This window comes from Amblyraja radiata, chromosome 9 (genome assembly GCF_010909765.2).
Source record: "Amblyraja radiata isolate CabotCenter1 chromosome 9, sAmbRad1.1.pri, whole genome shotgun sequence".
In the NCBI taxonomy this organism is placed as follows: Eukaryota; Metazoa; Chordata; class Chondrichthyes; order Rajiformes; family Rajidae; genus Amblyraja; species Amblyraja radiata.
This window is the reverse complement of record NC_045964.1, coordinates 68647837-68719925: the sequence shown is the minus strand read 5'-3', so window position 1 is coordinate 68719925 and position 72089 is coordinate 68647837. Positions and strand designations below refer to the sequence as shown.

The following is a 72089-nucleotide window of genomic DNA, read 5'->3' as shown; positions in this document are numbered from 1 at the left end:
GATTGAAATAGGTATAATATTTGTGGTAAAAAAATCATTTTTATAGCGTTTATTCTGCCTATTAATGACAACGGGAGCGTTTTCCAGAATTTAATCAACGCGTTCAATTTATTTAATAACGGCATAAAGTTAGCGTTAAATAATGATTTGTATTTTCTAGTAATTTGAATACCCAAATACTTAAATTTTTCTGTTGCAATTTTAAAGGGGAATTCTAATGTGAGTCGCTTGAGGCTTTAACAACATAATTTCACTTTTATTCCAATTTATTCTGTATCCTGAAAAATAACCGAATTCCTCTATTAAATTTAATAAATTTGGAATACTCGTTTGTGAATTTGTAATATATAGAAGTTTATCGTCTGCGTATAATGAGATTTTATTATTTGAGTCCTTAGTATTATATCCCGGAATATTCGGATGAATTCTTATACTTTCAGCCAAAGGCTCTATCATAAGGGCAAATAGCAGGGGTGATAATGCACATCCCTGCCTATTGCCCCTCGATAATCGGAATTTTGGAAATAACATATTATTAGTTAATATTCTTGCCGTCGGTTTGTCATATAACAATTTTACCCATACAATAAAGTTCTCTCCCATATTACATTTTTGGAGTACTTTGCATAAATACTGCCACTCTACCTGATCAAATGCTTTCTCTGCGTCCAGAGAAACAATTGATATATATCTTCTTTTTCCGTTTTATGTGAGTACATTATATTAAACAGGCGTCTCAAATTATTAAATGATTGTCTTTTAGGTATACACCCCGTTTGATCTGGATTTATCAATTTATTAATATATTTACTCAATCTTCTTGCTAAGGTCTTTGCTAAGATTTTCTGATCTGTATTTAAAAGTGATATAGCTCTGTATGAGCCCGGTTCTTCTAAATCTTTATCTTTTTTTGGTATACGCTTAATAGTTGATTCAGCTAATGTTTCTGGTAGTTTATTTTCTTTAAAAGCGTGAGTATATAATTGAAATTCCATTTCCTGCAGGATGCAAGTACACCAAATTCAAGTGCAGTTTCTTACCACTTCAAGCAGGGTGCCACCAAATTCAAATGCAGTTTCCTACCATGTCTGTATTCTTTCTTTATGTGCTGCATTGGCAAGAAGCATTTCACTACACCTAGGTGTATGTGACCAATAAATAACCTTTGAACCTTTGAACCTTTACCATTTCAAGCAAGGTGCAAGACCACCAAATTCAAGTGCAGTTTCCGGCCACTTCAAGCAGGGTGCAAGGCCACCAAATTCAAGTGCAGTTTCATAATACCTCAAGCAGGGTGCAGGGCCACCAAACACAAGTGCAGTTTCCTACCACTTCAAACAGGGTGCAAGGCCACAGGAATCAAGTGCAGCTTCCTACCACTTCAAGCAGGGTGCAAGGCCACCGAATTCAAGTGCAATTTCCGACCACTTCAAGCAGGGTGCAAGGCCATCAAATTCAAGTGCAGTTTCATGCCACTTCAAGCAGGATGCAGGGCCACAAAACTCAAGTGCAGTTTCCTACCACTTTAAGCAGGGGGCAGGGCCACCAAACTCAAGTGCAGTTTCATGCCACTTCAAGCAGGGTTTAAGGCCAACAAATGCTAGTGCTGTTTAATGCCATTTTAAGCAGGGTGCAAGGCCACCAAATTCAAGTGCAGTTTCATAATACTTCAAACAGGATGCAGGGCCACCAAACTCAAGTGCAGTTTCCTACCACTTCAAGCAGGGTGCAAGGCCACAGAAATCAAGTGCAGCTTCCTACCACTTCAAGCAGGGTGCAAGGCCACCGAATTCAAGTGCAGTTTCCGACCACTTCAAGCAGGGTGCAAGGCCATCGAATTCAAGTGCAGTTTCATGCCATTTCAAGCAGGGTGCAAGGCCACCAAATTCAAGTGCAGTTTCATACCATTTCATGCAGGGTGCAAGGCCACCACATTCAAATGCAGTTTCATACCATTTCAGGCAGGGTGAAACCACCATAAAATCACCATAAAACAACACAAAACACCACATAAATACTACACTCACAGTTCAGTAGACATTCAGTGTGTTCAGTTGATTCACAGCTCAGACAGTCGTGACTTCTCCCTCCCCCAGCGTGCAGAACTTGAGCCACACCCACACTTTTGGGTTTATAATCCCTCCCCCCTCCCACTGGAAGGGGCGTGACCTTCATGGCATGATTGACAGGAGAGAGGTTCTCAACATTTTTTTAAACACTAATAACACTTTTATTTTTCATTGATGGGAATCCTCTGCACCTGGTGAGCGGAGGGGGACTAAGATGGCCAAAAATCACAGCCGTAAGTGGTAGCGTTTTATCTAAAATCAATATACAGTGGAAACAGGAAGTTGTCAAGTTACCACCACCAACGACCATTTGCAGTGCAGCATTTCAAAGCAGTTACCACCACCAACAACCATTTGCAGTGCAGCATTTCAAAGCAGTTACCACCACCAACGACCATTTGCAGTGCAGCATTTCAAAGCAACCACATTTTCATTTTCAAACCACATTAAGGGCACTCACAGTTCAGTAGACATGTGTTTAGTATTATTCACAGCTCAGAGAGACGTGACCCTCTCGCTTCCTCCATCTTGCAGAGACTGAGTGATGCATAACACTTCCACTAGCAGGGGCAGCAGAGAATGTCAACATTTTTTAAACATTAATAACTCTTGTGCTGCGCAGCGGAGGGGGACTCTGCGTAAGATGGTCAAAAATCACAGCCGTAAGTGGCAGCGTTTTTTCAAAAATCATGAAACAGAAAAACAGGAAGTGGTCAAGATCTTACTTTTAGTACAACAACAACAACAATACAATTTATTGTCATTGTTGTTATAGTAATATACTAGACCAAGTGCAGACCCGTTGGGTCTGTTCGCCCAACGTGCGGTTGTGGGGGGGGGGGGAGGAGGCGGCACGCAGCATCACACACACTATCTATCCTCCCCCCCCCCCCGCACTCACGCTAATTACCCCCTTGATATTATATTAATATTATTAATTTGCTCCTTTTACCCCATAACCACCCTATCTACTGACGCATAGCCCCCAACTTGGAGGGGGGCTCTGAGCAAGGTGGCCAAAAATGACGGCCGTAGGTGGCGGCGTTCTCTCGGAAATCGCAGCACAGATGGCCAAAACCGGTCAGGAACAGACTTTTAGTAATATAGATAGATAATAATAATAATAATACATTTTATTTATGGGCGCCTTTCAAGAGTCTCAAGGACACCTTACAAAAATTGAGCAGGTAGAGGAAAAACATGTAAGGGGAATGAAATAAATAATAGAGACATGACTAGTACACAAAGTAAAGACAGAATTCAATTCAAAACACAGTATGAGGCAAAAGGGAGGGGGACGTGGGGCTAAGGATAGGCAGAGGTGAAGAGATGGGTCTTGAGGCGGGACTGGAAGATGGTGAGGGACACGGAATTGCGGATCAGTTGGGGGAGGGAGTTCCAGAGCCTGGGAGCTGCCCTGGAGAAGGCTCTGTCCCCAAAACTGCGGAGGTTGGACTTGTGGATGGAGAGGAGACCGGCTGATGTGGATCTGAGGGACCGTGAGGGTTGGTAGGGGGAGAGGAGGTCAATGAGATATGGGGGGGCCAGATGGTGGAGGGCTTTGTAGGTGAGGATCAGGATTTTGTAGGTGATCCGGTGGGAGATGGGAAGCCAGTGAAGTTGTTTGAGGACTGGAGTGATGTGATGCCAGGATTTGGTATGGGTGATGAGTCGGGCGGCTGCGTTCTGGACCAGTTGGAGTCAGTTGATGTAGGTGGAGCTGATGCCAAGGGGAAGTGAGTTGCAATAGTCCAGTCGGGAGGAGATGAAGGCATGGATGAGTCTTTCAGCAGCGGGCGGTGTGAGAGAGGGTCTGAGTTTGGCGATGTTGCGGAGATGAAAGAAGGAGGTTTTAATGACAGGCGGATGTGAGGCTCAAGGGAGAGGGTGGAATCAAAGATCACGCCAAGGTTGCGGGCCTGGGGAAATGGGGAGACAGTGGTGCCGTCGATGGTGAGAGTGGGGTTATTGATTTTGCTGAGTGTGGCTTTTGTAGATAGATTGTGAACTGAGCGGAAGTGTTGGGAGAAGCGATCGCCAAGCCTGCACTTGGTCTCACCGATGTAGAACAATTGACACCTGGAACTGTGAATACAAAAGATGAGGTTGGAGGAAGTGCAGGTAAACCACTGCCTCACCTGGAAAGACTGCCTGGGTCCTTGGATGGAGCCGAGGGGGGGGTAGACAAAAAAGCTGGAGAAACTCAGCGGGTGTGGCAGCATCTTTGGAGCGCTTTTCACATTCATTTTAGTGTCATCACTAGTCAGGACTTGATTTCCTCTGAGACATGTGATTTCCAGTGAAACTGATTTTTTACACCTACCTAATGACGTTATATTTTGATTGATAATCATTCCTCTGTATTACTCTGTAGTGATTGGCTTAAGGGGGGTCACCGCCTACTAAAGGTGACCACTCCTTGCATTAACCATATATGCTTTCCTTTGTCTGAGAGCACATGTTTTCCATTTGCTGAACTGGAGCTGGAGAGCTCTCGGGAATAGGAAAGGGAAGCAAGGTTACACCTAGGTTAAATAAAGGACCTTTACAGTATTCCAGTTGGTGTTTTTACTGAACGAACTAAGAGGCGCAAACACCGGAATTAACATCATGAATAGAGATGATGCTTATCTCTTCTTTACTGGCAGAAATTTCTGCAGATGCTTTAGAGAAACTTTAGAGATATGGCGTGGAAACAGGCTTATCTTGGGCCACTTTTACAACTTCCCTCCAATTTCTCATAGTCTTGGATGGAACTGTTCTCAAACCAGGCTGTGATGCATCCTGACCCATTTTCATTAGTACGGGTGTCAGGGGTTATGGGGAGAAGGCAGGAGCATGTGGTTAGGAGGGAGAGATAGATCAGCCATGATTGAATGGCGGAGTAAACTTGATGGGCTGAATGGCCTAATTCTGCTCCTATCACTTATTACCTTATAAGATGCTTTCTACGGCACATGTGTAGAAGTTGGTGAGAGATGTTGGGGATATGAATGAATGAATGAATGCCAATCTTGCCAATCTTGCCAATCATGCTAAACCTCCTAAGGAAGTAGAGGCGGTGGTCTGTAGTCTTGTCCATGGCTTCGAGATGGCTGGTCTAGGATAAATTGGTTGTGAGTATGTAAGAAGAACTGTAGATGCTGGTTTAAACCAAAGATAGACACAAAAAGCTGGGGTAACTCAGCAGGGACATGGCAGCATCTCAGGAGAGAAGGATTGAGTAACGTTTCGGGTCGAGTGATGATATTTATTCTGAGGAACCTGAAGCTTTCGATCATCTCTATTTTAGCAACATCATTGTTGAGTTTCCAGAAGGTGAATTTGGGGGAATAGAAGGTGAGCAGAACAATAGGAGACTTTGGTACGAAGGCTGAATGGGTTTCTTCTATAAAATGAAATGCATCTTCCCAAATCCACAGCCTGTACTTAACCTGCACCACCAGGTCTGACTACTAGATGGAAAGTTGCGGGAATAGTGCAATATTTATAAATAAAAGTGTTGCATTGGCATGTTTCTGTTACGCACATTATTTTAACTGACTCCATTCTTCTCCGGGATAAAACAAATAACACTTATATTACAGGTGCACGGTATAGAGCATTCTGACTGGTTGCATCGTGGCCTGGTTCGGCAACTTGAATGTCCAGGAGCAAAAAAGACTACAAAAAGTTGTGACTACTGCCCAGTCCATCACCGGCTTTGACCTCCCCACCGTTGAATGGATCTATCGTAGTCGCTGCCTCAAAAAGGCAGTCAACATCACCATCCTGGCCACACACTTATCTCACCACTGCCATCAGGAAGAAGGTGCAGGAGCCTGAAGACTGTAACGTCCAGGTTCAGGAACAGCTCTTCCCCACAGCCATCAGGCTATTAAACACAACGAATAAGCTATGAGCTCTGAACTGCAAAAGACAATACAATACAATACCTTTTATTGTCATTTGAACCTCACATGAGGTTCAAACGAAATTTGGTTTCTGCAGCCATACAAAAAAAGAACCAAGACACACACCAACACAATTCAATTCACATAAACATCCATCACAGTGAGTCCTCCTCACTGTGAAGGAAGGCAAAACTTAAACATATCTCTCCCCTGCACTCCCCTCTCCCCCCCATGTCAGAGTCAAAGACAGAGTCAAAGCCCCCGGCGGGCGATGTTAAATGTCCTGCAGCCATTAAAGCCACGCCGGGCGATGCAAGGCCACGCACCGGGTCTTGGTGTTGGAGCCCCGGCGGGCTCTTGGTGTTGGAGCCCCGGCGGGCGCTCACAAAGTCCCGCGGCCATTCCAAGCCGTGCGGGGCGGTGATGTAGGCCCCGCTCCAGGTAATCTTCTACCCCGCAACTCGGGCGGGAGAAGTCGCCGTTGCGGAAGCCCCGAAAAGCGGTCTCCCACCAGGGACCCGCGGGCTCCCGGTATTACTGTCCACAGACCTGCGGTAGGAGCTTCCGAATCTCCGGGTGTCGGGTCACAGCAGCGCTCCACCACAGCTCCACCCGCTCCGGACTCGGCCAGCTCCGTGATGGTGAGTAAATCCGCAGCTCCGCGACTGGAGCCCCAGGTCATTCCTGTTGGAGGCCGCTCCACGTTGCAGCCCCAACGACAACGGAGACCCGACAAAGAAAAGGTCGGGCCTCCCGTGCAGGGGAAAGACCTTAAAGTTCCCCCTCCCCACCCCCCCCCCACACACATACCCCGACAAAAAAAACAATAAAAACTACATAGAACAAGACAGAAAACAATAAAAAGACAGACGGACTGCAGAGGCCGCTGCTGACAAGAGTCGCGCTGCCCACAGACGCAAAGGTCATATTATTTATATTATTATTTGTTATTTGCACTATATTTGTTATTTATTGAACTGTTTCTTTTTTCCCGTTATATACAATGTTTACATATTCACATATTCTGTTGTGCTGCAGCAAGTAGGAACTTCATTCTCCCGTCCGGGACATATGGCAATAAAACACACTTGACTCTCGACTCTTGTCTTTGAACAAGTTTAGTTTAGTTTGGAGACACAGAGTGGAAGGAGGCCCTTCACCCCAATCAAGTCTGCGCCGACCAGCGTCCTCATATTTTCAGACTATCCTACACACACTAGGGACAATTTACAATGTTATCAAGCCAATTAACCTGCAAACTAGTATGTCTTTGGAGTGTGGGAGGAAACCGGAGATCCCGGTGAAAACCTACGCTGGTCACGGGGAGAACGTACAAACTACGTACAGACAGCACTCGTAGTCAGGATCGAACCCGGATCTCTGGCACTGTAAGGCAGCAATTCTACCGTCACGCTACCATGACGCAAATCTCTAAAAATTGTATTATTTCCAAATCTTTTGAGCACCTATGTAATTTAAACACTGCAGCAGTAAACTCTTGTGACATCGACGAAGATGTACCAGTGGTATAAAATCAGATGTTGAAAATTGGAATGAATGAAAAAAATGCTGGAAAAACTCATCTAGTCGGGCAGCATCTATGCGGATAGAAACAGGTCACGGGGAAAACCCCGGGTCTCTGGTATGAGGTAGTACAAATCAACATCTGATTTACCACCTCAGGCAATTGAGGAAATTCAGAGTGTCTCCGAGGATCCTCCAGTGCTTCTACTCAGCGGCTGTGGAAAGCATCTTGTCCGGAAATAGTACCATCTGGTTTGGGAATTGCTCTGCCCAGGACAAGAAGGCTCTGCAGAGAGCCGAACGCACTATGGGAACTTCACTCGCCCCCCTGCAGGAACTATTCACCAAGAGGTGCAACTCCAGAGCCAATAAAATCATGGGAGACCCCTTCCACCCCTGCAACGGACTGTTCCAGCTGCTACGGTCAGGCAAACGCCTCCGTTGCCATGCTGTGAGAACGGAGAGATTGAGACGGAGCTTCTTCCCAGAGGCCAATAGGACTGTAAACTCCTATCTCACCAGGGACTATCTTTTACTGTACCACTCTACTGCTTTTTAAAAGAATATGTGATTCTGTTCCATTCTGTTTGTAGTTTGTTTGGTTGTTTGTTTGTTTGTCTTTTTGCACAATGTCCGCGAGCATTGCCACTTTTCATTTCACTGGTCTGACACCAGATGTTTATTTGGGACGTCCTTGGACTCCCATTCCCTTTTCCAAGCTGATTGGATGGTGAAATCAGCTGGTGGTGGGTTCTTCCAAATTGGTCGTCTAGATGGAAGTCGAGCAGTGGGTGGGTTGAAGATGTCCATGTGAATTGGCAGATGAGGGGAGTTTTTGGTCTTTTGGAGCATCCTTTGAGTGAGGACTACTCGCCAGATGTGTGGAGGGGCTATGTTGGATAGGACAGGGAGCCTATTTGCAATTTCACTGCACATCTCGTATGTGTATGTGACGAATAAATCTTGACTTGATTTGACTTGACTAATATAAAGCGTCAACTATGCATCGGCGCCACTGTGCTTCACTGTTATGACAGAACATTTTGCTCTGTATAAAATGCAATAAAAAGCATCTTTTGGGTCATTTTGCATCACTGTGGGAGTTTGACTGGTCATATCAGGACATGAGTCACCATTGCACATGTAATTTTCACGAGGCAAGTGCACTAGATGAAAAATTGCACCAGGCAATGTTCGCTTTGGAATAATCTGGATGAGCTTTAACCAATTGTCTGAGGGTTGACCTGTGCTAAGTCCCCTCAATAACTTTTCGTTTGACTCCTCCCATTTCCTCCTAACACAAGGCGTACCTATGCCTCTTTGTAGGGTATGTCGAACAATCCTTGTTCGAGACGTACCAGGGCCACATCCACGACCTCTACCTCCGCTACATCGACGATTGCATTGGTGCTACCTCCTGTACCCAAACACAACTCACTAACTTCATCAACCTCGCCACTAACTTCCATCCGGCACTCAAATACACCTGGACTGACTGACATCCACGATAAACCCACTGACTCCCATGGCTATCTAGACTACACTTCTTTCCACCCTGCTTCCTGTGAGGACTCCATCCCCTACTCCCAATTCCTCTGTCTACACCGCATCTGCTCCCAGGATGAGGTGTTCCATACCAGGGCATCGGAAATGTCCTTATTCTTTAGGGAACGGAGGTTCCCCTCCCCCACCATAGATGATGCTCTCACCAGGGTCTCTCCAATGCCCCGCAACACTGCTCTCTCGCCCCATCCCCCCACTCGGAACAAGGGCAGAGTCCCCCTAGTCCCCACCTTCCACCCCACTAGCCGTCACATACAACAGAAAGTCCTCCGCATTTTCGCCACCTCCAACGTGACCCCACCACTCGCCACATCTTCCCATCTCCCCCCATGTCTGCCTTCCGCAAAGACCGCTCCCTCCGTAACTCCCTGGTCAATTCTTCCCTTCCCACCCGTACCACCCCCTCCCCGGGCACTTTCCCTTGCAACCGCAAGAGGTGCTACACCTGTCGCTTTACATAGAAACATAGAACATAGAAATTAGGTGCAGGAGTAGGCCATTCGGCCCTTCGAGCCTGCACCGCCATTCAATATGATCATGGCTGATCATCCAACTCAGTATCCCGTACCTGCCTTCTCTCCATACCCTCTGATCCCCTTAGCCACAAGGGCCACATCTAACTCCCTCTTAAATATAGCCAATGAACTGGCCTCGACTACCCTCTGTGGCAGAGAGTTCCAGAGATTCACCACTCTCTGTGTGAAAAATGTTCTTCTCATCTCGGTTTTAAAGGATTTCCCCCTTATCCTTAAGCTGTGACCCCTTGTCCTGGACTTCCCCAACATCGGGAGCAATCTTCCTGCATCTAGCCTGTCCAACCCCTTAAGAATTTTATAAGTTTCTATAAGATCCCCTCTCAATCTCCTAAATTCTAGAGAGTATAAACCAAGTCTATCCAGTCTTTCTTCATAAGACAGTCCTGACATCCCAGGAATCAGTCTGGGGAACCTTCTCTGCACACCCTCTATGGCAATAATGTCCTTCCTCAGATTTGGAGACCAAAACTGTACGCAATACTCCAGGTGTGGTCTCACCAAGACCCTGTACAACTGTAGTAGAACCTCCCTGCTCCTATACTCAAATCCTTTTGCTATGAAAGCTAACATACCATTCGCTTTCTTCACTGCCTGCTGCACCTGCATGCCTACTTTCAATGACTGGTGTACCATGACACCCAGGTCTCGCTGCATTTCCCCTTTTCCTAGTCGGCCACCATTTAGAAAATAGTCTGCTTTCCTGTTTTTGCCACCAAAATGGATAAACTCACATTTATCCACAGTATACTGCATCTGCCAAACATTTGCCCACTCACCCAGCCTATCCAAGTCACCTTGCAGTCTCCTAGCATCCTCCTCACAGCTAACACTGCCCCCCAGCTTAGTGTCATCCGCAAACTTGGAGATATTGCCTTCAATTCCCTCATCCAGATCATTAATATATATTGTAAATAGCTGGGGTCCCAGCACTGAGCCTTGCGGTACCCCACTAGTCACTGCCTGCCATTGTGAAAAGTACTCCTACTCTTTGCTTCCTGTTTGCCAGCCAGTTCTCTATCCACATCAATACTGAACCCCCAATGCCGTGTGTTTACCTCCCCTGTCGACTCCATTCAAGGACCCAAGCAGTCGTTCCAGGTGCGACAGAGGTTTACCTGTATCTCCTCCAACCTCATCTATTGCACCCACTGCTCTAGATGTCAGCTGATCTATATCGGTGAGACCAAGCGTAGGCTTGGCGATCGTTTCGCCGAACACCTCAGCTCGGTCTGCACTAACAAACCTGATCTCCCGGTGGCTCAGCACTTCAACTCCCCCTCCCATTCCGAATCCAACCTTTCTGTCCTGGGCCTCCTCCATTGCCAGAGTGAGCACCACTGGAAACTATACGAGCAGCACCTCATATTCCGCTTGGGCAGTCTGCATCCCGGTGGCCTGAACATTGACTTCTCCAATTTCCGGTAGCCCTTGCTGTCTCCTTCCCTTCTCAGCTCTCCCTTAGCCCTCTGGCTCCTCCTCTTCCTTTCTTCTTCCCGCCCCCCCACCCTGCTTCAGTCTGAAGAAGGGTTTTGGCCCGAAACGTTGCCTATTTCCTTCGCTCCATAGATGCTGCCGCACCCGCTGAGTTTTTCCAGCAATTTTGTCTACCTTCGATTCTCCAACATCTGCAGTTCCTTCTTGAACACTGTGCTAAGTATTCATGTGAAGCCCTGTTTTTTTCTGGTGTGGTTCTTGATTAGTATGTAAGTTGTTACTAACTTACTTTTCAACCCTCATGGCCCAACCACCTCATTGCATTGCCTCCTTATCACAGACCATTTCCATGGATAGGAAAGAACTGCAAATGCTGGTTTAAACCGAAGATAGACACAAAAGCTGGAGTAAGTCAGCGGGACAGGTAGCATCTCTGGAGAGAAGTAATGAGTGTCGTTTCGGTCCCGCTGAGTTACTCCAGCTTTTTGTGTCTATCTTCGGTTTAAACCAGCATCTGCTGTTCCTTCCTATCCATTCCTCTACTATTACGCAGACTATCACACAAACCAATTTCCAGATCCTCAAAAGTCAAGTCAAGTCAAGTCAAGTCAAGTTTATTTGTCACATACACATATGAGATGTGCAGTGAAATGAAAGTGGCAATGCTCGCGGACTTTTGTGCAAAAAGACAAACAACCAAACAAACTATAAACACAATCATAACACACATATTCTTTTACATAATTAATAATGGAAGAAAAACGTTCAGTAGAGTTAGTCCCTGGTGAGAAAGGCATTTACAGTCCGAATGGCCTCTGGGAAGAAACTCCTTCTCAACCTCTCCGTTCTCACCGCATGGCAACGGAGGCGTTTGCCTGACCGTAGCAGCTGGAACAGTCCGTTGCAGGGGTGGAAGGGGTCTCTCATGATATTGTTGGCTCTGGAGTTGCACCTCGTGATGTATAGTTCCTGCAGGGGGGTGAGTGAAGTTCCCATAGTGCGTTCGGCCGAACGCACTACTCTCTGCAGAGCCTTCGGAAAATGATCTCCCGCCACTAATTAGGGACAGTCGGCACGAGCCAGAGGGCTAAGGGAGAGCTGAGAAGGGGAGGAGACAGCAGGTCATGTCTCACTAATGTGATCGATTTTTGTGTGGAGGTGATAAACTTGATTGATGAGGATACGACGGTGAATATTGTCTACGTGGATTTTAGTAAGGCATTTGATAAATATGCCATTAGTTGAATAATGGTGTCATATAAGGTTATAAGGAATAGTAGAATTGGGCCATTTGCCCCATCAAGTCTACTCCGCCATTCAATCACAGCTGATCTATCTCTCTCTCCTAACTCCATTCTCCTGCCTCTTTCCCATAACCTCTGACACCTGTACTAATCAAGAAAATAGAATTACAGATGACGCCAAGATTTGATAAAGACCTCATGGTAGGCTGATCTAGAAGATCAAGATGCATGGTAATTTGGTCATATGGATTCTGAACTGGCTTACTGATAGAAGACAGAGGGTTGTGGTGAAAGGAAAATATTCAGGTCGGATGTTTATGACCAGTGGAGTTCCACAGGTATCTGTGCTGGGATTACTGATCAATATTCATACATATATCCATAGATTTCCATAGATGCTGCTGCACCCGCTGAGTTTCTCCAGCTTTTTTGTGTACCTTCATACTTATATCTATGTCTAGATATCCTGATTTACATCGGGGAGACCAAGCGGAGGTTGGGCGATCGTTTCGCCGAACACCTCCGCTCACAGTCCGCAATAACCTACCTGAACTCCTGGTGGCTCAGCACTTCAACTCCCCCTCCCATTCCCAATCCGACCTCTCTGTCCTGGGTCGCCTCCATTGCCAGAGTGATCAACTCCGGAAATTATAGGAACAGCACCTCATATTCCGCCTGGGGAGTCTGCATCCTGGGGGCATAAACATTGAATTCTCCCAGTTTTGCTATCCCTTGCTGTCTCCTCCCCTTCCTTCACCCTCGAGCTGTCTCCTCCCATCCCCCCGCCCTCGGGCTCCTCCTCCTCCCCTTTTCCTTCCTTCTCCCCGCCACCCCCTATCAGTCTGAAGAAGGGTTTCGGCCCGAAACGTTGCCTATTTCCTTCGCTCCATAGATGCTGCTGCACCCGCTGAGTTTCCCCAGCATTTTTGTGTACCTTCTATGTCTAGCATGTTGTGTCTGCACTGTGAGTGACAGGTGCTACCGCCCCGCCCCCTGTTGCTGTAACTGACAGCTGTTGTCGCCCCGCCCCCTGATGCTGATGCTGCTTCGCCCCGCCCCCCTATGTGGCTGTGACTGACAACGGCTGTCGCCCCGCCCCCTCTACCTCCGCCCGCCCGTTGCTGTGACTGTAGCCCCGCCCCCTGAAGCTGATGCTGCTGCGCCCCGCCCCCATGTGGCTGTGACTGACAACGGCTGTCGCCGCGCCCCCTCCACCTCCTCGCCCGCCCGCTGCTGTGACTGTAGCCCCGCCCCCTCCCCTCCTCTACGGAAACAGCCGAAGGAAGCTCCGACTCCCCTCGGCCCCTCGCCGGCGAGCGGCGTCACTGACCAATGACGGCGTGCCATGTAGAAGCACACGTGGCGCGCCGACGCCGGGATGTGTGGACGCCCACCATTGGCGGCAGCGCGGGTGACGCGGCACGGCGCGGTGGGGGGGGAGGGTTTAAAAGGAGCGCCGCCGGCTGATGGCGGGCCGAGTGTGAGCGGAGAGCGAGGGGGTGGAGCAGCAGTAGCCGCCGCCAGCGGGGTGGACGCGGGAGATGATCGGGAACCGGGCAGGCAAGCTCTGCATCTGGCTGCTGCTCTTGGCGTCGAGGCTCAAGCCGCTCTTAGGGGGTGAGTGAAGGAAGGAGGGAGGGGAGGGGGGTGTGTGGATTTAGTCACAAGCCCCAGGCCTGGTCACTAGGCCCCAGGCCCCGCTCTTGCTCCCTTCGCCGGCCCTGGCTCCCGTCCTCAGGCCCTCATACAGCATGGAAACGGGCCCTTCGGCCCAACTAACCCACACCGCCAACAATGTCCCAACTACACTAGTCCCATCTGCCCGTGTTTGGTCCATATCCATCCAAACCTGTCCTATCCATGTACCTGTCTAACTGTTTCATAAACGTTGGGTTAGTCCCAGCCTCAACTACCTCCTCTTGCAGCTCGTTCCATACACCCATTACCCTTGGTGTGAAAAAGTTACTCCTCAGATTCCTATTATATCTCTCCCCCCCCCCCCCCCCCCCCCCCCCCTCACCTTAAACCTATGTCCTCTGGTTCTTGATTCCCCAAGAGACTGTGTGTTTACCTGATCTCTTCCCCTCATAATTGTATCCACCTCTAATAGATAACCTCTCATCCTTTGGCCTGTGTGCCCAGCAAGGAAGATGAGGAGGAGGAGGGGGAGGGGGTTAGGGATACTGGAAGGGTGTAGGGATGCAGCAAGGAGAAGGGGTAGGGATGCTGCAGGGAGGCTGGAAGCTTGGAGCTGGAGGTTGGGTTGCTGCAGGGTGGTCTGATGTGGAGCTGGGTTGGTGTGCATGTCCTTCTCCAGACTATGGTGGAAGCTGAGAGAACAGTTTGGATGGACAGTGGAGGGGGTGACTGTAAGGAACTGGAGAGCTTTGAAGATATTGGCATGGCCTAATGCCAGACTTAGACACAGAAGTGATCTCCCCACCCCCTACCTTTCAGTAAGATCATGGCTTATTTTGGTCTTGGCTCCACCTCCTTGACTATTCCCTGTAAAGTTTCAGTGTTGGAAGAAGTCAGTGGGTCAGTCGGCATCTGTGGAGGGCGCAATTCACAGATGCTGCCTGATCTGCTGAGTTCCTCCTTTTATGTTTTGCTGGAAATTCTAGTGTTTGCAGTTCTTTGCAACCACATAACACTTTGCTGGCCTACAGACAACAATCTCAGCCTTATAGTTTGAGATTACAATACATTGCATGTACACACATCCTTCCACAAAATGTAAATATAGTATTATAGTTTTCATAATGCCAACTGTTATTTGCTTAATGTTTTCCTGTATTTTCCTAGTTATGGGGATTGGTCCAAAGGGATATAGCATTTTGCTAGTGACCTGCCCTTCCGGATTACTTTGTGCTATTAGGAACATAGAAACATAGACATAGAAAATTGGTGCAGGAGTAGGCCTTCGAGCCAGCACTGCCATTCAATATGATCTTGGCTGATCATCCAAAATCAGTACCCTGTTCCTGCTTTCTCCCCATATCCCTTGATTCTGTTAGCCCTAAGAGCTAGTAACTCAGCTTGACAGGCTGAACAGGGGGCTTTGGCTTTTGTGATTTGACACTGAAGCTTAGTTTTCTGGGTTTCAGTTGTGCAGATTAAGCAGCGGTCAGCATTAGCCATCTAAGTCAAAGTGAGTACTAATGTATCTTCCCACAGTACAATTGTTATTGGGCTAGATATTTTTGGCTGTCTGGATTTCAATGTGGCACTTTGGAACTTGCTGTTTAATCTACATAAATTCAGTTGCTTCAATAATATTTTTATTCCAACATTGCTGTCTCTTCAACATACTCTTCCAAGTAAACCACAAATCAATGCATTTAAAACTGACTAGAGATTGTGGAACGCTGACATTGTCACTGATCTAAATGGATTTTAAAAATGCACTAACTTCAAGAAAGTACCCATTATAATATCAGTTAAGTATTGGTTATTTTTGGGAGGGCTGGATTTGCATGTGGGCCTGATTGATGTATTTGGAGTTATATGTGGGCAAGGCAACCATCATAGTTTTCCTGAAGGGATTTGGGGAACCAGATGCATGTTGGTAGTAATCTCAGAGATTATCAGTATACCAGAATAGGATTAGAGTTCAAGTCTAGATTAGTGATCGTGAGATCTGGGTTCAAGCTCACCACTCTGATATAGTAATAAAGAAACAAGTTAATTGAGTCTTTCTATGTTTAACTACAGTTAGCTTGTATGGTATTCCATTCTGTTTCATGATTTTAGGTATGATATTTTAGCTTGTTTACTGAATATTATAGTGACACATTTGACACTGACGTTGGAGATCATGTCTGGATTAGGGATCCTAAGATCTGGGTTTGAGTCCACTATCTTAATCGCTCTAATGTAAAATTGATTGTCATAGTGGGAAGGAATTATTTTTCTTCAAATTTAGCATCCCTGTTTTGATGGAATTCCAACTGTTGGTGGTTCTTAGTCTTTGACTTTGCAAAGATGATGCATCAGCAACATGTTTTGTGGTGGAGTGTAACAAAGGGAAATTGCAGGTGGACCTATGTACCAGTTGCCCATTTCCCTCTTGACAGTAGAGCCAGTGGACTTCAGAGGATTTTGGAGTTGTTTTGAGTAGATGCACATTTGTGACTGTGGGAGCGAATTAAGCTTTCGAGTTACAATCTACTTTTGGGGTGCCAGAACAGCAATCTAGCTCTCACAATTAGCAAGGCCAGGGAACTGATTAACTTCAGATATGGGAAAGCCAAACCTACCTTCATCAGTGACACAGTGGTGGAGGGAGTCGTTTCAAGTTCCTGCTCATCTCATCTGATCTGTCCTGGACAACTACACACTGATGCAAGAAACCTTACAACACCTCTGCGCATTGTATTTGAGGAGGTTTGGTGTGTTGCCAAATACTCTTATCAAACCACTACAGGTGTGTATTGGAACACGGACTAACTACTTGCTCATCTGATCTGATCTGTCCTGGACAACTACACACTGATGCAAGAAACCTTACAACACCTCTGCGCATTGTATTTGAGGAGGTTTGGTGTGTTGCCAAATACTCTTATCAAACCACTACAGGTGTGTATTGGAACACGGACTAACTACTTGCATCACAGCCTGGTTTGTTAACTCGAGCACCCAGAAATGAAGATGGCTGCAAAAAAATGAACATTGATTGGTCCAACAAGGATATTGGCCTCCAGAACATTGAGGAGATCTACTCGAGGTGCTTTCTCAAGCAAGCAGCTTATATCACTGAAGACCCACTCCACCATGGCCATGTATTTATCTTGCTACTACCATTTTTTGGGGGGGGGGGGGGGGGGGTACAAAGGCCAGAGAACCATTACCTCCTGGTTCAAAAAATGTATTTTCCATCAACCATCAGGCACTTGAACTGTGCTGCAAAACCTTATCCGCAACGCACTGGATTACTGTGGACTTTGTATGATGCTTCTCAGTGTACTTTAGCATGTACTAATGTTATGGTCTGATTACCATATATAACTGATCATTTATAGTTATTTTTTATATATTTATTTGTTGCTGTATTAAGAACGTGTGAAACTTTGTCAGCACCAGAAATGCGACAACTTGAGGTCTGCTGTATGATTTTGTATGTAAAACCCAGATGGTATGCAAAAGTAAAGAATTTCACTGTACCTAGGTACATGTAACAATAAAGTTTCATTGAATCATTGTTTTGTTGATGTGTTTCTAAAGCTGCAGCAAGTGTGAGTTTAGTTATTCCAGTGCTGGTGCATGTGACAATGAAACAGTCTTGACATGTTCTTGAAGATGTAGTCTCTTGGCTCCTGAAGTTGAACTCCCGCAGCAAGTTTCATCATAACCCTGATGATAGGAAAGCTTAGGGGGCTCACTTAGCAATGGTGTGTTCCAGGAACCCCCAGCAACTTGTCGCTGGCTGAGTTGCTCTGACTTAAATGTGGCTGTTGTTGAATAGAATAGAATTACCTTTATTGTCATTCAGACCTTACGGTCTGAACGAAATTTCCAGGTAAGCTAAGCTGTAGAAGGACCCGTTTTAAGAGAGAGTGTTTTATGTCCCAAAACAAACAGAACAGTGCAATTCTTACTTGCAGCAGTGCGACTGACATGTAAACATGCAAAGACAAAAACAATGCCAACCCCCTCCCAAACTCAATGTCATTTGAAGCATATTTGGAAGTTGTAGTGTTTGTTAGGAAGAAGCTGCTCCTGAACTTGATGTTAGTTTTCAGGCTCCTATACCACCTTCCCAATGACGAGTGCAGGGCTCTCGCTTAACTTTTTTTCCCCTGTTGCCAGCCGGGCAACCTTGGCAGCTTTTTAGGTTGTAAATGGCAGTTTAGGTGGTCATTTAAGATGGCTTGCATGACGCGTGCGATAATGTGCACGGACGAAGTGCGTAGTTACCAGTCGGAATTATACTCAAAGAAGCATCCACATATTCTTTCTGTTTCAAATAAAGTCACAAACTAAACATTCACCAATCAAGACATGATATATCCCACTATGACATGCAGCAAAATTATAAGACAGTATCTCAACTCTTTTTACACATTGCAATTAATGCAATTTCTATTAGTTCTTTCCACTTCCAAACAAAAATGTGGTTGGATTATTCAGCGTATGATCAACCTGTGTCAATAAATCCAGGACCATGGTAACATATATGCGTACGTATAGTTGTGAATGTTGCTCATTAAATAACTACAGTACTGATACTCCATATTAAGAGCATTGATTTGCTGTTAAATTGAATTCTGTAACGGTGTCAACGGTAGCAGTGACAATCGAACACTGCGGGTTTAATGTTTCACGTGTTCACAATATAATTAATCCATCTTTATAGATTAAAACAAATATTAACATTGGGAATTAAAACACATTTGATTGCATTCCGTTATCAAACATAGTCAATGTTCGTTCTGAAGACATTTCCAGGACAATAGGGTCAGGGAGGGGTATGTGTGTGAATCAGTGCGGGGTGAATAGATGGCGGGGGGGGGGGGGGGTTAGAAGGCAGTCGGTGCAGAATGGATGGATTGAGGCAGGTGAATTAGTACATGTTGGTTGGAGTAAGTAAAATTGTGAAGGGATAGCACGGGGGATGTCAGTGGTGTTGAATGGGGGGGTTCAGTACGGGATAGATGGGGGTAGACAAAAGTGCTGGAGAAGCTCAGCGGGTGAGGCAGCATCTATGGAGTGAAGGAAATAGGCAACGTTTCAGGTCGAGACCCTTCTTCAGAATGTTCCCCCCCCCCCCCATTCTTCTTGAATGGGAGGATCAGTACAGGATGGATGGGGGGAGGGGGTCAGTACAGTGTGGATCGGAGGGTCTGTGCAGGATGAATGGAGGATCACTACAGGATGAATGAGGGGAAGGTGCAGGATAAATGGAGGGTAGGTCAGTACAGGATGAATGTGTGGATTAGTATAGGATGGATGGGGGATCAGTACAGGATTGATGGAGGAGAAGTGCAGGATGGATGGGAAAGGGGTAAGTACAGGGTGAATTGGGGAACCAGTGTAGGATGGATTGGTGGGGGGGGGGGGTGGCAGGAGAATTAATGCGAGGTGGATAGGGTGATCAGCGCAGGATGAATAGATTGGGGGGGGGGAGATGGGGAGGGGAGCACAGGGGATGTCAGTGAGGACTGAATAGAGGCGGGAATGGGGATCAGTGCGGGATGGAGAGGAGGGGTCCCAGGATAAGAGGGGGGGGTGGAGGGTGCATACGAGGGAGAGAGAGAAGGGGGGCGAGGTATGGAGGAAGGAGGGTCAGCACTCCTCGGACAATATCGCCCGCTGCCTTGGCCGTTGGGAACTCCTCGCCACTGCCCCCTCCTCCGCCAGCCAACGGGGCCAAGCGGTGCAGCTCAAAGATCCTATGGCTATAGTATCTTTGGTGCAGCTGCTTCAGAAGTGTCGGAGCTAATGACGGGTCCCGCACAGCAGCCGCGATAGCGGCTCCATCTCCTCCTCCTCACTGATAGCGGCCGCTGCTTGCAAACCCGCTAACGGCGCTTTAAAAAAAAACCTTCCTGCACGCCGAGGCCTCCCCCTCCCGGCCTCGGCGTGCGGGAGGGTTTTTTTTTAAAGCGCCGTTAGCGGGCTTGCAAGCAGCGGCCCTTATCAGGGCGGGTGGGGGGGCGGGAGGAGGAATAGATGGAGCCGCTATCGCGGTCGCTGCAGCCGCTGTGCGGGACCCGTCATTCGCTCCGACATTTCCTCACCCCGCACCTAGTATCTTTCCCACGCAATACAGCCGTCACCGCCGACACAAAACGTCGCATTCCTTTTCTCCAGAGATGCTGCCTGACCCGCGGTGTTGCTCCAGTTTTTTGTGTCTATCTTCGGTACAAACCAGTATCTGGTTGCCAAGCCGGGCAAAATGACTCTGTGTTTAGGTTGCCCGGCGGCGCTTTGAGTGATCAATGGCACCTGGGCAACCGTTAATTTCGAGCCCTGGAGTGAAATGAGTGGCCAGGGTGGTGTGGGTCTCTGATGATAGCAATGTCTCCTAAGTAATGGCTCCTGTGGATCCCTTCGATGGTGAGGAGGTCAGTCCATGTGATGGACTGGGCAGCATTCACTTTTTTCAATTTCTTTTGGTTCCCGGGCATTTGAGTTGCTGAACTATGCCATAACACAACCAGTCAATATGTTTCTCTATCCAATCTTTATTGGGTAATCCTACATGTCAAACTGTTAATTGGGTGTTCAAAGCTGTTTGGAGCCATGAGAAATTCCCCTAAGGGAAAGTGTACTTGATTGTTATTCACTGGGAAGTCTATGCAAATATAGACATGATTTGAATAGGGCCTTTCTAAATATGGGGAGTGTAGTTGCAAAACAAATATCCATTGCATGAGCCTATTCTCATTTTACCACCCATCTTTATATTCATCAATTATTGTTTTTACCTTTTTGTCTTGTCTCTACAAGACTTCATGGTCTGTTTAGTTTAGAGATACAGCACGGACAAAGGCTCATCAGGCCACTGAGCAATCCCTGCACATTAACTAACAGTACCCTAAGCACACTAGGGACAATTTTACATTTTATACCAATGTGGCGGCACCCAGTGGTGGGGCCACTAGCTACACGAACCCTCAGCAGTCGGGGTAGGGTCACGTGACGGCAATGGCAGGCAGGAGTTGTTACGGGGTATAGGGGTGTGTCCTGAGATAATATAATGAACCCTGGGACAACCCTCTCGAGCTGACCAGCTCTCTACTCTGTACTCACTTCGAGCCGACCAGCTCTCTTCTCTCTAGGGGTGAGTGTCCTTCCACCTCAGCAGGGGCTCAGCTCGAGCCCACGAGGCAACAGCCTCACAGCAGCAGCAGCAGCAGCAGCAGCAACAACAACTTTATGTTAGAGGACCAACGCGCATGTATAACAAATCTATTGTGCCTGAATAATGTAACCCATTTGTTCACCATGTTTGGTGCCTCTACACCAAGCCAATTAACCTATGCCTTTGGAGTGTGGGAGGAAACTTCTTATCTCGGAGAAAACCATGCAGGTCACGGGGAGAACATATAAACTTCGGACAGACAAGCACGTGTAGACAGGATCTAACCAGAGTCTTTGGTGCTGTAAGGCAGTGGCTCTACCACTACGCCACCGTGCTGCCCACTGTGGAATAAATTTTGATTTTAAATTTAAACAAAACACCTTTAATGGTAGAAACTTGCTTTGTATTTTTCCATTGATACAATCATGCTGGCAATGAATGGTAACCCCACTGCCTTAAAGTACCCAAGACCCAGGTTGTTGCTGGCAATGAATGGTAACCCCACTGCCTTAAAGTACCCAAGACCCAGGTTCGCTCCTGACCACTGGTACTGTCTGTGCGAGGCCTGTAAATTCTTGCTGTGACTGCATGGGTTTTCTCTGGGTGCTCCGGTTTCGTTCTACATGCAAAAGATGTACAGGTTTGTAGGTTAATTGGCTTGGGTAAAAATTGCACATTGTCCCCAGTGGACAATGTGATCGGTGGTTGGCACAGACTCGATGGGCTGAATGGCCTGTGGTTCCACACCATCTCTAACGTCTAAAGTGATCAAATGCACCAGCATTTGAACTTTAGCTTCAACTTGTATTTGGTGGTGGTGTGGAAGATACAAATGTAACTGGCACAATACTTAGCTGGCAGACCTATGGAACCTTGTCTAAAAGTTCAGACTGTTCAGACTGTCCTGGTTCCCTGTGTTTCAGTAAAATGCACTAGTTAAAACCCTACCTACCAACTTCAAAAGGGTGACTGATTCTGCTTTTAAGGAGGTCATAAGGAATAGGAGTAGAATTAGGCTATTTGACCCATCAAGTCTACTCCGCCATTCTATCATGGCTGATCTATCTCCCTCCTAACCCCATTCTCCTGCCTTTTCCCCATAACCTATACTAAACAATAATCTATCTCTGCCGTAAAAATATTCACTGACTTGGCCTCCACTGCCTTCTGTGGCAAAGCATTCCAAAGATTCACCACCCTCTGACTAAAGAAATGTTGCCTCTTTCCTAAATTAACGTTCTTTAATTCTGAATAACTGCTTTAATTCTGGTAGTTGGTGTTATCCATCATGCTGAAGATTGTGTATTTATGTTTGAATCATACAAAACAGAAACGAGCCCTTCATCCCAACTTTCCAATGCTGACCAAGGTGCCCCATCTATGTTAGTCCCACTTGGCCTGTATCCTACTAAACCTTTCCTATCCATGTACTATAATTGTTATAGTATCTGCCACAAATGCACAACTTTTTCTTGCACAACCATTAAGTAAAAATATGCCATAAAGCCAAATAAAAGCTAGAAGCTTGGTGTGAATTAATCAGTGTCAATAGGTTTATAGTTTTAACATTAACAGACGTTACTGGCAAGCTTCTAGAAAGAACGTGATGTTTGTTTTGCAAGATCTAGTTTAGAGATACAGCACAGAAGCAGGCCCTTTGGCGCACCGACCAGCGATTTCTGCACATTTGCACTGTCCCACACGCGCTTGGGATAATTTTATAATTACATCAAGCCAATTAACCTACAAACCTGTAGGTCTTTGGATTGTGAGGAATCCGGCGATCCCAGAGAAAACCCAAGGGGGGGAGGAAACGTACAGACTCCATACAGACTGCACCCGTAGCCAGGATTGAACTCGGGTCCCTGGCGCTGTGCATCCATGCCACCCATAAAGCTGACTAGGCTTGAGAAGTAAATATTACATTTTCACTACTCTGCTCTCTTTGAAGAGATTTTGTTTTGCGAACCAAGTCACTCTGTAAGTGGTTACCTAACAGTATGTAAACATTTCGGTGGCAAAAACCTGTTTTGGCCAATCGTCTTGTTTGGGTTTGTACGTCTTGTTCTTCTAACAGTAGAGAACTCCATGTCCTGTTGCATTTTGCTCCAAATTATAACATTTGGGACATCATAAAATTTGTCCATCTGATTATTACTGATGTTTTTCCAGAAGCTGTCACTAACTTTTTCCATTTAACAGTGTAACCTTATCTTGAACGGTTACTGGCTTTCCCTCCTAAAAGTGTACATTCTGGCATTCTGAGGTTGAGTGGAACTGTCATAATGCCCTTCCAAGTCAGAAGAGCACAGATAAGTGATTCAACCCATCGAGTCCACTCTCTAGATCATGGCAGATCTATTTCCTCCTCAGCCTCGCTCTGCTGCCTTCTCCCTGTAACCTTTGCCTGACACCAGTTGCTAATTGAGAACCATTATCCGATAGGTTTCTTCCATCTATGCCGCATCTGCTCCCAGGATGAGGTGTTCCACACCAGGGCATCGGAGATGTCCTCATTCTTCAGGGAACGGGGGTTCCCCTCTTCTACCATAGATGAGGCTCTCACCAGGGATTCTTCGATACCCCGTGACACTGCTCTCTCTCCCCATCCCCCCCCCTCACGGGCAAAGTTCCCCTAGTCCTCACCTTCCACCCTACCAACCGTCACGTTCAATAAATAATCCTCCGTCATTTTCGCCACCTCCAACGTGACCCCACCACTTGCCACATCTTCCCATCTCCTCCCCTTCCCACCCGAACCACCCCCTCTCCGGGCACTTTCCCTTGCAACCGCAAGAAATGCTACACTTGTCGCTTTACCTCCCCCCTTGACTCCATTCAGGGACCCAAGCAGTCTTTCCGGGTGCGACAGAGGTTCACCTGCACCTCCTCCAACCTCATCTATTGCATCCGCTGCTCCAGATGTCAGCTGATCTACATCGGTGAGACCAAGTGTAGGCTTGGCGATCGCTTCGCCGAACACCTCTGCTCGTTCCGCAATAACCAACCTGATCTCCCGGTGGCTCAGCACTTCAACTCCCCCTCCCATTCTGTATCCGACCTTTCTGTCCTGGGCCTGCTCCATGGTCAGGGTGAGGACCACCAGAAATTGGAGGAGCAGCACCTCATATTTCGCTTGGGCAATTTACACCCCAGCCGTATGAACATTGAATTCTCTAATTTCAGGGAGCCCTTACTGTCTCCTCCTCTTCTCCCTCTAGCCCTCTAGCTCCTCTTCCTTTCTTCTTCCCGCCCCCCCACCCTCACATCAGTCTGAAGAAAGGTTTCGGCCCAAAACGTTGCCTATTTCCTTCGCTCTATAGATGCTGAGTTTCTCCGGCATTTTTGTCTACCTTCAATTTTCCAGCATCTGCAGTTCGTTCTTAAACATCCAATAGGTTTCAATGAGATTCCCCTAGTACAGGCCCAGAGCCAGCAAACACTCCTTGTGTGTCAGCCAAGTAGCCCCAGGATCATTCTCTAAACCTCCTCTGGACCACTTTCAACACCAGCACATCCTTCCTCCGATATGGGGCCCACAACATATTAAGCCCTTATCTATTTGAGACCTTTATTGCATCAAACATTTAAAGCAGGGTGATTTAAATTATTTCAACAAGCCCACATCCCAAAGACACGCATGTTTGTAGGTTAATTGTCCTCTGTAAATTGCCTCTTGCGTAGGGAGTAGATGAGAAGGAGTATCATAGAAATAATATGAATGCTGAAGAGTCTGAAGAAAGGTATCTACCTGAAACGTCACCCATTCTTTCCATCCAGAGATGCTGCCTGTCCCGCTGAGTTACTCCAGCATTTTGTGTCTATCTTCGGTGTAAACCAGCATCTGTAGTTACTTCCTACACAGTATGAACATTGATCGGCGAGGACTTGGGGGGCTGAAGGGCCTGTTTCCAGGCTGTATCTAAACTAAGTCAACAGTATCTTAGTCCAGTCAATCTAGCAAATTTGAGGGTTACCCACCACTAATTGCAAAATAATTTATTCTATTGCAGTACCTTCCAGTATGGTCCTTTAAACACCATACTAAGTCCTAAAAAATCCTAGCATGGGAATTGGGGTAATTTGCATAATATGCAAATTAGCTCCCACCTTTAGAGAAAATTCATATTTCATAATTTATTTCATAAATTCATGAACATGGCAACTTGTCTAACATGGTACTCCATAGTTCAGTCCAGAAATAGCTTTAATTAGCATTCAAACAACCTTCAATAGCCTTCAAATGCATTCTAACTATCTTCACTATAATTATAGCCTTCAAGAAATTGTCATCAAATCTTATTAAAATATTTTGGCTCTTGAAAAGACTACTGGAGTTATAGAGCATTTGAAGGCTTTTTGAAGGCTGGTATGCCTGCAAAACCTGTCATCGTAATTTCAATAGCATTAAGCATTCAAATGCATTAGAGTACTCTGCTTTGTAGGTGTATGAAAGGAATCTGTATATTGTGTATTTAAGAAAGGTAATTACCCAATTGAACCCTAACCTTAACTTGTGAGTATTGTCTCTATTTTCAAATGAACAGACAGCCATGGCTGAGTGTGTTTTCTGCAAGACGGGTTTAGAAGATGGCCAGGATACTGTAATACTACGAGAAAAAGGGAACGAGAGTATCAACAAGGCCAGTGAGCAGCCAGGAAGTAGTATAAGAACTCATAAAGGTCAGGTAGTTCACACAGAATGCAGACGGGTTTTCACTCATCCACAGACTATTGCAAACACACAGGAAAAAGTTAGTGACGAAGATCAGCCCTCACCATATGTCCTTCGGTCAGAAGCTCCAACATTCCTTTTCGACAGGCACTGCTTATTTTGCGGTGAACCAGCTACTTACAATGAGAAAAAGCGTGATGGCATGGATGTTAATCCAGTAAGAACTACATCATTCCTAAATACTGTCTTACATTCATGTGAAGAAAGGAAAGATGAATGGTCTACGTTAGTTGCAGGCAGAATTGCATATGCTCAGGATCTGATTGCAATTGATGCAATGTATCATCAAAGCTGTAATGTAAATTTCAGGATTGGAAAACAAATTCCTCAGCAACAATCTTCTAAACTAGGTAATGTTGCAAAGAAACAAAGGCTTGGGAGACTGAAAGAAGTAGAAAGACATGAAGCCTTTCTGTTGGTTGCTAAGTATCTGGAGGAAAATGATGATGACCAAATTACAATAACAGAATTGATTGAGAAAATTGAGACCTTAAAGGTTCAGAGGTTGCAGCTTATGGCTTCACACATATGAAAATTAAGCTGGTGGAACGTTTCGGTGACAACATCATAATCACCGAGCTGAATGGGAAGCCAAATGTTGCAACTTTTAGACGAACAGCAGCAAATATTCTCCATGACCTTTACCAGAAGCAGAAAAAAGAGAAGATAAGGTTAATAAACACAGTTGTCTCTTCTAATTATGTATATCCAACCAGAGAACAGATGTCATCAGCAGAAGCAGCTGTGAAGTTCATTCCACAGTCACTACTGACGTTGCAAGGTTTTTTAGTTGGCAGAAATACTGATCTGAAGGTAGCACCAATTGGACAAGCTATAATGCAAGCGACCAGGGCATGAGTTATTTCAGATTCAAATGTAAATTATGGCTATTCTCATCTTGATTGGGTGACACCACCTTAAATATTCCAGGTATTACTTGCTGCTTTACCCAATTTTTCATGCTTGCGTTCTTAAGACTGTTTAGATCGATATAGAGGTCGGTGGGGGCGCTGCAAGCCGGCAGCCCTGCCAGCAGCGTGTTAGTTCTATCCACGTTTTTTTAGTGTGCCTAATGTATGTTTTTAATCTTTCTCTGTGTCCTGTGTGGGGGGGGGGTAAGGGGGAAACCGCTTTGGTCGCCTCCTCCACGGAGAGGCGACTTTTTTCCATGTCGCCTTCCCCGTGGCCTAACATCGAGGATCGCTGCGGCCTTTCCCGGAGACGCGTCTGGGGCTTCAGCTGCAGGCGCAGCGTGGACTCTCGTCGCGGAGCGGGCGTCCCCTCGCCGGGGGGGGGGTGCTCCGTTCGCTGGCCCGCGGCAGCCTGAAGCCGCGGCCTGCGGAGATCCAGCTGGCGCAGCGTCGGCAGCCTGGGATCCCTCGTTGGGGACCCGGGAGGGGAAGAGCTCCGACCGCTGGCATACGGCCAACTTCTACTGCGGGCGCGGCAGCAGGGCTCGAAATTAGCGTTTGCCCGGGTGCCAATGGCAACTTACAGTCCCGCCGGGCAACCTAAAAGCCATGCCATTTTGCTCGGCTTGGCTAGCAACCGGGACACCGAGCGTTTAATTCTGAGCGGGCCCCCTCTCTAACTCTCTGTCAATCTCCGTCTCCGCCCGCCATCCGTATCCGCGTCTCGGCTCTCCGCTCGGCGCTAGGCTCTCGGCTCTCTGCTCGGCGCTAGGCTCTCGGGTCTCCGCTCGGCCGGCCACCTTATACATGCGCACTGTCACGGCCAGCACATCGGCCGTGGTTATGCGCATGTGCGGCCCTGCGCACTGCCACGGCAACTGGTCGGCGTCGGCCACTTTAATAATAATAAATTTTATATTTAATGGGCGCCTTTCATACAAAATCTCAAGGACACCTTACATAATAACATATAATCGGAATATAACAAGTAATAAAGACATCACAGAGACACAAATTAAAAACAGGATTCAATCCAAAAACAGAAAATCAAACACAGTGTGAAGAGGGAGCAGCGGCAACCAAATCGTGCCAGCGTCCACTCTCTCTTCACGGCAGCCATCTTGGACACAGACCTACAGGACTACAATTAGACAAAAAAAATCATCCCCCCACAGTGGATAGCACTGTGGAGGAAGGCACAATGTCCAGTCCCCACCCCATGTTCACCCCAAAGTCAGGCCTATTGAGGCCACCGCAATTGCCTCTACGGAGGCCCGATGTTCCTGGCCGTTCTCACCGGGTGGTCTTGCCCCGGCGTCGGGAGAGTCCTTTTGGCGGCTGGGCCACTTGGAACGGCCGCTTCCTGGTTGGAGCCCGCGGCTGCCGAAGCCGACAAGGCCGCGCCGGTTTGGAGCGCCCAGGCTCCCGTTGGTAAAGTTGGCGACGCCTCCCCGCTCCGCAGACCCGCAGCCCGGAGTTGTTGCTCTCGACGGTCCAGCTCGCCAGAGCTCCAGCGCGTCGCTCCAGCGCGGCGACCCAGGCAAGGGATCGCCCGCTCCGCTCCAGCGCTCCAATGCTGTGCCGCCGCCGAGGCCGAGGTGCTGGGCGGTTCCCGCCAGGAAACGGCGCTCCAAGCCCGCAGGTAGGCCACGAGGACGGGTCAACGGGCAGCCCGGAGAAAAGGCTGCCACACCGACCAGGTAGGGACCTAGAAATTAAGTTAATACCTACCCCCCACATTAAAAAGACCATATCCCCTACAAACAAAAAACAGGACTCACTAAAAACTATTAAAAAAAACGGATTTAAAACGGACGGCTGCTGGCTAGCAGCCGTTCACCAAGATGGCTCCTCCTCCTTTCTCCCTTGCTGTCCGGTCGCTTCTTCACCGCGATCGCTGAAAAACAACGCAGAATCACTCCCTGGAGCTGGAGTAACTCCCTGGAGTAACTCTTGCTTCTTGGTTTCCTGGTCCTCCAAAAATATTCGAAATGGAATTTAAACTGATGGACCCACCACCACCAAACTCCAAACTCTGAAAAATAACAGCCTATTGCATTTTATCTGTTTATTTAATGTGTATATATATGGTCTATGGTATATAGACACACTGAACTTTTATCTCCTGTTCTGTATAATGCTTACATATTCTGTTGTGCTGCAGCAAGCAAGAATTTCATTGCCCTATCTGGGACACATGACAATAAAACTCTATTGACTTGACTTGGACTTAAGCAAAAAAGGGTTCTTGGGGAAAAAAAAAAGCTGCCTTAAATTTAGTTGCGTCTGGTTGGTACCTATGGTAGGGTACTATTCCATGCTTTAATTGTGCGGGGGAACTCCATGGAGCAGCCAGCTTCTTTGGATAGAAGAAATTGTGTGACATTTCGGGTAGAAACCCATCTTTACATTTCCTCTGGTTTTGGTGTTTTTAGTTTAATTTAAAGATACAGTGTGGAAACAGGCCCACCGAGTCCACGCCGACCACCGATCACCCGTACTCTAGTTCTATCCCGCACATCAGCGACGTAAGTCAAGAGTGTTTTTTTCTCTCACATCCCAGTTAGGACAATGAAATCCTTACTTGCAGCAGCACAACAGAATATGTAAACATAGTACTCTGTAAATAATGTTATAAACGAGAAAACAAAACTCCATACAGACAGACATATTCAGGATCAATTTCGGGTCTCTGGCAATTTTAGGCAGCAACTTTATGGCCAATGTACTGCCCCAATAGCCTTGAATTGAATTAAAACATACAGTAGCTGTAAAGGGGGACATAGCACCACTTAGAGATTTAAGACTGAAAATGGATAGTTTCTTTTTTTTAGAAACCAAAGTTATTAACGTATAATTTTTTGTGTTGGAAAATAAAATATAGTGGCACAACTGGTGGACTTGCTACCTCACACGCCAGAGATCTGTGTTCGATCCTGTTCTCGGGCACAGTCTGTGTTGAATTTGCACATCTCCCTGCAAGCATGTGGGTCTCCTCCCACATCCCAAAGACGCATTGGCTTTGTAGGTTAACTTGTTTCTGCAAAATTGCCCATAATGTGCAGGGAGTAGGTGAGGAAAATGGGATAACAGAACTTGTGTGAATGGGTAGACAAAAATGCTGGAGAAACTCAGCAGGTGAGGCAGCATCTATGGAGCGAAGGAAATAGGAAATCGAGACCCTTCTTCAGACTGATGTGAGGGTGCGAGAGGAGGTGGGAAGAAGAAAAGAAGAGGCGGAGACAGTGGGCTGAGGAAGAGCTGGGAAGCGGAGGAGAAAGTAGGGACTACCTGAAATTGGAGGTCAATGTTCATACAGCTGTGGTGTAAACTGCCCAATAGGTGACGTTTCGGGTCGAGACCCTTCTTCAGACTGATGTCGGGAGGGGTGGGGGGCGGGAAAAAGAAAGGAAGATGCGGAGACAGTTGGCTGTGGGAGAGCTGGGAATGGGAGGGGAAGGAGGGAGAAAGCAAGGACTACCTGAAATTGGAGAAGCCAATGTTCATACCGCTGGGGTGTAAACTACCCAAGCAAAATATGAGGTGCTGTGCCTCCAATTTGCGTTGGGCCTCACTCTGGCCATGGAGGAGGCCCAGGGCAGAAAGGTCGGATTCGGAATGGGAGGGGGTGTTGAAGTGCTGAGCCACCGGGAGATCAGGTTGGTTATTGCGAACTGAGTGGAGGTGTTGTTGGAAGCGATCGCCAAGCCTGCGCTTGGTCTCACCGAGGTTGATCATACGCTGACTAACCATATTTTTGTTTGGAAGTGGAAAGAGATAATAGAAATTGCATTCATTGGAACGTGTAAAAAGAGATGAGATACTGTATTGGAATTTTGCTGCATGTCATTGTGGTATATATCAGTATCAGTATATCTTTATTGTCATTTCCTGAGTACTTACATACCCAGAGGAAACAAAAAAAACCTTGCTCAACCAGTGTCCATTCAGTGTGCAGTACAAATAACAACAAATAACTAGAAATAAAAAACATATATCATGAACAAATTAAACTAAACACTCTACTCTCTACTAAACATCAACAGGCGTTCCGATCGACAGCTGCTGCAGTGTGTCCAGGTTGATGGTTGGTGCGCGATACTTTGGCAGGGGGCTAAGTCCGTTTATCAGTCTTATAGCCTGCGGGAAGAAGCTGAGGAGCATCCTGCTGGTTTTGCAGCTAATGCTCCTGTACCTCTTCCCAGATGGCAGGATGGTGAATATGTGATGCGATGGGTGGTAGGGGTCTTTGATGATGGAGATGGCTCTGTTGATACATCTCTTCCTGTATATGTCCAGCAAGAAAGGGAGTGGAGCACCAATAATCCTGCTGGCGGTCTTCACAATCCTGTCAAGTTGGTGCCGTTCGTACGCCTTGCAGCTCCCGAACCAGGAAGTGATGCCGTTGGTTAATGTGCTCTCGATTGTCCCCCTATAAAAAGTTCGTAGATGTGTAGTGGGGAGACCTGCTTTCCGTAGTCTTCGGAGAGGGTGTAGTGCTTGACCAGTGCTGTGGTGTTGGTTGTGGACGTCAGGTCATCTGACAGGTGGAGTCCTAGGAACTTCACGCTGCTGACCCTTTCCACATCAGCTCCATCGATGTGCAGAGGTGTATGGTGTTGTTTTCCCGCCCTCCTGAAGTCAACCACCATCTCCTTAGTTTTTCCCACGTTGAGAATGAGGTTATGGGATTTGCACCATCCTGTGAGCAGCTTGATTGGTGAATGTTTAGTTTGCGACTTTATTTGAAGCAGAAATAATATGTGAATGCTTCATTGACCATAATTCCAACTGGTAACTACGCACTTCGTCCGAGCACATTATCGCACACGTCATGCAAGTCGTCTTAAATGACCACCTAAACTGTCATTTGGCAATCTAAAAAGCTGCCGAGGTTGCCCGGCTGGCAACAGGGGAAAAAAGTTAAGCGAGAGCCCTGGGCAGGGACTTACCATCCTGAGCGGGGTCCCTCGCCGGGGACCCCTGGAGAGGAGCTCCGACTGCTGGCCCTGCGGTCTGCGGTGCTTCTGGCTGCAGCGTGGCGGGGACTTTAGATCTTCGACCGCTGGCCTGCGGCCTACACCAACTTGAAGCAGCGGTCTCCGGTGGGGAGGCACCGATTCAGGACTTACCTGGACTTTACCTTGTCTACACATCTGGACACCCGCAGCGGCGGCTGCGGAGGGTTGAGGTCCCGACCACGGGGGAAATGGAGGGGGACTGGCCAAATGTTGTGCTTTCCACCACAGTAATGAAAGCTGTGGTGGATGTTTGTGTTAAATTTTTATTGTGTTTTTGTGTGTTCTTTTTTTTATTGTACCGCTGCTGGCAAATTCATTTCACTTGCACTTTATATGCAAGTGACGAATAAAAACTGATTGATTGATTGAGATGCCATTTTTTAATATCAGACACACGGATGCAAAAGATATCAGACAATTTTTATTTTCTCTGATTAAAAAAGCTGAATCATGCAAGTTAAACTCATAATATTAACCTGTGAATATGTTCATCATTTTCACAGATAATAAAAACATGGTTTTGGATACTTGAATTGCTGCTTATATTACAAATTACCTCGAAATTATGAATTTTCTCTAATGGTGGAAGCTAATTTCCATATTATGCAAATTATACCACTTTCCCATGCTAGGATTTTTTAGGACTTTTAGTATGGTGTTTACTGTAATTCACTGCAGTGAAATAAATTATTTTGCAATTAGAGGTGGGTGAAGGTACTACTTTGACTGGCCTATCTTGTTATAGAGTTATAAATACATAGGACACGTCTCAGAAAAGCCTCTGGTGACTAGATTTTGCATGTTTACTATGACTATGCTGGTTCCCTCCAGGGGGTTTAGTTTCTTCCCACATCCTATGATATGTTAGATGGTGGGTGCTTGGCAACTGTGCATTAATGACATGGAAGCAGATTGATGATAAAAGCTTATAAGAAAAATAATTGAGGGAATGGGGTTGATGTGAAGCCAGCATCCGCTAGATAGACTGAATAGCCTGTTAGCATGACATGGTATGAACCTTTGAACAATTGTATGTTGGATGGAACGTTAATTGCTTCCGGATCGTAATAGCAGCAAAATCTGATTAAGTTTGTCTTATTTTGCATTATTTTCTTAAACAATCTTGTCACTTGCTGTTGGGCCATTCTTTGGAAAGTGAACCTAAATATCACACAGGTGACCAGATGGCATCACATAAAGTAATACATAAAAAAATTATTGTAAGAGATTAATCTTATTCATTGCTATTTTCCTACCTACAGAACTATAATGCATGTCTGCTAAAGATATGAACATTCTAGCTTTTTTAAATTCGGAGTTTGTAAGATAAAACTGAGTTATGAAAAATTGCTTCCGTGCGGTCACACAGGTGACCATATTTGACCTCTGACCCTAAGCAAACATTGTCAGCATAACATAAACATTTCACTTGATAAACTTTGAAAAACTTATGAATCATATATACAGTACAAAACAATATACCTGTAAAGGGTCTGTCCAACTTGGGCGACTTTTCAGGCGAGTGCAGGAGATTCTGCGCTTGCCTCATGATTGCCACATGACCGCCACATGTTCACTGATGGTCTCTGGTGAGTCTCCTTCATGGTCCCGAGGAGTTTCCGCATTCTGGGAACTAGTCGCGGCCTCAGTATGGTCGCAGCAAATTTTTCAACATGGTCGCCATGGAGAAAATCGATAATCCTGTAGTCGTAGGTACAGTGGTAGTGGGGTCGCCATGTAGTTGTACGTAGTCGAGGTAGTCGAAGGTAGTTTTACTTTATCACCTTTGCTGACCAGACATCTTCATTGGCTCATTGGGGGAAAAAAACGTAAGGACAAGTTTTCAGAACCAAGGAAAACCGACTGATAATGTTAAATGCCCGCCAAACTTCACAGCTGTGTATCTCTGGCTTCTTAAAAGTTGTCTGGCTTCTTAAAAGTGTCTCCACTCCTTCCCCCACCCCCCCACCCCCACCCACCCCCTTTTCTCCCCCCCTCACCGTGCTAGCCGTCTAACCTGTGTGGGTGTAGGTAGTGTGGTGAAAAAATCTGAGGCAGGCCCTTAATGCTATCAGAATTAGAAGAGATGTATTCCACAATTTTTCATAATTTTGGTCACACACGTGACTAAGAATGGGCCTCGCGTCTTTATCAGGATGTTTCTTTTATCCTAATGTGCCCTTTTCTAGTGGTGTTAATTGGGCACTTTTGGATGGACTGAATGAAGAGTAGAAATGTCTATGCTGCATACAATTAAACGTAGCTTAGCCGTTGGGTTCTGCAAATATTAATATTCAAATCGCTGTCTGGAAAATTCAATGTTAAGGAATAGCAACTGTTTCCATAACATTGCAAATTTAATTTTAATGTGGTTTAAATGTAATTTTGAAGTGACTGTCTTGTGGTTTATCGTCCAAGTAATGTTGATATATATCTGCTCTTTCAGATGTACAAGAGATTGACGAGTCACTGGATTCAAAGGTAAACTTTAATCTTTCCTTTAACAAAAAGCAATGTGCTGGAGTAACTCATTGGGTCAGTGGATAGGTGACGTTTTGGGTCGGGACCCTTCAGACTGATTGTTGTGGGCAGATTGGTGGAGGGAGGAAGGGCAAGGCAAAGCATGGCAGGTAAAGGTTATGTGTAGGAAGGAACTGCAGGTGCTGGTTTAAACCGAAGGTAGACACAAAGCTGGAGTAACTCAGCAGGTCAGGCAGCATCTCCGGAGAGAAGGAATGGCTGACGTTTCGGGTCAAGACCCTTCAGACTGTCGGTGAAAAGGGAAACGAGATATAGACAGTGATATATAGAGAGAGTATAGAACAAATGAATAAATTATATGCAAAAAACGTAACTATGATCAAGGAAAGGTGGAGCCCACAATGGTCCATTGTTGTATTATGTAAACACAGGTGAGGGAGAGTTTTGATAGGCAGATAGTTGTGGCAAAGGCCACAGATGAAAGAGGCAAGGAATGAAAATATGTGAATTGTGCAGGAAGGAATGTTGGAGTGGAGAGGGGAGGAAACTGATGTGAGTCCAGACAGGACATAGGAGGGGTGGAAGAAAGGGTGTGTGAGCCAGAAAGGTAACGACGAGAGGGGAGGGCTTATTAAGGGTCACCTATAATTGGAGAATACAATGTTCATACTGTTGGAGTATCTATCTTGCCTTGCTGAGAAGCTGCAGCAGAGATCGAGTGATAGACAATATTCGGCCTTTCGAGCCAGCACCACCATTCAACGTGATCATGGTTGATCATCCCCAATCAGTACCCAGTTCCTGCCTTCTCCACATATCCCCTGACTCTGCTATCTTTAAGAGCCCTATCTAATTCTCTCTTGAAAGTATCCAGAGAACCGGCCTCCACCGCCCTCCGGGGCAGAGAACTCCACAGACTCACAACTCTCTGTGTGAAAAAGTGTTTCCTCATCTCTGTTCTAAATGGCTTACCCCTTATTCTTAAACTGTGGCCCCTGGTTCTGGACTCCCCCAACATCAGGAACATGTTTTGTGCCTCTAGCGTGTCCAAACCCTTTATAATCTTATGTTTCAATAAGATACCCTCTCATCCTTCTAAATTCCAGGGTATACAAGCCCAGCCGCTCCATTCTCTCAGCATATGACAGTCCCGCCATCCCCGGAATTAACCTTGTAAACCTACGCTGGGCTCCCTCAATAGCAAGAATGTTCTTCCTCAAATTAGGGGACCAAAACTGCACACAATACTCCAGGTGTGGTCTCACACAAGGGCCCTGTACAATTGCAGAAGGACCTCTTTGCTCCTATACTCCTCGTGTTATGAAGGCCAACATGCCATTCGCTTTCTTCACTGATGATATAGCTGCTTGTGGTCATGAAAGATAAATATCGGGTGCAGAGAGGAGTAAAGGTGTGCAATGAACTATTGCAAACTGCACTGATGTTTAGACTTTCCTCCACCTTCAAGGCCAATAAATAGGCTTTTCATTGAGGAAAGGAATGGGATAGGATATGAAGCTGGTTGCAACACAGCTGTCAGAAGGCCTGTTTGTATGATAGAATCAGCAGAGTGGTCCATAACTGGAATGTCATGATTTTTTTTAGGATTGAGGTTGACTTGCTAATAACCTTTCCCTCCACCCTGCCTGAATTAGCACTTTTTTTTCTCTTCCCCTCTCCCACATTCTTTTCTCTGGATTCATAATTTGCAACTCTTTAACCCAACTGTCTCTTGGCTTGTTTTAATCTCTGGCCATTGTTCTAACCATATGCTTATCAAACTCCTCCCCCCCCCCCCCCCCCCCCCCCCCCCCCCCTTGCCTGTGTCCCCCTATTACCTGTCACTCTTTGATCCTGCCTCCCCTCTCTAGCAGCTTTCTTCCCCATTACAATCAATCTGAAGAAGGGTTCTGACCTGAAATGTCATCTGGGATTAATGCTTTGAATTGTTTTCATGTTGCAATTTCAAGTGTGCCAGTGTATAAACATGTTTTAATTCATTTTGGGAAAATGTTTATGCCTTTAAAGTGCCCTTTTCTAACATTTGTCTGAGAGCCAAATGTTTAATCTCATCTGCCGCTAAGGCATGCATGTTATCTTTCATAGCAGCATGGTGGTACAGCTGGTAGAGCTGCTACCTCTGCCAAGGAGCAAGGTTAAATCATGACCTCGGACACTGTCTGTGTGGAGTTTGCACATTCTCCCTGTTACTGTGAATTTCCTCTGGGTGCTGCGGGTTCCTCCCACATCCCAAAGACATGTAGGTTTATAGGTTAATTGGGGTCTGTAAAATTCCCTTGGTGTGTAATGAGTGGATGTGAAAGGGGGATAACATGGAACTAGTGCGAACAGGTGATTTCCATGTTTAGTTTCTCTTCTCTGGGTGGAGTTTCATTGCTTCTAGCCATTTTTAATTTAAAACTGCATTTAATGCTTATTAAGGTGATGTGAATTCTACATTTGCACATTCCCTTTCAGTCAGATCAACAGAGTGAACAATTAGATCAGTCAGCCGGAACTAGAGTTGTTGCTGGGCAGATCATGGACTCCACAGAAGAATTTGGAGAAAGTAAATCTGATGAAGATGAAGCTGCCTCAGAAGAAGATGTGAACACAGAAATAGATGTTCAAAAAGGCAAGGCCCAAATATCATTTAATAAAATGTAATAAAATGGAAATGCAGATGCTGGTTTATACCAAAGATAGACAGAAAATGCTGGAATAACTCAGCAGGTCAGACAGCATCTCTGGAGAAAATGGATAGGAAGAATGGTCCCAATCCAAAACATCAGCTATCCATTTTCTCCAGAGATGCTGCATGACCCACGGAGTTACTCCTGCAATTTGTCTGTCCCAAATATAATTTTGTTTTGTGAACTTTCAAATGATGAGTTTATCACTAGGTTATTAAGAAGCCCACTGGAGTTATTGTGGACCTAATCTACCCCGTCTCCTCCCCCTTTCCTACCTTCCTCACTACCTTCTGGGTTCCTCTGGTATAAAGCCAAATGCAGCAGCACTTTGTAGGAGTTTGCTTTCGGGAAGCCAGACTGACGGGGCCACTTATTCATGTTGGTTATTTATTGACCTACAAGGCTGAGTGCCTATATCATGTGAAATAGTTGGCTTGTTTGCAATTTTTGAATAATTGGCCCCAATACAATAGTTGCTGTTGCTCCAACATCGCTGTACCCCTTTGTTTATCTTCTGTGTTGCTCAATGTAGCCTTGTAGCAAAGGCCAAAACGTTATAATAGCGCTGGGACTACACTATTAGACATGTATTGAGGGTGCTATTAGAACAAGAGAGTCAAGGATTCTTTTTCCATCGGAAGAAGTGACCCCTGTCATTCCCAACCCTAACCCAAGCCCATCTCCCTCCTCGCTTATTACTGGCACTAGCTGCCCCCACTGGGGCAAGTCATCTGCAGTTGTTGCGTGACTCTGTTATACCTAAAGTATATGGTTCCTTAGGAAGAGATGGTCATTCACTTTGTATTTCGGCCTTAATTCTGTTGTTGAATGAGTAACATGAAGTAAATACTTTGCATTGACCATAACATGGCAATATAAATGGCTATTTTCATTCATACAACAGCCTGATAATCTGTTTTCATGCACGGCAATTTTTCTTGCAGAATTCAGTCTGCAAGGTCAGTGTAGTTTAAAATTGGGGGGAAAAATGCAGTGCCAGTGCTGTTATAGTGAACTAATGTACTGAAAGTTGGTCTATTAAGTGGGGTTGCGATGTAGAGTCTGTATTAAACTTGCAGATGAATTTTTTTTGTTTCACAAATGGTCTACCTTCTAATGTACTGTTGGTTGCCTACCAGAGTAAAATTTGCTGCTGAGCCCTACAGCTTTTATTTGACTCTCTGTGAAACTCTTCCATCTAAAAATAAGATTTGATCATATCACTTGCATGCTGTAATGAGATGGTCAGCAGTATTGTAAGCAGGTGTTTGGTTCTTCCCGTCCATAATTAATATTATGCCACGTATGCAAAGGGAGTTTCTGTACACAATGAAATGTGAAATGTTTTGTTGGATCGCTCAATCAGTGCAACTTTATGGTGATTCTTATCATTTTAATGTTACATTGAGTTAAGCTGGGAGGTAGCCCGTACAATTGGCCAAACGCTGCATTTTTTAAATTATAGAAGAACATTTTTGAGTAAAATTTATTTTACTGCTATTTTCACCCAACGTTTACTTTGAATTGAACCATGTCAAGGTGCCCTGTTAAATCTATGAATAGCTAGGGGAAATTGATGTGATCGCCTGATTTAAATCCAGTTTAATTTTGTTTGTAAACATTGGATGCAAGTTGCTGTTGAGCCATTTTGTATGTGTTAGATCTGAAATTGGAAGCTCGTCATAAAGAGTGTGTTACAAACATCAATTTGGCTAGCAAAATGTTAATTTTACTGGGCAATCTTCAACACGATAGAAACATAGAAATTAGGTGCAGGAGTAGGCCATTCGGCCCTTCGAGCCTGCACCGCCATTCAATATGATCATGGCTGATCATCCAACTCTGTATCCCGTACCTGCCTTCTCTCCATACCCTCTGATCCCCTTAGCCACAAGGGCCACATCTAACTCCCTCTTAAATATAGCCAATGAACTGGCCTCGACTACCCTCTGTGGCAGAGAGTTCCAGAGATTCACCACTCTCTGTGTGAAAAAAGTTCTTCTCATCTCGGTTTTAAAGGATTTCCCCCTTATCCTTAAGCTGTGACCCCTTGTCCTGGACTTCCCCAACATCGGGAGCAATCTTCCTGCATCTAGCCTGTCCAACCCCTTAAGAATTTTGTAAGTTTCTATAAGATCCCCTCTCAATCTCCTAAATTCTAGAGAGTATAAACCAAGTCTATCCAGTCTTTCTTCATAAGACAGTCCTGACATCCCAGGAATCAGTCTGGTGAACCTTCTCTGCACTCCCTCTATGGCAATAATGTCCTTCCTCAGATTTGGAGACCAAAACTGTACGCAATACTCCAGGTGTGGTCTCACCAAGACTCTGTACAACTGCAGTAGAACCTCCCTGCTCCTATACTCAAATCCTTTTGCTATGAAAGCTAACATACCATTCGCTTTCTTCACTGCCTGCTGCACCTGCATGCCCACTTTCAATGACTGGTGTACCATGACACCCAGGTCTCGCTGCATCTCCCCTTTTCCTAGTCGGCCACCATTTAGATAATAGTCTGCTTTCCTGTTTTTGCCACCAAAATGGATAACCTCACATTTATCCACATTATACTGCATCTGCCAAACATTTGCCCACTCACCCAGCCTATCCAAGTCACCTTGCAGTCTCCTAGCATCCTCCTCACAGCTAACACTGCCCCCCAGCTTAGTGTCATCTGCAAACTTGGAGATATTGCCTTCAATTCCCTCATCCAGATCATTAATATATATTGTAAATAGCTGGGGTCCCAGCACTGAGCCTTGCGGTACCCCACTAGTCACTGCCTGCCATTGTGAAAAGGACCCGTTTTCTCCTACTCTTTGCTTCCTGTTTGCCAGCCAGTTCTCTATCCACATCAATACTGAGCCCCCAATGCCGTGTGCTTTAAGTTTGTATACTAATCTCTTATGTGGGACCTTGTCGAAAGCCTTCTGGAAGTCCAGATACACCACATCCACTGGTTCTCCCCTATCCACGCTACTAGTTACATCCTCGAAAAATTCTATAAGATTCGTTAGACATGATTTACCTTTTGTAAATCCATGCTGACTTTGTCCAATGATTTCACCACTTTCCAAATGTGCTGCTATCCCATCTTTAATAACTGACTCTAGCAGTTTCCCCACTACCGATGTTAGACTAACTGGTCTGTAATTCCCCGTTTTCTCTCTCCCTCCCTTCTTAAAAAGTGGGGTTACGTTTGCTACCCGCCAATCCTCAGGAACTACTCCAGAATCTAAAGAGTTTTGAAAGATTATTACTAATGCATCCACTATTTCTGGAGCTACTTCCTTAAGTACTCTGGGATGCAGCCTATCTGGCCCTGGGGATTTATCGGCCTTTTGCAAGAGTTTGATAGCCAAGCAATCTTTCTGGACCATTTGGAAAAACCCACACACCTAAGGCAGGTACATGTAAACACTATGTAATAAACCTTGTTCCTTTTGTATTTTGTTGCTTGGGTTTCAGGGCCTGAGTTATATAACCATATATAACCATATAACAATTACAGCACGGAAACAGACCATCTCGGCCCTACAAGTCCGTGCCGAACAACTTTTTTCCCTTAGCCTGCCTGCCTGTACTCGTACCATAACCCTCCATTCCCTTCTCATCCATATGCCTATCCAATTTATTTTTGAATGATACCAACGAACCTGCCTCCACCACTTCCACTGGAAGCTCATTCCACACCGCTACCACTCTCTGAGTAAAGAAAGGTTGAGCAACCTAGGACTTAATTGACTGGGGCACAGGAGGCTGACAGGTGATCTTATAGAGGTGTATTAAATCAAGAGGGGAAAAGCTAGGATGAGAGCACAGTCTTTATCCAACGTAGCGAATCAAGGACCACAGCACATGGGTTTAAGGTGAGAGGGGCAAGATTTAATAGGGATCTAAGGGGCAACTTTCCCACTCAGAAGGTGTTGAGTATATGAAATGACCTGCCAGAGGAAATGGTTGAGGCAGTTACTACAACAGCACTTAAAACACACTTGGACAGATACATGAATAGGAAATGTTTAGAGGGATACTGGCAAAACGTGGCAGGTGGGACGAGTGTAGATGGGGTATCTTGGTCAGCATAGATCTATTTGTGCCAAAGGACCTGTTTCCATGTTGTGTGATTATATTTCTTATAACTGCTGGCCTTGTGTTCATTTCATTTTATTGTTTCTCCCTTCAATATATATTTTTATACTTAACGTGCCTAGCTCTAAGAGCTGAATGTTTCCCATATTGAATATTGGAAGATTACTCAATGGTTTCAAATGTAACATATTCATGCAGCAGACGAATACTGGAGATCTGAATTGAAAATGGAAAATGCTGTTAACTCTGGGCTAAGAAACAGCTCAAGAGAGGCAAACTCTACAGGTCAATGATTTTTCATCAAACTATAGTTTGTACAGTCTGGCATGTAAAGCAAAAAAACTTATTTTGTGCTTAAATCAAATTATGCGTTTTGCTTTAAATCCTATAGCAATTGGTGGGACTGCTGACGGTGAATTATGTGTGTTTCCCTTCCTCTTCGTGGACCGGGAGTACCTAAGCTGCACTACCGATGGAAGAGATGATGACAGACTCTGGTGTGCAACAACCTACAACTATAATCAGGACAAGAAATGGGGATTTTGCGAAAGTGGGTGCATCTCTATTTTTCTTTAAGTGCAATTTACATACCTAAATCTCTCTTTGCAAAACGTCAAAGTATTAAAACTTGAATGTTGAAGGTGCTAGTTTTGCAGCCTATTGTAAGATTTGGGCAAATTGTTAATTTCCATGGAATGGCAACATTCTTTTGTAACCTGTTCTCTCCTGTCATGTTAATATCCTTGAATCTTAATTGTAAGAAGCATATTTATCCATTGATATAAACATGAAATATTTGCAATAATCAGTACAAGGCTAATCTATAGTTACAAAATGCTGGTTGGCTTTCATATAAAATGATTGGACCTTCTGTGAAGACTATTTGGTCTACATTTCACGATTGAACAAGTAATTGCCCTTTGCCAGCCTGTAATTTTATTTTGCTACACACCCACTGCATGTATTGGCATTGTAATTTGTCTTAAACAAAATCTCATCTTGCAGAAATTTGACGTTTATGTTATTTATTGCATTTTTTCTCGTGTTCCATTTGAGTTCTAGGCAGAGTTTGCATGATTTTCAGTTTGACAATCTACCTGAAATTTAGACAAGGCGTCAAATATTTAAATTGATTCCTCAATCTAGAGATTTTGCGTCTACAAGTCAATTTAATTTATAGAATGCCAAGAGCCCTTGTATTATTGTAACGGTAATTTTACAATTAAAACTCTAGTTGGTCCTTGACACACTTGTCTAACAACTCTATTCTAGCTAATGAAGAAGCCAGTCAAAGGAAATTTGCACGGGAAGCCGAGGTAATTTATCATACGGGAATGAAAATGATTAATGGCACAAGTAGAAAGAATCTAAAGAAAGAGTAAGTATTCTGATTTTCCATTCTGAATGGCTCATTGTGCTCATAAGACATAGGAGCAGAATTAGGCCATTCGGCCCATCAAGTCTGCTCTGCCATTCAATCATGGATGATCTATCTTTCCCTCTCAACCCCTTTCTCTTGCCTTCTCCCCATAAACTTTGACACCATTACTAATCAATCTCTGCTTTAAAAATACCGAACAAATTGACCTCCACTGCCATCTGTGGCAATGAATTCCACAGATTCACCAACCACTGGCTAAAGAAATTCCTCTTCATCTCCTTTCTAAAGGTTTGTTCTTTTATTCTGAGCCATCTGGTCCTGGAATGTTTTAATCCCTCTAATCCAACAGATTGCTACAAACCTTTCCTTGTATGATTTTTTTTAGCGAGAGGTGCTCTAAACGGATGGCTCATTTATTAGATGTGCAAGATTGACATTTGTTATCCCGTTCTATTGGCCATTGAACCAAGTTGTTGGGCCATTTTGGAGGATGGTTATGGTTCAATCATATTGGGATCTAGAGTCGAATATAGACCTGATTGGATTGGTATGGCAGACTTAATTCCCCAAAATGCATAATTTGTTAGGTGAATCATCTTAATTCATGTCGGTAGTACTGAAACTAACTCTTAACTTCATCCATCAAATGTGGATTGAAGTTAAATTTCAGCAAATGCTGTGGGAGAATTTAAACTACAATTTGTCCATTTGGTCTGAGACCCATGGTTACATCCAGTAACATAGCGGCTGTGGTAACACATCTTCAAACCAGGGAGCAGCATGGCAAATTTATTTTCCATGCCCTATGGGTTAGGTTTTACTTAATCAATAATTGACGATCTTGAATGTGCCAGTTTAGAACTCCCAAGCACCATTGATTCTTCATGGTCCTTTGGAGTTTGGCCTCTGGGAGAATTATTAATGTTGGATCAAGTTCAGGTATGCAGGGAGTTTCGAAAAGGAACTGGTGCCTATCAGTCTTCCTGTGTTCAAGGCATCTTTGTAGAAACAAGGAACTGCCGATGGATGACGCAAAGTGCTGGGATAACTCAACAGTTCAGGCAACATCCCTGGAGAACATGGATCGGTGACCTTTTGGTTCAGGACTCTAGTCTGGGCTCTGTATCTAAAAAAAGGGTCTTGGCCCAAATCCTAGCCTATCCATGTTCTCTGGGGATGCTGTCTGACCTGCTAAGGTGCTCCAGCACTTTAATGTATCTTTTGTTTTCAATATCTGGACACTATTACAAGATTTTAAAATGTGCTGGAAGTCAGATACTCGTGAATCTTGTCTTCCATTCTGCTGGACCCTGCTTAAAGTGATCCTCTGGCTCTGCCACCCGAGGCCTTGTAACTTGCCATGGATGTGTAAATTACTCGTTCTAAGCATCCCTCCCCAGTCTAGTTTCAGTCAAAAAACACTGAATCGAACACTTGATCGACTAATCTTTATTTTAACAAAACACAATTACAGTTCCCACCACTGTACCTAACCACCGCGGGTTCGATCCTCGTATCTGCCTGTTCAACCCCTTTCGGCCTCGCTGAAACAGAGACACTCCAGAAGGTCACGCAGTCCTAAATACTCTCCCAGAAGAACGATGCAGGACCTTGTGGCAGCGGACTTTTATACGTCCCGGGACCTCGAGGGGCCGAACCACATGGAGGTGGTCTCTTTACAATCCAATTACAGATATCGATTAACCTCATACATAACAGACATTTCCCTAACCCAATAATACAGCACCTAATACATTGTATTCAAACAGGGGTTCTCAAGGCAGCAAACATAGCAACGTTTACCCTGATCTGCAAGAAAACCAGACAAGGCTCAATACCTCATCCAATCAACACTTGGCAAAGTAGAACTCTGCAACATTATTTACAAGGTGTATTGCAGTACTCCAATTCATTCTATGCATTTTGCACCTAATTGACAGGGTCTGCAGATGTTCTCATTCTTTTCCTGCAGCTTGGATCTGGGCTCTCGACAAACCGGCACCACTCTGCAGCTTGTCCCAGTTCTGCAGAGAGCACTTCCAAATTGGCCAAATCTCCCAGCAGCCTTGAAGCTTTTACCCCATTTTAAAGTCCTAGCCTCTCCAATCTGGCCAGGATTAACAGATGTACTGGAAGCCCCCACTCCAATAATCCAGCTAAGTGTAGCCATGAGGTTAAAGCAGGAGCCCCATGATGTCAGTGTATCAGATTGGGCATGGCCTGGCTGATGATTAAATGGTTTGAAGTTATGATCATTGAGAATTTGAAAAACCTCAGGTGTTGAGTTCACTACAATGCTGTCATTTTCATGTGGACATTGTCGATAGTAAAATGGAATGGGGTGGTGGTACAATGGATTAATTATGCTTTCAGTGCAATGCAAAAGGATTCAGAATTGATCTAACAGCTCTTGGCGTGAGCACATTTTATGAATTGTGTGCAATTCATCAGAAACGTAGTATTCTGATCACCATCAATGTTTCCATTATAGTACATTGCTGTTGCATCTATGTTTTTTTTTTTTCATTACACTTTAAATTCAGAGGCTATCAAATACTTCTGAAAGCAGCTGAAATGGGAAGTACCAAGGCCATGGAGAAGGTTAGCTATGCCATGCTACTGGGCGATTACATGCAATTGGACATTGGAGCTGCAAAGAATGACTTTGAGATGCTTGCTGCGCTGGGATCGCCAAAAGGTCAAACAGTAGGTGTGCTTTAACTACACGTAGGAATGAAGTGAGCATGCTGGTTTAAATCGAGGGTAGACACAAAATGCTGGAATAACTCAGCGGGACAGGCAGCATTCCCGGAGAGAAGGAATGGGTGACGTTTCGGGTCGAGACCCTTCTTCAGACTCTGAAAGGTCTCGACCTGAAAATTCACCCATTCCTTCTCTCCAGAGATGCTGCCTGTCCCGCTGAGTTACTCCACCATTTTGTCTACCTTTGCTTTAAGTACACAAACTTTATTTGTGACTCTTGCTGCAGTTTATTGCAGCAACAGTAATTTGAATTTAAATAGTAACGGAGTGTAACATAGATCCGTTGCATTGTTCCTTTTTAGAGCGACAACGTTTTAAAAGTTAAAGCTGGTTAAAATCTGAAGTTCTACTTACGGCCCTGTCTCACGGTGCGAGTCCACCCACGAGTGATCCCGAGTTTAAAACAAATCAAACTCGTGGTAATCACGTAGAATTAACGTAGCGGGAACGTCGGAACTCGTAACGCTAACGGCAGGTACTCGGCAAACTTGTTAACTCGTGAAAATCTTTCAACATGATGAAAGATTTCCACGAGTCAAATTTACTCTTGAAGTAAAATTTTTAACTTTTAAACTCGTTGTAAGAACGTAGTAGCCCGTGAGTTTACAGTAGTGACTCGTGGGTCTACCGTGGGCACTCTTTAACTCAGCGGGACAGGCAGCATCTCTGGAGAGAAGGAATGGGTGACGGGATGACGTTTCCAAAATTCTGCTGCGTCTTTGTGTTACTCCAGCACTGTGTGTTCACTTTATGTCAACCAGCATAGCCATTTCTTGTGTATGACATTATTTGTTACGAGTCGCGAGTTAACAAGATTCCCGAGTACCTGCCGTTAGCATTACGAGTTCCCGCTACGTTAATTCTACGTGATTACCACGAGTTTGATTCGTTTTAAACTCGGGATCACACGTGGGTGGATTCGCACTCTGAGACGGGTTTAACTGTCTGTGGACATTGTACCTGAAATGGGCAATAATCAAGCTTTTCAACCATTTTCACCCCCCCCCCCCCCCAGATGTTTCAGAGTAAAAATGCCTTGTGTTTATTGCTTTGGCAAGTTATAAATAATTTTGTACTTTTTGATTTGGCTTGTCAATATTAATTGCTGATTTGAATTGAGGGAAGGGTGTGAGAATTTTGATTGAATCTTCTAAACTTCTCCCTGCCCAAAGAATACAGTATATTGCTTCACCTGCCTGCCAGAGCTTAGAGCTTTAGTTTTGGATATTTTATTCCTTGTACAGACTTCTGTGCATGCCTCTGGAAAATCTGAAACCTTTTCTTCATGCATGCTTGAGCCACTTTAGCTTAGATACAGCATGGAAACAGGCCCTTCGGTCCAGTGTCCATGTCGACCACCAATCAGCCATTCGCGCTGGTGCTGTTATCCTACTTTCTCATCCACTTCCTGCACTAGGGTCAATTTACAGAGGGCAATTAACCTATAAACCAGCATGTCTTTGGCATGTGGGAGATAACTGAACATCCAGAGGAAATCTACATGGTCATGGAAGAAGATGCAAACTACACAGGCAGCACCCAAGGTCAAGATTGAGCCCGGGTCTCTGTTGTGCTGTGAGACAGCAGCGCTGTCATCCATCAAAAGCTACTGTGCACAAGATCCCTTAAATCTTTGACTCCCCTTCCACAATTACCTACGTGTAACAAAGGAGATTGTGATTTGGCCCATTGGGGTACTCAGGCAGTCACCTAGCAAAGCAGGTACATTTTCCTTCCACTTCTGTAACTTGTTGCTTTTCACGGCCAACTTTATTTGGGAAAACCACTTAAGTCCATTGTTGGCTGTGGGCTAGGTGACAATGAGTAATGAAGAAGGGTCTCGCCCCAAAACACCCCTTATTGCTTTTCTCTGGAGATGCTGCCTGACGCACTGAGTTGCTCCTGCTTTTTTGTTTTTGACTTGTATTTGAGCACATATCTGCACTAAACACCTGGCCAATAAATCTAGCAGCACAGACAGCATCTGAGGGTGAGTGGTCAAACCCAGGTCCCTATAGATGAGGCAGCAGTGCCAACTGAGTCTAAACTGAGTGTCCTCAAGATGCACATTGGTGAATTTATGAGATTTTCCAACGTACTAACAACCTTTTCTTTTCAGGCACTTGGATTTGTTTATGCATCTGGTGTGGGTGTCCATTCAAGTCAAGCTAAGGTACTAAAAAGCTAACCTACCTTCCTGTTGAATGTGTTTTTAAAAGGTTTTTATTAGAGCACTAATTATTTTACCTTTATGTTTAAAGGCATTGGTATTTTACACATTTGGAGCACTTGGAGGAAACCTGTTGTCACACATGATTTTGGTAAGTAATCCCATGTTGCATCAACCTGTGCAGTGTAGATTTTTGCATGTTATCCATGATTTGAGTTAACATGTACAAAGAGGCAGATTTGTCAAAACTGAAAAGAAAATGGGCATGTAAATAAATTACTCTTTTGTTCATTGCTGTTGTAAATTTAGATTTTAGAGATACAGCGCAGAAAATGACTCTTCGGGCCCACCCAGTCCATGATGACCAGCGATCACCCCTGTACACACTCCCACACACTAAGAACAATTTACAATTACCAAAGCTAATTAACCTACAAATCTGTATGTCTTTTTGGGATGTGGGGGGAAACTGGAGCAATTGGAGAAACCCCCCATGGTGGCAGGGAGAACATACAAATACTGTGCAGACAGGACCCATAGCAGGATAGAACCATGGTCCCTGGGGCTATAAGGCAGTAACCATACTGTTGCACCACTGTACAGCCCTGATAGTTTCTATGGATCTTGTGTTGTAACAACAAATGGGCATGTAATGCATTATTTTTCAATTCTTCAGGGTTATAGGTATTGGGCTGGCATAGGAGTTCCACAGAGCTGTGAATCTGCACTAACTCATTACAAGCTGGTGGCGAATTATGGTAAGCAATAAAATTGACCTTGAATGCTGGGTTTTCTATTAATTAAAATAGTGCACACTCTTCCTGTGTAAGCAGAGATTTAGTGGGATTTGGAATGCAAGAGTGGCCCTCTTTGGAGATGAGGAACATGTCTAGGGAAATTGAATAGATGAACAAACTGTCATTGTTTTTTGGAAGTCCAAATTAGGGGAGAATGTATGCAACCTGTAGTCTTGGGAAACATTTTCTCCATCCCAGATACCGTTTCGAATTCCCAGATACCGTTTCGGATTCCCAAAATCTAGTTTTATTTGCTTTACAAAGTGTAGGATAGGGTAGGTGGTATGGTAATGTGTACACTCTGCCTGCTTCTACTGCCAGAAATTATTTTGAAATTCAGTGTTTGTGTAATTCTGGAACTGACATTAAACCGAAGCTTTCTATAGCCAATCTTCCAAACGTGTTGGTAAAAGTAACTCGCCGTTTTGAAACTTTTTTTCCTTTAGTTGCCAGTGACGTGTCTTTGACTGGTGGTAATGTTGTTCAGAGAATTCGTCTTCTTGATGAGGTTGAGAACTCTGGTGTTAGCAGTGGAATGCTGGAAGATGATTTAATTCAATATTACCAATTCCTGGCTGAAAAGGGAGATGTCCAAGCACAGGTACTGAAACATAATCTGAAAATGTCTTGCTTGGTAAAGTCTAAATTGAGTGAAATACAAGTTTTGTATTGTTTACTATTAACCTAGATAGAAAATCTATCTTGGGTGGATTCGGGTGCAAGCTTGTTAGTAGTTTAGTTTATTGTCAAACAGTTAGCAAAAAGACAAATACATGATTACAATCGAGCAATCCAGTGTACAGATAGATACATGATAAAGAGAATATTGTGACTAAGTCATGTAACATGCCTGCGCATTCGCATGAAAGTGCATATGCTGCATTTACAGGCAAAAATAATCTTGAGTTCAAGAGATCAAAGATGTCTATACATTTAAAATTAAAATGTTGTCTCTTCAAGGTTGGACTTGGTCAGTTACATTTACATGGAGGACGAGGTGTAGAACAAAATAATCAGGTAACTATTTGAGAATAATTGGCTTGAGTGATCCAGGAAGTGGTGGTTTATTCTGCATTTCATATCTTCTCAGCAGTAGACATTTTTAAGATATGTAGCTCCCATCACAGTTTTGCTTTCTTTTATGTCTATTTAAAGTAGTGTATGGATCACTTAATGGTGTTCTTCGGGCTGATAGCTGGGTCTTAAACTGCTTAAACTAATGTCTGTGGGTGAAGTTGTACTTTGTTCTTGGGTCACACGTTTGCATGATATTCTATAACACAATATTCAGTTAACATTCCAAGGGCTTTATTGTTTGCTTTATATAGTAGGAATATTATTTCTTCTGCACTTCAAGTTGAATGGAAACTCCATGCAGTTTGAAAGTGAATAATTTGATTTGTCTTCCATTTTTGTAGAGAGCCTTTGAATATTTCAATCAGGCAGCTGCCACTGGAAATGCTCACGCAATGGCTTTTCTTGGGAAAGTAAGTACAAAATGAAATTCTTTGTATAAACAAAACTGAATATAATTGCACATTTTAAAGGTGAATTTCTATTTTCCATAGATGTATTCAGAGGGTAGTGGCGCTGTACCCCAGAACAATGACACTGCTTTTCACTACTTCAAGAAATCAGCAGACATGGTAGGTAGCTGTAACAGCTTTCAAACAATGTTGGTGCTGTGTGATTGCTTTCAAAGCAAAATGCTTACCTGTAGTATTTACGAGACTACTGCCAGGATTTGAGGGCCTGAGCCGTAGGGAGAGGCTGGACAGGCTATGACTTTATTCCTTAGCACGCAGGAGGATTTGGGGGTGATCTTGTAGAGGTGTATCAGAACTATTAGGGGAATCAAAAACTAGAGGACATAGATTTCAGCTGAGTGGGGTAAGATTTAATAGGAACATGGGCAGTGGCTTTTTACACAAAGGGTGGTGGGTGTTGGAAGGAGCTGCCAGAGTTTTATGACATTTTGAGGCCTTTCTAGTTATTTGCTGGAACACACTGGAAGACCCTTTTTTAAACAAAAACTGTTCATCAATTTTCAGGGTAATCCTGTTGGACAGAGTGGCCTAGGAATGGCTTACTTGTATGGAAAAGGGGTCCAAATGGTATGTATCAGTGTTTTTATGATTTTTGTTGCAACTGTGATTGGAGTGAATAATTGTCTTGATCAATCGCACAGCCAATTTTCACTTCTATTCGGCTAACTCTCTCAAACTTTAACTTCCCCTGATACACTAATCCATGGTTTTGTGGCTTCTGGTAAATGTACTTGCTCTTCTGGCAAGTATTAACCATATAACCATATAACAATTACAGCACGGAAACTGGCCATCTCGGCCCTACAAGTCCGTGCCGAACAATTATTTTCCCTTAGTCCCACCTGCCTGCACTCATACCATAACCCTCCATTCCCTTCTCATCCATATGCCTATCCAATTTATTTTTAAATGATACCAACAAACCTGCCTCCACCACTTCCACTGGAAGCTCATTCCACACCGCTACCACTCTCTGAGTAAAGAAGTTCCCCCTCATGTTACCCCTAAACTTCTGTCCCTTAATTCTGAAGTCATGTCCTCTTGTTTGAATCTTCCCTATTCTCAAAGGGAAAAGCTTGTCCACATCAACTCTCTATCCCTCTCATCATTTTAAAGACCTCTATCAAGTCCCCCCTTAACCTTCTGCGCTCCAGAGAATAAAGACCTAACTTATTCAACCTTTCTCTGTAACTTAGCTGTTGAAACCCAGGCAACATTCTAGTAAATCTCCTCTGTACTCTCTCTATTTTGTTGACATCCTTCCTATAATTGGGCGACCAAAATTGTACACCATACTCCAGATTTGGTCTCACCAATGCCTTGTACAATTTTAACATTACATCCCAGCTTCTATACTCAATGCTCTGATTTATAAAGGCTAGCATACCAAAAGCTTTCTTTACCACCCTATCTATATGAGATTCCACCTTCAAGGAACTATGCACGGTTATTCCCAGATCCCTCTGTTCACTGCATTCTTCAATTCCCTACCATTTACCATGTACGTCCTATTTTGATTTGTCCTGCCAAGGTGTAGCACCTTACATTTATCAGCATTAAACTCCATCTGCCATCTTTCAGCCCATTCTTCCAAATGGCCTAAATCACTCTGTAGACTTTGGAAATCCTCTTCATTATCCACAACACCCCCTATCTTGGTATCATCTGCATACTTACTAATCCAATTTACCACACCTTCATCCAGATCATTGATGTACATGACAAACAACAAAGGACCCAACACAGATCCCTGAGGCACCCCACTAGTCACCTGCCTCCAACCCGACAAACAGCCATCCACCATTACACTCTGGCGTCTCCCATTCAGCCACTGTTGAATCCATCTTGCTACTTCTGCATTTATACCCAACAGTTGAACCTTCTTAACCAACCTTCCATAAGGAACCTTGTCAAAGGCCTTACTAAAGTCCATATAGACAACATCCACTGCTTTACCCTCGTCAATTTCCCTAGTAATCTCTTCAAAAAATTCAAGAAGATTAGTCAAACATGACCTTCCAGGCACAAATCCATGTTGACTGTTCCTAATCAGACCCTGTTTATCCAGATGCTTATATATATTATCTCTAAGTATCTTTTCCATTAATTTGCCCACCACTGAAGTCAAACTAACAGGTCTATAATTGCTAGGTTTACTCTTAGAACCCTTTTTAAACAATGGAACAACATGCGCAGTACGCCAATCCTCGGGGACGATTTCCGTTTCTAATGACATTTGAAATATTTCTGTCATAGCCCCGGCTATTTCTACACTAACTTCCCTCAATGTCCTAGGGAATATCCTGTCAGGACCTGGAGACTTATTCACTTTTATATTTTTCAAAAGTGTCAGTACTTCTTTTACTTTGAAACTCATAGTATCCATAGCTACTCTACTAGTTTCCCTTACCTCACATAATTTAATATCCTTCTCCTTGGTGAATACTGAAGAAAAGAAATTGTTCAATATCTCCCCCATCTCTTTTGGCTCTGCAGATAGCTGTCCACTCCGTCTCTCCAATGGACCAATTTTATCCCTCGTTATCCTTTTGCTATTAATATAGCTGTAGAAACCCTTTGGATTTACTTTCACCTTACTTGCCAAAGCAACTTCATGTCTTCTTTTAGCTTTTCTAATTTCTTTCTTAAGATTCTTTTTACATTCCTTATACTCCTCAAGCACCTCATTTACTTCATGCTGCCTATAATTATTGTAGATCTCCCTCTTTTTCCGAACAAGATGTCCAATTTCCCTTGAAAACCAGGGCTCTTTCCAATTTTTACTGTTTCCTTTCAACCGAACAGGAACATAAAGATTCTGTACTCTTAAAATTTCCCTTTTAAATGTCCTCCATTTCTCTTCTACATCCTTCCCATAAAACAAAATGTCCCAGTTCACTCCTTTTAAATCATTTCGCATCTCATCAAAGTTAGCCTTTCTCCAATCAAAAATCTCAACCCTAGGTCCAATTCTGACCCTCTCCATAATTATATTGAAACTAATGGTATTGTGATCACTGGACCCGAAGTGCTCCCCAACGCATACCTCCGCCACCTGTCCCGTCTCATTTCCTAACAGGAGGTCCAGCACTGCCCCTCCTCTAGTAGGTACCTCTATGTATTGCTGCAAAAAACTATCCTGCACACATTTTACAAACTCCAAACCATCCAGCCACACACAACTGACTGACTTCATCCACTTCACCACCAACTTCCATCCGGCACTCCAATACACCTGGACGATTTCCGACACTTCCCTACCATTCCTTGACCTCACCATCTCCATCGCAGGGGACAGACTCCTGACCGACATACATTACAAACCCACTGACTCACATGGCTATCTGGACTACACGTCTTCCCACCCTGCCCCCTGTAAAGACTCCATCCCCTACTCCCAATTCCTCCGCCTACGCCGCATCTGTTCCCAGGATGAGACATTTCATACCAGGGCATCGGAAATGTCCTCGTTCTTCAGGGAACGGGGATTCCCCTCCGCCACCATAGATGAGGCTCACACCAGGGTCTCATCCATACCCCGTAACACTGCTCTCTCTCCCCATCCCCGCACACGCAACAAGGGCAGAGTCCCTCTGGTCCTCACCTTTCACCCCACCAGCCGGCAAATACAACACATAATCCTCCGCCATTTCCGCCACCTCCAACGTGACCCCACCACTCGCCACATCTTCCCATCTCCCCCCATGTCTGCCTTCCGCAAAGACCGCTCCCTCCGCAACTCCCTCGTCAATTCTTCCCTTCCCTCCCGCACCACCCCCTCCCCGGGCACTTTCCGTTGCAACCGCAAGAAATGCAACACCTGTCCCTTCACCTCCCCCCTCGACTCCATTCAAGGTCCCAAGCAGTCGTTCCAGGTGCGACAAAGGTTCACCTGTATCTCCTCCAACCTCATCTACTGCATCCGCTGCTCTAGATGTCAGCTGATTTACATCGGTGAGACCAAGCGTAGGTTGGGCGACCGTTTCGCCGAACACCTCCGCTCAGTCCGCAATAACCTACCTGACCTCCCGGTGGCTCAGCACTTCAACTCCCCCTCCCATTCCCAATCCGACCTCTCTGTCCTGGGTCTCCTCCATTGCCAGAGTGAGCAACAGCGGAAATTGGAGGAACAGCACCTCATATTCCGTCTGGGGTCCTTGCGTCCTTATGGCATCAACATTGAATTTTCCCAATTTGGCTAGCCCGTGCTGTCTCCTCCCCTTCCTTCACCCTCTAGCTGTCTCCTCCCACCCTCCCATCCGCCCGCCCTCGGGCTCCTCCTCCTCCCTTTTTCCTTCTTTCTTTCCCCACCCCCCATCAGTCTGAAGAAGGGTTTCGGCCCGAAACGTCGCCTATTTCCTTCGATTTACAGAATGTGTTTCCCAGTCTATGTGTGGAAAGTTGAAATCTCCCACAATCACTACCTTGTGCTTACTACTAATATCTGCTATCTCCTTACATATTTGCTCTTCCAATTTTCGATCCCCATTTGGCGGTCTATAATACACCCCTATAAGTGTTGCTACACCTTTCCCACTTCTCAGTTCCACCCAAATAGATGAGCCCTCCAGTCTATCCTGCCAAAGCACTGCTGTAATATCTTCCCTGACTAGCAATGCAACACCTCCACCTCTTGCCCCTCCAATTCTATCACACCTGAAGCTACGAAATGCTGGAATATTTAGTTTCCAATCACAGCCCTCCTGCAACCATGTTTCACTGATCGCCACAACATCATACTTCCAGGTGTCTATCCAGACTCTAAGCTCATCCACCTTTCTTACAATGCTCCTAGCATTAAAATATGCACATTTAAGAAACCCCCCGCCTCTTATTCTCTGTTTATTTCCTTTTTCTTCTTTCTCCTCTTGTGTCCGAGTGCTTCCCTTTTCTGCTTCCTGCCTCCCATTCTGTCTACTAGCTTTCTCTATTTGAGTCCCTCGCCCCAACCATTCTAGTTTAAAGTCTCCCCAGTAGCCTTTGCAAATTTCCCCGCCAGGATATTGGTCCCCCTCGGGTTCAAGTGCAACCCATCCTTTCTGTACAGGTCCCACCTTCCCCAAAAGAAGTCCAATGATCCAGAAACTTGAATCCCTGCCCTCTGCACCAGTCTTTCAGCCACGCATTTATCCTCCAGCTCGCTACATTGCCTACTCTCACTGTCGCGTGGCACAGGCAGTAATCCTGAGATTGTTACCTTTTTGGTCCTTTTCCTTAACTCTCCTCCCAACTCCCTAAATCCTCCCTTCAGGACATCTTCCCTTTTTTTACCTATGTCATTGGTACCTATATGTACCACGACCTCAGGCTCCTCTCCCTCTGATTTCCGGATATCTTGGATGCGTTGAGACACATCCGAGACCTTGGCACCAGGGAGGCAGACCACCATCCTGGTCTCCCGACTGCGTCCACAGAAACGCCTATCCGACCCCCTAACAATAGTGTCCCCAATTACTATTGCCCTCTTCTTTTTGTCCCTACCTTTCGGAGCAACAGGGCCGGTCTCTGTGCTGGAGGCCCGTCCGCTGTCGCTACCCCCGGGCAGGCTGTCACCCCCATCCGTACTCAAACAGGAGTACTTATTTGCAAGGTGTACCGACATTGGAGTACTCACTCGTCCCTGCCTCTGCCCCTTGCCCTTCCTTAGCGTGACCCACATGTCTCTCTCCCGTGGTTTTGGAGTGACCACCTCCCTATAACTCCCCTCTATGACCTCGTCACTCTCCCTGACCAGACAGAGGTCATCGAGCTGCTGCTCCAGGATCCTAATACGGTCCCTTAGGAGCCCCATCTCGCTGCACCTGGTGCAGATGTGGACGTCTGGAGGGCCATCCGACACCATGACCTCCCACATCTGACATCCAGAACAGTACACTGCTCTGGCTGTCATTCTCCCGCCTTACCCTGGATCCGATACAAGTATAATACAATAGAAACTGCTGGGAGAAATCAGCAGGTATCTGACACAAACAGCGGCTCCCTCTTGTCCTTTAAACTGTACCTTTATTATATAAACAAAAAGCACTGTACCTTTACTAAAGCACTGTACCCTTAGCCCACTGTACCCTTAGCTCACTGTACCTTTACTAAAGCACTGTACCTTTAACCAGAAAGCAGAAATGCTAACCTGAGGTTGCACCCAATCAGCTGCTTCCTCTAGTCTGCTTCCACCAATCAGCGGCTTCCACCAGAACCCTCCCTATGAAGTGTGGAACTTTACAGATTTCGGTAAAAGCCCTGATCCTCCTCCACTCGCTCCAACGGTTCCCGGGCCTCTGTGAAAGCAAGCCCTGCGCTCGATTTAAATACTCACAGCCCTGACCCTCCTCCACTCGCTCCAACGGTTCCCGGGCCTCTGTGAAAGAAAGCCCCGCGCTCGATTTAAATACTCACAGCCCTGACCCTCCTCCACTTGCTCCAACGGTTCCTGGGCCTCTGGGAACCGTATTGACTTCTACCATCCATGTAGTAACTTTGTTCAAAACAATTCATCTATTCTAGGCCAAGCAAATTTCATTTGTAATGCTTTTGTGCTTAAATCCATATCCTTTTGTGATTGCCTCAACCTTTGTCCCTGTCCCTCACTTTCCAAGTAGCCTGTAACTCTGCAACCTTGTCTGCAACCTTGAATGAAGCCTGACCTTCATTCCTTCAGCCTTCATTACCTCTAAATGAATTTCCATTCACGTCGGGTACACAGTGTTGCCGTCACCTTAAAATTAAATACTTAGATAATCAAATTTGGAGCAGAAGTGTCTGTACATCACAAATCTTTAAATTACTGGAGGTAAAAACATAACCGCATCTTGTTTTGGGTGATTACTGCACCAAGTGACTTCTGTTTTCTTGTATCACTAAAATCATGTCTGATTTGAATTGAATCTCAAGTTTATTTTCCTCTTTGAACAGAATCATGAATTGGCACTGAAGTACTTCCAGAAAGCTGCAGAACAGGGTTGGGTGGATGGACAGCTTCAGTTGGGCTCCATGTATTACAGTAAGGCAGTGTATTTATCTACTATTTCTAGACCTGTTTAAAAAAATATACAGATCTCATTGATAACTGTTATTCAGCTACAGGTTGAGTACTTTAGAACACGACAAACATCAAACTATTGATAAATATATTGTTTGAAAGTATTTTGAGCTTTTGCTGTAATCTTGTTTTCTCCATTTCACTGAAGCCAAATGACTGCTTAAAATATTTGCAATGGTTGCCATTGACTAACTTTGAGCAGCTGATTTTATTCCAAATGTAATTTGAGTCTGAAATAAGCTTTGCATTAAGGCATATTGTGTTCTGATCTTAGGATCGGAGTTAATAAAGTTATTTGGGTAGGTTCCATAAACAAATGGCCAGTTTATTATCTCACCATTAAACCAATAACTTTCAGTCCATTTTTCTTATACTCAAAAATTTCTCTCCGTATGCTGGGATGACATTTATCACTTGGTAGAAAACTGTGGCTGATAGTAAGTTTATAGATAATTGTACATGCATCACAAGACATTTGGGCAGAAAGTATTGTGTTTTTTTTATTGCCGCATATACTGCGGTACAGTGAAAACTGTTTACTTGCTATCCAGGTAGAATGTTCATACATGAATGCAAACAAGTTATGCATAATAGTATTACAACTGCATAGAAACTGCAGATAAGCATTAAAGATCTACAACCAGGTAGCTTGCGGGATCATGAATACATCCTAAAATGTATGAAGTCTAACAGCAGGAAACTTGCTGTACTTGAATCTGCTGGTACATGCTTTCATGCTGTTGCATCGGAAGAGGGGATTACTGGGGTACGAGTGGCCCTTGATTATATTGGGTGCTTTTCCAAGGCAAGTAATAGGGATTGTTGATTTAATATTTTACCACTGAGGTACAGTGCCTTCCATAATGTTTGAGACAAAGACCCATCATTTATTTATTTGCCTCTACTCCACAATTTGAGATTTGTAATAGAAAAAAAAATCACTTGGTTAAATTGCACATTGTCAGATTTTAATAAAGGCCATTTTTATGCATTTTGGTTTTACAATGTAGAAATTACAGCAGTGTTTATACATAGTCCCCCCCCCCCCCCATTTCAGGGTACCATAATGCTTGGGACAGTAATAATAGTTTCCAAAGGTGATGGAAAGACTTGAGGAAAGACTAGGTGCTGAGAGCTCTCTTGTACCTGCATTAAGGAGGGAATTAAACACACCTGAGCAATTACAAACACCTGTGAAGCCATATGTCCCAAACATTATGGTGCCCTGAAATGGGGGGGGGGGGGGACTATGTATAAGCACAGCTGTAATTTTTACATGGTGAAACCAAAATGTATAAAATCACCCTTTAATCGAATCTGACAATGTGCACTTTAACCATATGTGATTTTTTTGGATTTTTTTTTTAATATTACAAATCTCAATTTGTGGAGTACAAAGGCAAATAAATAAATGATGGGTCTTTGTCCCAAGCATGATGGAGGGCACTGTATATTTGACCACAGTTTTATTTAAGGCTGCCTTTTCTGTGTTTTCAGTCACGTCCAATGAAACAATGTTTGTTTTGTAGATGGCGTAGGTGTGAAGAGAGATTACAAACAAGCCTTGAAGTATTTTAACCTCGCTTCACAAGCAGGACACATACTGGCTTTTTATAACTTGGCTCAGATGCATGCAATAGGCAGCGGTGTGATTCGATCTTGTCACACAGCTGTTGAGGTAAGAATATGTACGGTAATATTCTTACTGGGGGAAAGCAGTTAATGTTTCAAGTTAATGACTGGAGGAAGTTTTAACATTTGGAATATATAGCAGCTTTAATATTAAACATTTTAAGGCTCTGAAAAGTTCATCAAACTGAAATATTATCTATCTCCAGCTGTTGCTTCACCTGCTCAAAATTTACAGCTTTTTTTAGTTTCTGACATCTGTAGTTTTCTAAATCTTAATTGATTTTTGAAATGCCTCTGCATGTAAGTGGATACAAATTACATACTAATTCTGCATCATGTAACCCAAAATAAAAATGGGCCATATTGGTTGGCAGACCGGAAGCAAAGAGTAGGAGTGAACAGGTCCTTTTCAGAATGGCAGGCAGTGGCGAGTGGAGTGCCGCAAGGCTCGGTGTTGGGGCCGCAACTGTTTACCATATATATTAATGATTTGGAAGAGGGAATTAGGAGCAACACTAGCAAGTTTGCGGATGACACAAAGCTGGGTGGCAGTGTGAACTGTGAAGAGGATGTTAGGAGGTTGCAGGGTGACGTGGGCAGGTTGAGTGAGTGGGCAGATGCGTGGCAGATGCAGTATAATATAGATAAATGTGAGGTTATCCACTTTGGCGGCAAAAACAAGGGGGCAGATTATTATCTCAACGGGGTTAGGTTAGATATGGGGGAGGTACAGCGAGACATGGGTGTCCTTGTACACCGGTCACTGAAAGTTGGCGTGCAGGTACAGCAGGCAGTGAAGAAAGCTAATGGAATGCTGGCCTTCATAACAAGAGGATTTCAGTATAGGAGTAAAGAGGTTCTTCTGCAGTTGTATAGGGCTCTGGTGAGACCACATCTGGAGTATTGTGCACAGTTTTGGTCTCCTAATTTGAGGAAGGACATCCTTGTGATTGAGGCAGTGCGGAGTAGGTTGACGAGATTGATCCCTGGGATGGCGGGACTGTCATATGAGGAAAGATTGAAAAGACTAGGCTTGTATTCACTGGAGTTTAGAAGGATGAGGGGGAATCTTATAGAAACATATAAAATTATAAGAGGACTGGTCATGCTAGATGCAGGAAAAATGGTCCCAATGTTGGGCGAGTCCAGAACCAGGGGCCACAGTCTTAGAATAAAGGGGAGGTCATTTAAGACTGAGGTGAGAAAAACCTTTTTCACCCAGAGAGTTGTGAATTTATGGAATTCCCTGCTACAGAGGGCAGTGGAGGCCAAATCACTGGATGGATTTAAGAGAGAGTTAGATAGAGCTCTAGGGGCTAATGGAGTCAAGGGATATGGGGAGAAGGCAGGCACGGGTTATTGATAGGGGACGATCAGCCATGATCACAATGAGTGACGGTGCTGGCTCGAAGGGCCGAATGGCCTCCTCCTGCACCTATTTTCTATGCTTCTATATAGTGCTGACCTTGGCCAGTGGTTCAGACAGAAATCTCTTGCATTCAGATGCTCCCATGTAAGCCAGTCCTGGACTTGTAATATTCTGCAGCTAGTCAAAGATGAACAGGGTGAATGAAGTATTAGCACTTTGGGAAAAATGGCTTTATTTTTAAATCACTTAAGAATAGTTTTTTTTTTAAACAAATCTCTTTTCAAGTGCTAAATCGTTTAAAGTGAAGTATGCATGTGAATTTCTATAGAAGCTGTGATGTGACTTTGGCATCCATCAAAGCCCATCAGTTTTCTGGGGTGAAACTTCAGTAAAACCAACCAGGCCTCACTGCCCCATCTGGATTGGGAGGTTGTACTAGATTGGCCCTCTGTATCCAGCCCAGATAAATGGTGGTGGAGTCACAAGAACTTTGAGAATTCAAGTTCATTTGGCCATTTTATAGAAGACCATTGTATCTCAATTCTATTTTTTCCTGTGTCTTTTTTAAACTTTTTTTCTGATTTGAATCATTTCCTCTTTTGCAGTTGTTCAAAAATGTCTGTGAGCGAGGTCGCTGGTCAGAACGGCTGATGTCTGCATACAGCAGCTATAAGGAGGGCGACACTGATTCTGCATTGGTGCAGTACTTGTTATTGGCTGAGCAAGGGTACGAGGTGGCCCAGAGCAATGCTGCCTTCATTCTGGATCAAAGTGAGAACAAAGACCAGCATAATGGCATTTCAATTGCCTATCATATTTCATATTTCTCTGGCACTTCTAATAGGCTGCCTTTGTTTAACTTCCTGGGAAAATATGGTGCACAGCAAGTGGCCTACACAGATTTAAAGTGATTTTAATATTCTAGCATCTGGAAGCTGGCCCATCAGCCCATCACATCCATACTGACCCTCATGTCTGTCTACTAAATCCACTTATGCAAATTAATTATTTATTCCTGTCTTCAGTTTAGTTTATTGGTACCTGTGCTGAGGTACAGTGGAAAGCTTTTGTTGCAGTCAGCGGCAAGACAATACAAGATTACAATCGAGCCATTTCAGTGTATGGATATACATGATAAGGGAATAACATTTAGTGCAGGGTAAAGCCAGTAAATTATATTTAATTCAAGGGGCTTCTTTTGCTGCGCTATGGAGTTGTCACAAATGACTAAACTAGTTCAAATCCCAATTTTAAGAAATTCAAAAGTTTGGAGTTGTTTTTAATTTTGAACAACAGACTTGAGATTTATAAACAATTTTCATACTAAGCATTGAAATATATTAAGTAATGATCCTATGTGAGCTAACATTATTTCAATCTGAAGAAGGGTCTACCCGAAACATCACCCACTCCTTCTCTCCAGAGATGCTGCCTGCTGAGTTACCCCAGATTTTTGTGTCTATCTTCGGTTTAAACCAGCAACTGCAGTTCCTTCCTAAATATTATTTGTTAGGTGGTTTAACACTAGTGAACTTAGAAGCTTTAAGCTAAACAAGTACACCATATTGGTAATGAATCGCCATTTTTTGGAGTTGAGTAATTGTACTTTTTGAATTAGGACTTGAAGTGCAAAGACTAAATGTCTCTTCTCTTTGTAGAGGAAGCTAGAATTTTTGGTGAAAATGAGACATATCCACGAGCACTACTACACTGGAATAGAGCAGCAGCACAAGGTGAGTGACCTTGAGGATGCACGGGATGCCTAGCAACCCAAAAACTACAAGTCATAAATTCCATGTGAAAAATCCAATTAGACTTTGTCCGTTTCAATTTAGCTTTGTTTTCTGAGCTATGCTCCCAAATGTAATTTGTTTCCAATGTCAAATTTTCACTGTTCTGATAGAAAAATATTCAACAATAGTTTAAACTAAATAGCACTCATTTGTAACTAAAGAAATGTAACCAATATATTCAAATATATAAGATGGACACAAAAAGCTGAAGTAACTCAGTGGGACAGGCAGCATCTCTGAAGAGAAGGAATGGGTGACGTTTCGGGTCAAGACTCTTCAGGGTGAAGAAGGGTCTTGACCCGAAACGTCACCCATTCCTTCTCTCCAGAGATGCTGCCCGTCTCACTGAGTTACTCCAACCTTTTATGTTTATCTTCGGTTTAAGTTCCTTCTTACAGGTATTTAAAAATGTGATCACTGTAGATGGGCTGATTCACTCATTCTGACTACTATTTCCTTCAAAAATTAAGAGATGCAAAGTTTGGACTTGAGCTTAAAAACAAACAGAATAAAGCAAGAGCATTGCATTTCCGTGAGTTAGTTCAATAGAAAATTCCAGTAAAGCTATTTAAAAGTTAAGCTGTCAACATACCAGCACCTCGTGTGAGTGCCATAACATTTTAATTTACTGATATAACAAGTATTGAGCTACTTTATACTTTAGATTTTCAACGCAGAAAATTGGCCTTTCGGTCTACAGACTCCGAGCTGACCAGCAATCACCCCGTACACTAGCAATATCCTACACACTAGGGACAATTTACAGAAGCCAATTAACCGAAGCACCTGGAGAAACCCCCATGCAGTCACAGGGAGAAGGTACAGTGTGGACAACACCAAGAGTCAGGATCAAACCTGTCTGATGCTGTAAGGCAGCAACTCTACCGTTGCACCACTGTGTCACCCGAGCAGTTGAATAGCTTTTTGCGGTAAACATTAAGTTCTGCAGGTACTTAAATTTTGTTTGTGTTTTAGGTTACACAGTTGCAAGAATCAAGCTTGGAGATTATCACTTCTATGGCTATGGCACAGACATTGACTATGAAACAGCCGTAATTCATTATAGACTTGCCTCTGAACAGCAACACAGTGCGCAAGCAATGTTTAACTTGGGCTACATGCACGAAAAGGGTTTGGGCATTAAACAGGTACGATTTTAAAAAATAACGCTTTGTCTAATGAAGGTCGCGTATCTCCTTTTGAGTCTCTACCTTTGTTTTGCTTTCCCAGCTGTTTCTGTTTTGAGTGTTATTTTAGTAATTTTTTAATCTGGCATTATTTTGTGCTCTACCATAAATACTGTACTGAGCCTGGAATGTGTATGTTGGCTGTAAATGAATGCGACAATGCAGTCAAATCTTCAAAGTTTTATTCCTTTGGAGCACAATTTCAAATTTATTAACCCATATTTTGGTAGATTTTTTCTGTCAATCCATTAGTTATATCGTGGCAAAGGATAATGATGGCTTTTTATTCGGTATATGGATATTTTGGTATTCTACACCATTTTAATGCTGTTTTATTGATTAGGCTTTAAATGACAGATTCATGGTACGCTCAGTGCCTATTTCATCCCACTTATAGGTTACATTTGGAGGTGGTAACGAGGCTCACAGGTTGAATATGTGGTACCTTCTTAGATAGGATATTAAGAGGATGGTTTCTTTGGAGAGGTAGTTGGCTGCTAGATATTGACTCCTGTTTTGACATCTCAATATAAAATGTGGAACTTTATGGAGGAACTACAGACGCTGGGATCTTGAGCCAAGCACCAGAGGAACATGGGAGGTCAACCATTGAATGAATAAATGATACTTTGATATGAATGACAGCCATTGTTTGTGGAGGAAATGGACGGACAATGTCACAGATTGACAATCTGAAGAAGGTTCCAGACCCAAAATATCATCTATCCGTTTCCGCCACTGATATTGCCTTGCAGAATTCCAGCACTTGGTTTTGATGTGGTTGTTTAAATTATTCCTTGTCTTTTTGGAATCTTGAGCATGCACATCTAGAAACTGTAACCTTTCTAGATCTGGTTAGCTTTCTGAATAGATCATAGTTACTATTTCAATTGTATTGAGGAATTATTCTAAATGGACTGTTGCATATCTGGGACATGTACTGCTTGTTAGAATGAAGAATTCATTTCTTTTTACCAGAGCTAGTTCAGTATACATTTTATAGCATCTAACATTTTTTCTTTAAGGATATCTATCTTGCAAAGCGTTTTTATGACATGGCTGCAGAGACGAGTCCTGATGCTCAAGTTCCTGTCTTCCTTGCCCTCTGTAAACTGGGAATGATCTACTCAATGGACTACCTGAGTGAAACCAAAGTAAGTAAACGAAGGGCGTGAACAAAACTCTATATCCTCCTCCCCATTATATCAGTGTGTGGAAATCCATCCTTATCATAAGATCATAATATGAAATTGGAAATAACTTTGAACAAACATGGTGGTGTAAAGTCCCATGGGTGAAATTTGGTTCATTTGTACTCCATGTCAGGCACCACTCATGGGAATTGCACACATCTCACCATGAACAAACGTTAAAGCCGTTTCCAGTGCTGTAGGGCAATTATTTCTATGAGAACCCAGATTTGTAGATGCTAGTTTAAACCGAAGATAAACACAAAGCTGGAGTAACTCAGCAGGGCAGGCAGCATCTCTGGAGAGAAGTAATGGGTGATGTTTTGGGTCGAGACCCTTCAGACCAGTCGGGGGGGGGGGGAGGGAAACGAGAGATGTAGACGATGTAGAGAGAGAGAGAGAGAGAGATATAGAACAATGAATGAAAGATGCAAAAAAAGTGACCATGATAAAGGAAACGGGCCATTGTTAGCTGTTTGTTGGGTGGAAACGAGAAGCTGGTGTGATTTGGGTGGGGGAGCGATGGAGAGAGGGAATGCCAGGGATGTCCAGTCTAGGTATAAGGTAAGATTTGGGGTACAAGACTCGTCTTTTAATCAAATATTATCTCCTTCCAGTTAAATCTATAGAGGAGGGCTTCTCATGGTGGTTTTAATATTGCGTGGATAGTTCTGACGTCTCTAACATTGTGAGGCAGCTGTTCTACCTGCTACGCCACTGTAACCTGAATGAAATTGTCCCATCTGTCCAGAATATAATTTTATTTTATTCAATGTCCCCACCATGTGCTGTAATTTGCCTCATGGACGTCTCCCATGGCATGATGCACCAAATCTTGACCAAGATGTTTAAAATAGCTCCAAGGTTCAGCAACAAGATGGCTTTTGCCCATTTGTTTTTAATTGTGTCCGGATGGGGTCTAATGAACATAGCTACTGAAGTTGTACAGTTTGTTGATTCTAAAACACAATTGAGATTAGCCCATCCAGATTGTTGGGATACAACAAATTTTCATACAATTTTCTACAAATTTGCTTTGGTTGCTAATCTAGATTGGAGCAAGTTATAAACATACAAATGCTTATAGGAGAAATGGTCCGTACTCCTGTTGGACTTAAAGTTAATGACCATTGTTTAATTTAGAGATATAGCGCAGAAACAGGCCCTTCAGCCCACCAAGTCTGCACCGACCAGCGATCCACGTGAAATAGCACTACCCTACACACACTAGGGACCATTTTATTTTACACCATTTACACCAAGCCAATTAACTTACGAACCTGTACATCTTTGGAGTGTGGGAGGAAACCGAATATCTCAGAAAACCCACGCAGGTCACGGGGAGAACATACAAACTCCATACGGACAGCACCCGTAGTTGGAATGAACCCGGGTCCCTGGCACTAAGTCAGTAGCTCTCCCGCTATGCCACCATGCTGCCGTGCAAAATCAATCTTTGTTGAATCTCAAGACAAAAGTTTTATGTGAAATTTCAATTTCTATTTGCAGTTACGAGAGATGTGGATGCAGATTGACTTGGATATTTTACTGGGCCCCGAGTGGGATCTTTACCTCATGACGATACTTGCTCTGCTATTAGGAACTGTCATTGCATACAGGCAGAGGCAACAGCAACCTCACCTACGGCCACCAGAACATCAACCTCAACAGTAGCAAAGACGTCATCTTTCCTTGCCTTCCCCCAACACCAACACAGTGCAAGAAAAAAATGGATTTTTAACTTTTATTATGAAGTGCACATTTTCTTAATAAAACGGCCTGTTTTGGGGCTTACTGAGATTTTAGCTATTTAGGTCGGTGTCTGGAGATTAGTTTTACAAGTGTCACAGACCTTGTTCTTCAACATTAATACATTGTTAATTTGACTTTTATTTTCCATTGATTAGAATTAAATTTGCCAGTTTTGAGTTGGATCCAATTTGTTTTCCATGAAGACGTGCAAAATATATCCTGCAAAAGCTACTTTTCATAGTGCCATTACCCAAATGTCAAACCACCTGCCCAATATCTCAGTTAGTCTGATCTTTTCCTGCACTTCAGATCATTTGAATTATTCTGACTACTTGCCTAGCATTCAACAGCAGTCTCCTTGTGCAGTTTTACTGTTTTTGTCAAATGGTAAATTTTATCCCTCTTCAGAAACCTTGTGCAGCTAAAGTAATGCACAATTTAATTCGGCATTAAATTTATTGCTAACCTGGAAACAAATTTCTAATTAATGTTTCAGATTTGGCATTGTCCCCCGATTTGAGTGATTCTATGTTGGTCCCCTGCTGGAAAGAGGGTTTTCACAGTATTAGTTTTTGTCTTTTACAGATTTATTTTGGCAGGCAGGATTAAAAAATACTAAAATTTTGAGCGAGCCATTTTGTTGTAGTATGGTGGATTTATTTTTCTTGTTAGGGATATTTTTGAAAACGTGCAGAGCCAAATCGGTGAGAGTAATTTGGTTTCTGCCATTAATGAAAATAGTGATTGGCAAGTGACAACACATTTGTGATAGTCTTGGATGATATCTTAATTTTCGAAGGGCAATGTTAGTTTAATTATGGATTTGAATGACAGAAATGGCGGAGCAAAGAATGTAATTATGATTTGACTCTTGCGTTAACAGGGAACCACTAGAGTGGGGGAGGGAGGGGAGAGATTCAACTTTACAATTAACCAACTTCCAAGAAGCCCCATTAAACACTGTCTAGCTGTAAATCAGCGAACTGGTCACAGGGGCAAACCGTCAATATAGATTGCACTTTTGTTTGAGCATAGAGCTGAACTTTCAAAGCATGTGTTCCCTTTAAAATTGGGGTGGGTAACTATGTTGTAAATGTACTATATTGTAAATGCAATAAGGAACTGCTGTGTAAAATTGTTTAAAGATGTTAATAAGATGTACAAACTTTTTTAATATGATCTTTTGCGAATTGAAGATTGCAGTCCAATTAGTCACAACTGTATTTAAGCTTGTTTTAATAAAAAGTGTCCCTAAGTAGCCATAGACTCATTATTTCTACATTAAGTGCTCTTTGTACTTAAAGCTGAGCAGTGGGGGGCTGAAATGCATCTGTCAAGGAGCAGGGTGCTCCCTTAATTTCACAATTTTTCAATCGCGAGAGGATGGACTGAGGAGATCAAATTCAAGACGATATGACCTTGAAAGGGGAGACAAAAAAATGGCAGAGCAGTTAAACAAGTACTTTTGTTTGTCTTCCTTAGTGAAGACAGAACCATCTCCTAGAAATACATGGGGACTGAGGATCTACTGGTAGGGAGGAATTGAAGGGAATCCACATTAGTCAGGAAATGGTGTTGGATAAACTTGGAACTGAAGGCAGATAAATCCCCAGGCATGAGGTTATGCATCCCAGAGTACTCCAGGAGGTGGCCCGAGAAAGCGTGGATGCATTGTTGATCATTTTCCAATGTTCTCTTGACTCTGCCCACCCTCTAGTCCACAGGAACAGATCCAATGCACTGACTAATCTTCTGGAATTTTTTGAGGATGTAACAAGCAGAATGGATAAGGGAGAGCCAGTGGATGTGGTGTATCTGGACTTTCAAATACCCTTTGACAACTGGTTGTCAGACAGGAAGCAAAGAGTAGGAATTTAAGGGTCCTTTTCAGAATGGCAGGCAGTGACCAGTGGGGTGCTGCAAGGCTCGGTGCTGGGACCCTAGTTATTTACAGTTTTAGACAACGATTTAGACAAGGGAATTAAATGTGACATCTCTAAAGGGCCTGTCCCACCAGCATGCGATTGCATGTGTCTAGCGTGACCAAACGTGGTCGCTTGAGGCGTACGGCCTCGCAACGCCAGTCCCACTTCGATCGGCGGAGGCGTATGGAGTTGTGCGGGGCTGGTCCCAAAATCTCCAAAAATCTTGCACTGACCGAAAATCCCACGCGCCAACGGCCTGTCTGCCCGCAGGCGCATTGAGGGCATACGCAACGTCTTGACGGCGTACGCCTAGCGCGTGGAGCTGCGCTTTGACGTCACCGCCCGGCGTGCCGTTGCGTGATGACATCGCCTGACGCCGTGTGACGTCCAAATTCACTCGGCCCGCCTCCTGCCCAGCTGATTGGTGAGTATGATGTCGGGACCAGTCCCGCACAATTCCAGACACCTCCGCCGATCGAATTGGGACTGGCGCCGCGAAGCCGTACGCCTCAAGCGACAACGTTTGCTCGCGCTAGACGCATGCAATCGCATGCTGGTGGGACAGGCCCTTTAATTTGCGGATGATGCGAAGCTGGGTGGCAGTGTGAGCTGCAAGGAAGTTGCTATGAGGCTGCAGGGTGACTTGGATAGGTTGGGTGAGTGGGCAGATGCATAGGAGATGCAGTATAATGTGAATAAATGTGAGGTTATCCATTTTGGTGGCAAGAACAGGAAGGCAGATTATTATTTGAATGGTTTCAGATTAGGAAAAGACAACGAGACCTGGGTGTGCTTGTACATTAGTCACTGAAAGTAAGCATGCAGGTACAGCAGGCAGTGAAGACAGCTAATGGCATGTTGGCCTTCAATGTGAGAGGATTTGCGTTTAGGAGCAAGGAGGTCCTACTGCAGTTACAGGGCCCTGGTGAGACCGCACCTGGAGTATTGTGTGCAATTGTGGTCTCTTAGTTTGAGGAACAACATCATTGCTATTGAGAGAGTGCAGCGTATGTTGACCAGGTTAATTCCCAGGATGGCGGGACTGACATATGAAAGAATGGGTTGACTGCTTGTATTCACTGGAATTTAGGATGCAAGGAGATCTCATAGAAACATATAACATTCTTAAAGGATTGGACAGGCTAGATGCAGGAAAAAAGTTCCTGATGTTTGGGGAGTCCAGAACCAGGGCACAGTTTTAAGAATAAGGGGTAGGACATTTAGGACTGAGATAAACTTTTTCACCCAGGGAGTTATGAATCTGTGGAATTCTCTGCCCCAGAAGGCAGTGGAGGCCAATTCACTGGATGTTTTCAAGAGGGAGTTAGATTTAGCACTTAGGGCTAAAGGAATTAAGGGATATGGGGGGAAAGCAGGAATAGGGTACCGATTTTAGACGATCAGCCACAATCGTATTGAATGGTGGTGCTGGCCCGAAGGACCGAATGGCCTACTTCTGCATCTATGTTTCTAATAGTGGATTGAGGGAAGGGCAGGTGAAATGGGTGTGTGATGGCAATTATGCTGAAATCTGAATTATGCTTTCTTTTTAAAAACAAAACATCTTTGGCTCAAGAGCTTTGGAATGTTCAAAGACATTTGCACACCAGTTTTTAAAACGTCTGCTGGAGGATGCAGGTGTTGACCCAAAATGTTGACAATGCTCTCCTTCCTGCCCCCACAATGCTGCGGAGCTTTTGCATTTTTCAGCTTGAAATTGTGCGATCTGGTTCATACTGTAGCGATTCTTTTAACTTACACTTGAATGCAATATTTATGCTTTAAATTGGATTAGCTATGAATAAGGTTAGGCTAAATTACATTCCTAATTACATTCCACAGTAGAGCCAGGCTCTGATCAACAGGTACAGCACATGAATGATCGTAGTATATTCATGTATGGAAATCAGATTATAATAGAAGCATAAAAAATAGGTGCAGGAGTAGGCCATTCGGCCCTTCGAGCCTGCACCGCCATTCAATATGATCATGGCTGATCATCCAACTCAGTATCCTGTACCTGCCTTCTCTCCATACTCCCTGATCCCTTTAGCCACAAGGGCCACATCTAACTCCCTCTTAAATATAGCCAATGAACTGGCCTCAACTACCTTCTGTGGCAGAGAATTCCACAGATTCACCACTCTCTGTGTGAAAAATGTTTTTCTCATCTCTGTCCTAAAATATTTCCCCCTTATCCTTAAACTGTGACCCCCTTGTTCTGGACTTCCCCAACATCGGGAACAATCTTCCTGCATCTAGCCTGTCCAACCCCTTAAGAATTTTGTAAGTTTCTGTAAGATTCCCCCTCAATCTTCTAAATTCTAGCGAGTACAAGCCGAGTCTATCCAGTCTTTCTTCATATGAAAGTCCTGCCATCCCAGGAATCAGTCTGGTGAACCTTCTCTGTACTCCCTCTATGGCAAGAATGTCTATCCTCAGATTAGGAGACCAAAACTGTACGCAATACTCCATCTACAACTGCAGTAGAACCTCCCTGCTCTTATACTCAAATCCTTTTGCTATGAATGCTAACATACCATTTGCTTTCTTCACTGCCTGCTGCACCTGCATGCCTACTTTTAATGACTGGTTTACCATGACACCCAGGTCTCGTTGCATCTCCCCTTTTCCTAATCGGCCACCATTCAGATAACAGTCTACTTTCCTGTTTTTGCCACCAAAATGGATAACCTCACATTTATCCACATTATACTGCATCTGCCAAACATTTGCCCACTCACCCAACCTATCCAAGTCACCTTGCAGCCTCCTAGCATCCTCCTCACAGCTAACACTGCCTGCCAGCTTCGTGTCATTCGCAACCTTGGAGATGTTGCATTCAATTCCCTCATCCAGATCATTAATATATATTGTAAATAGCTGGGGTCCCAGCACTAAGCCTTGCGGTACCCCACTAGTCACTGCCTGCCATTGTGAAAAGGACCCGTTTACTCCTACTCTTTGCTTCCTGTCTGCCAGCCAGTTCTCTATCCACATCAATACTGAACCCCCAATACCGTGTGCTTTAAGTTTGTATACTAATCTCTTATGTGGGACCTTGTGGAAAGCCTTCTGAAAGTCCAGATATAACACATCCACTGGTTCTCCCCTATCCACTCTACTAGTTATAGGTATGTTGCAAAGCCTACCTGAAGCGTCGCTGAAAATCTGTCGCTGCGGGTGTGCGCGATTTTGGTGCCGTTTAGAGGGGGGCGGGTTTAAAACGCGATTTTCTCTAGGCTGTTCAAATCGAAGATGTTCAGCCTAGTTAATTATTAACGAAAAATCGCTGAACGACCCCGTCGCAAAAGCTATTATTAGTTTTAAAGGCCTCGTATAATAGTTATAGTAGTTTAAAAATCAATCTCTAAACCCGCGACCACCAGCAACCGCAGGGTCTCATAAAGCAGACAAGTGAAGGTAAGCTGTATATTTTTACATTAAAAAGGGCTTCTAAAGATCCCTTTATACAAAGTTTAATATTGCGAGTAGCTCATTTTGGGCCCATTATATCCCGCAATATTTTTCTCGGCATTTGGGGCACAAATCTACCGCAATGTAAACGTTCTAAACCAGCGCGTTCACAGGAACCCACTGGAAAGCTGATTTAAATGGGCATTTATTTACAGCAATTGAACACTAAATTCCTTCCATTTGGTCTATAAATTAATGTAAATGAGATTTAAAAATCATGTTTTATTGTGAATTATTTGTGAATATTATTTGGACATTGAGGCTATTTAAAAATGTTAATCATTTATTAAGAAATGGATAGATGTTTAGATCTAGTAATTGAAGTCTGAAATTAGCTACAATTAGGTAACTAACTAATTATATGCTTTAATTTCAGGTCATCCAAGTAAGATTATTTTATATTTGTTTCAGAATGCTTCAATCTATGATAACTGAAAATTTCATTCAGTTCTCTTAATTTTTAAGAAAGTTATGGGCTTTTGACTGTTCACGATCACAGCTTTTTTGTTATGTCCATAGAAAATCAATAGGGAACAAGATGCTCATTTCCCAGTATGAAAATGGCCATAACTTTTTAAATACTTGAGATATGAAAGTGAATTAGGTGTCAAATTAAACTTATTTTTATGCTTTATCTGATGGGATAAATTGCAGACTTGATTTTAAAAATCTCAAAATTTTGTAACATTGCTACTAGTTACATCCTCGAAAAATTCTATAAGATTCAAACACTTGGCCCATGTTAACCAACCTGGGTCTCACTGCACACCTGGTACTACTCCTGACCCTGACTCCAGACCCTACCTTCTCTCATTCCTGACCCTGAGTCCAGCCTTACACCTGCCCCCCTATTCTACCCTAATCATAGCAGCTTACCTGCTTAGGTTCCCAGTGCTAAATACTCCCATTGTCCCAGCTTTGACTGCACACCTCGTACTATACCAGACATTGACTCTGGATGCACACTTGGCCTTGCTCCTAGCCCCTCTGCACTGACAATATAATCTGGCCCACACATAAAGCCCCATATCTGACCCCCTGGACTTAACCTATTACGTTCAAGTCCAT

The 72089-nt window shown here is 44.2% G+C and overlaps 1 protein-coding gene across 2 annotated transcripts; it reads left to right on the top strand.

Annotated features, from left to right (window-relative positions):
- Nucleotides 1-13704: 13704 nt before the first annotated feature.
- Nucleotides 13705-66877, top strand: sel1l (SEL1L adaptor subunit of ERAD E3 ubiquitin ligase). Of its 2 annotated transcripts, XM_033027695.1 has the most exons (22): nucleotides 13705-13880; nucleotides 34183-34217; nucleotides 36696-36852; nucleotides 41201-41287; nucleotides 41394-41552; nucleotides 42275-42380; nucleotides 44927-45089; nucleotides 47266-47319; nucleotides 47408-47467; nucleotides 47993-48074; nucleotides 48560-48714; nucleotides 49074-49130; nucleotides 49532-49600; nucleotides 49682-49759; nucleotides 50165-50227; nucleotides 56570-56657; nucleotides 58226-58374; nucleotides 60303-60468; nucleotides 61356-61430; nucleotides 62466-62638; nucleotides 63703-63831; nucleotides 65377-66877. In XM_033027695.1, exons 1-22 carry the CDS (start codon nucleotides 13805-13807, stop codon nucleotides 65539-65541), a joined length of 2346 nt encoding a protein of 781 aa, XP_032883586.1. In that variant the 5' UTR covers nucleotides 13705-13804; the 3' UTR covers nucleotides 65542-66877. The 2 variants fall into 2 exon arrangements, with proteins under 2 accessions (XP_032883586.1, XP_032883587.1); XM_033027696.1 differs by lacking the exon at nucleotides 41201-41287.
- The last annotated feature ends 5212 nt before the right edge of the window (nucleotides 66878-72089 follow it).

What these genes read in the sequence shown, in the direction of transcription:
- sel1l (XM_033027695.1), top strand. Translation starts at nt 13,805, where the DNA reads ATGATCGGGAACCGGGCAGGCAAGCTCTGCATCTGGCTGCTGCTCTTG. An exon ending in CAAGCTGGTGGCGAATTATG is followed by an intron (nt 48,075 to 48,559) that starts GTAAGCAATAAA and finishes TTTTTCCTTTAG; the next exon opens with TTGCCAGTGACGTGTCTTTG. An exon ending in GTGTAGAACAAAATAATCAG is followed by an intron (nt 49,131 to 49,531) that starts GTAACTATTTGA and finishes CCATTTTTGTAG; the next exon opens with AGAGCCTTTGAATATTTCAA.